The 72,089-nt window shown below is 38.5% G+C and overlaps 1 protein-coding gene across 1 annotated transcript; it reads right to left on the bottom strand.

Annotated features, from left to right (window-relative positions):
- Positions 1–17,504: 17,504 nt before the first annotated feature.
- COL1A2 (collagen type I alpha 2 chain) lies at positions 17,505–53,521 on the bottom strand. The gene is made up of 52 exons (XM_022586155.3): positions 53,307–53,521; positions 50,783–50,793; positions 50,168–50,182; positions 49,486–49,521; positions 48,273–48,365; positions 46,917–46,970; positions 44,070–44,114; positions 43,927–43,980; positions 43,782–43,835; positions 43,412–43,465; positions 42,938–42,991; positions 42,349–42,402; positions 40,676–40,720; positions 40,330–40,383; positions 40,185–40,229; positions 39,471–39,524; positions 38,837–38,935; positions 38,667–38,711; positions 38,461–38,559; positions 37,987–38,040; positions 37,720–37,827; positions 37,297–37,350; positions 37,097–37,195; positions 36,122–36,175; positions 35,574–35,672; positions 35,141–35,194; positions 34,602–34,655; positions 34,394–34,447; positions 34,070–34,123; positions 33,045–33,089; positions 31,771–31,869; positions 30,476–30,583; positions 29,758–29,811; positions 28,775–28,828; positions 27,997–28,050; positions 27,845–27,898; positions 27,641–27,748; positions 27,211–27,264; positions 26,284–26,337; positions 25,128–25,289; positions 24,281–24,388; positions 23,505–23,612; positions 23,101–23,154; positions 22,905–23,012; positions 22,706–22,759; positions 22,225–22,332; positions 21,704–21,757; positions 21,475–21,582; positions 20,890–21,148; positions 20,288–20,472; positions 19,323–19,565; positions 17,505–18,488 (listed from the first exon to the last, which is right to left on the bottom strand). Exons 1-52 carry the CDS (start codon positions 53,374–53,376, stop codon positions 18,342–18,344), a joined length of 4,101 nt encoding a protein of 1,366 aa, XP_022441863.1. The 5' UTR covers positions 53,377–53,521; the 3' UTR covers positions 17,505–18,341.
- Between the last annotated feature and the right edge of the window lie 18,568 nt (positions 53,522–72,089).

The following is a 72,089-nucleotide window of genomic DNA, read 5'->3' as shown; positions in this document are numbered from 1 at the left end:
AACTATACATGTTTTTAAAACTGAAAAATTTAGCTATAAAATGGCCAAGATTTAAAAGATGTTGTAGTACTCAGTGTTTTCTGATAGATGTTTCCCTTTCTGATAAAGCTTTCAAATATCTGGCATGTTAAAAGTGTGTTGCTAGGTACATGAAAGATGATACAGACAAAAGTACTCCATATTATAAAACTATTCTGCTATTTAAAATTATTCCTTAAAAGGATGTTTAATAACACGGAAAAATGCTCATATAGAATTTAGATTACAAATAGGGTTTAAGTAATAACACAATTTTATCTATATCTATCTCTCCAGAAGGATGTTATTCCAAAGTTTTAATAGTGATTATCTATACTACCAGAATTATTGGTGATAATTTCCTTCTTCATTCACTTTTGTATTTTTAAATTTTTTAAAACAAAAAAATTGCAAATGTATAAAATATTAAAATTCCTTTAAAATTAGGTACAAAATAATACATGTAGTTTTATTACTCTTTTAATAAAGATAAAATATGTTATATGTACATATGTATATTCATAATTCATACATGTAGATTAAAATTATTTGAGAGTGTAATAGTGTAACCACACAATTATTTGTATGGTTATTTCTATGATTGTATTTCCTAGTTAAAGGTGATTATTGTCTTCATCATTCATTTTGTAATAATTTTACTACTGATAAACAAAAATGTACATTTCATATATATATATGCACATATATATGTAATCTTTAGGAAGATATTTATTGATGTGGAAAATATTCATGAAAACTTTAGTTTAAAAGATGAAAAACTATGTGCAGTGTAAGTAGTTTGTTCCCAAATTGATTGAAGTAGAAGCCTGTATCTATTTTATTCATACATGTATATGAATAGATTTTTGAAAACGTGGAAGGGCATGTCCTAAAGTTTTAGTTGTGATTATCTATAGTACAATGGATATAGCTGACAGTTTCCTTCTTCATTCATTTCTAATTTTTTAACTAGACACAGTAAAGTATTATACATACATACATATCAAATATGTACATTGATTTGTTTTCTTTAAGTATGTGCAGTTTATTTTGTATTGATTTTACCTCAGTAGAGCTGTTAAAAGTATATAGTAAAAAAGTGTGCTGTACTATAAAAAATACATACAACTCTTATCTTTTCTTTCTAAAAAGAAAATTTAATATTTAAAAAATTCAGAATGTTCACATTTTACTGGCTCAATGTTTATTTCATCCATTTATAGGTGTATAGAATACCCAAGACATTTAAAAATATCTCTTCACTGGCATTTGGCTTAGTAATGAATCAGCATTTTAAACCAGTTTGCACAAATTTGGATCTGCACATTCTTTTCTAAGGTGGGAGGGTGTGGGGAGGGGGGTAGAATATTTCCACTTACCCAGATATGTTAGTCCCTAAAAGGAAATTAACATCATGTGCAAGGAGCTGACTACTTTGTGGAGACATTCAACTATTATTTCATCAGAAGAAGGTAGCTTCTTATGATTAACAAACTTAAACAAACAAGCAAACATGATATGACTTTTCAGAGGGAAACCACTTACCCAGATATTAGAATATCTCATTAACACAAGCTTGGCTTCAGCAGTAGTTTTATTGATTATGTGAACTGTTAAATAGTCCATCCGCAATGCAAATGTAACTTTAAAATTAAAAACCTCACATCAATTTATTTTCCTCAAGCAACTTCAGAACTAAATTAAAACCTTGATTTGATGCAGCCATCCTTTTCTGATAAAGCTTTCAAATATCCGGCATCCTAAAAGTGTGTTGCTAGGTACATGAAAGATGATACAGACAAAGGAAAACACTGTCTCAATCATTTTTTAATAAAGGAAAATATACAGCTCTCCTGTGTAGCTGCACACTACCTGACTGGCAGGCAATACTAATATATGTCCAGGTGTATGATGATGTATCTGCTAGTCTCGCTGAGTTGTATGGAGACCTTTTACACAGATGCTCCTGTGTGACAGCTGTCTGTGTAGTCTGTTCTGCCTTACTTGCAAGGCTCTCACTCTAAAACCCTAGCAGCTAATTTTAAAATAGTAATGCATGGCACAGGCCTAAAGAATGAATGAAAATACTTGTCCCTGAGGCATGTCATGAGTTGATTATAATAAAAATTGCTTAATTATTTATTAGCAGTTGCTTTATAAATTACTCACTCTGGTTTTGCTGAAGGGTATAAACTGTGAGATGGGAGAGAAGAGCTAGAGAAGTAAAATTGTCAGGGGACACTGTGGTTAAGGGTTTCATAGACCACACAGATGCCTTTTGACTTTATCCTGTAAGTACTGTGAAAACAGAAATCTTTTAACAGGGAATTGAAAGGTCAGATTTGTATTTTCTCTGTGTGATGGAAGATGGATTTGAGGGGGAAAGGAAAAAAGACAGGTAGTAGTTAAGGTGAAAGACCATGAAAGCCTAAAGTGAAAGGTTGCAGCACAGGTGAAGAAGAGTGGAGGAAGCACCAAAATATTTAAAAGGTAAAGCATGTAGGAAAAACATTTAGAATGATTTGGTTGTTGAGTGAATACAGGGGCCAGAGGTAAAGCCGAGGAAAGAATTGAGTTTTCTTCTTTATATAACTGGGTAGATAGTAACATTCTTAACTGATATTGAAATGACAGGTGCCGATGTCGATTAGAAGGGGAAACTAAGTGGCTGGTTGACCTACTTTCCTAATGGATACATGCAGTCACTCAGAAATTTTACAAGAGCAAATTGTATGGACGGACATACAATAAACAATGACAGTAAAATTGCAGACAAAGCCCTCTGACTAAATCACAGAAAGCCGGGAAAACATAAGAACCTTTTTATGATGCTGATGTCAGGGATGTGGACAAAGATGGAACAATTAAATTGCATTAATTGTATTTGTTATGTTGCAATGGTAATGATTTTGCTTGCCATAATAATGAGCTCTGTTATAGTAGGCATTTGCCTTGCATCTCACCTATTCATTCATTAGAATGAAGTTTTATTTTTTTCCCTTTTACAAAGTAAATACACAATAAGATCAAATAAATTTTGATGATTGCCAACAGATGGTGAGGGGCTCAAACTCAGACCATCTGATCTTTCGCTTTTCAATTCTTTCCGGCTGTTCTTTCTACTTAATTACCTTCCCCTCACTTCCTAATCCCTTCCATGTAATTTTACACCAAGATGGGGTCTAGCACTATCTATTAATTTTCCACAGCCTATACTGCTTTCTGATAAGATATTCGGTCTTTGTAGCTGTGTTGCTAATGTGTCTAAACAGTCTGGTTTTAGCGGAACCTTTCAATCCTACTTGAACCATGTCTTTGCTCAATTTATTAATTCAATTTAATGTTGAGAATTTAAAACTTACTGTTTGATCTCATTTCACATCTGACACAATGGATCAACCATCAGTAATTTTACGTAATCAAAGAACTATTTTAATCGACCTGTCTTTTAAATCCTTTTCATATGAGTCATTTATTTTTTTCAGTCACTGAAACAGCCTTACTAGAGTGATATATGTGTTTCAGTGAGAAATTTCCTTTATTACATGAGTGCATCTATGCATCTTTTATGAATGAAGGAGAGAAAGTATTGCTGTAATAGGTGTTTTAATGATATTTTAGGGAAACGCATAAAGGATAGGAATTTATGGAAGCTCAGAAGGCACCTCCTAAGGTAATTTACTGTAGACTATGAATATTTATATAATCCATGTCTAGATAGAACCCTTCTTTTCTTTTGACAGGTACGTTTGAATGTCCAGTTCAACATAAGGAGGCTGTTGTATAGTTCTGTTCAATAGTCCCTAACAGCACTGCTTTACTGAGGTGAACTAATAGAATTCTGTTTGTTGATTGAAATTCCTGAATTATAAATGTGTTCTTCTGTTTCTGTCATGTTTAGCAGTAGTTTGTTTAACCAAATCCTTGTTCTTTGGATACAGAAATTGCACACCAAAAACTACATATTGTTAAGCATTTGTAATAAAATAAGGCTTAGTTTTAAAGGTATCATCTATGTTTTTTGAGTATCATTTAAAAATAATCAGTCTTCTTCTGATAATGGAAATATTAAATGTTCATTTACATTTTTTTGAAAAATTCAGAAAGAGAGAGGAAGGAAACCTGACAATACTCAGGTCTCATTAAGGGTGATGGCTATTAAGATGTTTACATATATCCTTTCTGGATTTTTTATGCATGTCTTCATAAAATGAAAAATTTTAAACAAACTTGGACTTATATAATGATTTATGTATATAGTCACTACTTTTAAAAAAAGTATTTATTTATTTATTTGGTTGCACCAGGTCTTAGTTGCGGCAGGCGGGCTCCTTAGTTGCAGCTCGCCAGCTCCTTAGTTGCAGCTTGCGGGCTCCTTAGTTGTGGCATGTGAACTCTTAGTTGAGACATGCATGTGGGGTCTAGTTCCCTGACCAGGGATCGAACCCGGGTCCCCCTGCATTGGGAGCGCGGAGTCTTAACCACTGTGCCACCCGGGAAGTCCCACTACTTTTAACTTATGTGAATTTTAGTCTGCCTGTGTGAGAGAGAGAACAATTTAAATAGATTTTTTAAATTTCCTGTTCATTTTGTTCATGAGTGTATGCCCTGGAATAAGCATGAGATAGGGGATAGGAATTTGCTATTTCCTCATTCATTCTCAATTTCTCTGTCTCTTATAGTATGTGCATCTTGCTACACTGACTATGATTCTAATGGTAAAAATATACATTTTCCTACAATGTGGTCAAAACTTAAGCCAACTGCTTTGATGCTCAATCACAGAAACAATTATCTATTCTGATACTAAAAAGAAAAACTGTGTTGAAGTTATAGTATTTGGTGTCCAAACTGGAGATTTTCAAGGGTAGTCTTAACCACATGAGATTTTTTTTATCATGTGCTGATTTAAAACCTATCTCCTGTATGAGATGCAACTTCACTGTAATCTACTTGTTTTAGTATATGGTTATTAATTTTTTCTCATATCATTAAGTATTCTTTGAGAACATTTTAAATAACTGCAATGCAATCCATTATATGGATGTGCCATATCTACTTTAGCCAATCCACTATTTTTTAGGTATTTGATTACTTTCCAATGTTTTGCTGTAAATAAGGCTATGATGACTGTTGCACCCAAGATATGATGTGATGGTCAGTCATTATTTTTGCACATGTACCTACTGCTGTTGTAGTGTCTTTCCTTCAGGCATTTTTAACACTTTCATGCTGGTGAGATATAGAAGCTAGGGGAATGTGACTTTACAATAGTCAATTGGAGATTGCCTCCAATGGAAGAGGGGGCAATAAAACATACATTTTAAATACAGTCTTTGGTATTGTGGAGGCTTCTTGCCATGACACCTCCTGTTCAGAGGATTGGATTAGCGCTTAGTCACGTGAGCCAGTTCAAAGAGTGTATTTGCTGTGGCTTTTTTGAGAGCTGCAGTGTTCCAGTTCTTTCTGTTGGCTTCATTCTTCAGATGAAGAAGGACATGGCATTTCTCAAAGACTTCTGTGATTCATGTGCTTGTCCTTCAGACTGGCATAGCTCTCCTTCAAAGCTTGGGTTGCTCTGAACAGCTGCATTGAAGGATAGCTGTGCGTTGCTCTGACTTGGACAGTAGAAAGAAAACCAGGGTCTCACAGCATTATGAGAAACTCTTCATGTGGACTCTCCTTGTCCAAAAATCTTTAGAAAAATCAAGGATTCATTTCCTAGGATACATTCCTAGATGTAGAATAATGACTTGTCAAGTGTAAACATTTTTAAGGCTTTTGATACATACTAATAAACTGCTCTCCAGAAATTTTGTACCAATTTATATATGAGACTATATATGTCATAGTCATATCATGTCACTATATATATCACTGTATATATCATGTCAACTATATATGAGGCTGATCTTTTGGCTAAAACATTATTATTTTCAAAAGAAGCCTAGCCATATACCAGGTGAGGTTTTACTTTGTATTTCTTTAATTGCTAGAGGAATTGAACAGTCTTTTTGCATGTTTAATGACCTTTAGTCATTTATTTTTTAACTCACATTCTTTGTCCCCTCTCTCACAAGGTTTCTGGTGTAAGCATTTTTAAATAAAAACTAATATGTAAGAACACTTAGTATTAAAAATAATACTCAAACCACGTGAAATAATATGCATATTTTTCAAGAGAAAGAAGTGATAGGAAGGGGGGTGAGAAGGATAGATAGGCAACATACATTCGAGTAGAATGGCCTTTGATGCGCTCACCCCCTTTAAAAATTACCCCACCCATGGCTTCTGGTGCCTAGGTGGTCACCTGTTATACCACATGACTTTAAAGATCATAGTTGATGGGATGTCTACTCAAAGGTCACGAGTTAATAGGCTGCCAAGGGATATATGAACTGCACTGGAATGTCTCCCTAGGGAACTAGAATAGCAAGTTTTAAAAAAAAAAAGATTGCCAATTAATAGCAGATCTGAAAGGACAAACATGCAGAATATGAATGAGCCAGATTAGTGGTGGAGCTGTAGAGAAAAGAGTCACAAATTCCTGCTCCTGAGATCTCTAAAGCTACCTTAAACAGCCACCTTCCAGCTCCAGTTTCAGCAGAGCTGTTTACCTTTACTGCTCTTATTCCTCTATGCATCACCCTGTCTCTTAAACTTCCTTGAGTGGACCTCTATTATTTACATTTAAGTGAACCTGAAGAAACAGAATGATTCTGAGGAAAAGTACCTATTTTACAGATTTAAAACTATCTTATTTACTACAGCTCTATACATAGCCCAGCAGAGTTATTTTAATAGTCAATAATTCTTTCATTTAATAATTTGTTCTACATAAAATCATTGAGCATGCAGTCTATATTAGGTATTGGGCTAGGTAGTAAAGGAGATACAGAGATGAATCAGACAGTCTCTGTCATCTAGAAGCCTGTAGTTCAATCACACTTTTCTACATAGCATGGTCTTTCATTACTGCAGATTGTCAGATCAATGGTGACCAACTAGTTGCTAGGCAACTTGAAATACGGGAATACAGAACTGATGCACCTTCATTATGATATGAATTCTTCTTTGAAATGTTTGTCAAGAATTGTGAAGGGTCTGAAATTTTCTCTCCTTTAAGGCTACAATGTGAGCCTGCCACGGTTTAATAGATGCTGGCAGAAGATGTGTGACTTCTGGGTCACAGACAAAGGACTTTATTACTCATGGCAAGGCAAGCAACATGATTTTTATGTTTACTTCTGGTCCTCTTGACCCCAAGTCCCATGGGGGCATGCAGGGCAACTTGATGAATGTGTCACAACTGAGGAACACCAAGCATAGGGAACCCAAATCTTTTAAGCAAACCTGCCTGACATTTGCCCTGTAGGAAAACACCTTTATTATACTGGATAGTAACTTGCCCTCCACTCTGGAGGGAGACACTACCTCTGTCTTCTAAGGCTGTTCACTATCACTATATAAGCATCCTTGAAAAGATAGTCCAAAACAAAGATAGTCAGTGCTTTTGCAAGACATTCTGCAGAAACACCATAAACCCTTAGAGAATTGTATTCCAACAGTGTTCTTTCTCTGGATACTTTCTAAAACCATTCAAATGTTTGATTCTTATTTCTATTAACTCTAAGTATCTACTTAGAATAAGTAAGATTGTCCCATATTCCCCCATTTTTACCGTATTCTTTTTACTAGGTGTATTAATCAAAACTGGTTTTTTTGTTTGTTTGTTTTACATAACAGAAACCAATTTTCTCTAACTTAAGCAAAAAAGAAAGTTTGTGGAAGGATACTGGATTATTTCATAATTCAAAGAACAACCCCACACTAGTACAGTTCTGGGACCTCATCAGCAGAAGTACATAGTTGTCTCTAGAGTATTGTCATTAGCATGCCTCAACTTCAGTGGCTGTCAGTCTCTGTCATTCTCCACTCCAAGTTTTAAGTTCTCAGAGGAGAGGAGTGGAATGGCCCACCTTGGCTAAGCCTCTGCCTCTATCTTTTAAATTATGTCCAAGGGGGAGGGGCCATAAAAGCACACAGACCTAGTAAATCTTGGCTGTTCCCAAATTAGGAGAGAGTTTCTTGGCAGCTTTGGAAGCCTTCCAATTGCTTTCTGCTATATCTGGATTTGTTTTGATTGATATTCCACTGCTCCTAGAGAAATACAGTTGTTGTTTTGTGCATTATTCTATTTTTTTAATCAATTAAATACAGTTTTGCTTTATGTGTCGTTTTCTTGGCCATCTTGTGCCATTTCTCAGTTTTGGGGGGGAGTCATTATGTGAACTGATCTAAGCCAGTTTAGTGATTCAAGAGTTTGGGGTAAATATAGGTAGCCTCTGGTGGTTGAATATAGATTGGACTATTTGTCTTTTCTTGACAATCTTGCTATTAAGTGTTATGTTATAAGCAGAGTAAGGCTTAGCCCAAATTTTGTTAATATTAAATGTTTATTAGCTAGTCAAAATAGCTTCAAGACCATTTTGTCAACAATGAAAATTTATTTTTAACGTCCTTTATGATAATTAACATATCCTCTGGTGTAGATTTCAATAATGCTATTTGAAATACCAGAGTAGCCACCTCTAAAGCTGTGGATTTTCATAATTAGGGTATTTCCAAGATTACAAAATCAGTCCTGGAATGTGAGATATATGCACATATATACATGAGACCTCCTATGGAATTATTATTATTATTTTTTTTGCAGTATGCGGGCCTCTCACTGTTGTGGCCTCTCCCGGTGCGGAGCACAGGCTCCGGACGCGCAGGCTCAGCGGCCATGGCTCACGGGCCCAGTCGCTCCGCGGCATGTGGGATCTTCCCGGACCAGGGCACGAACCCGTGTCCCCTGCATCGGCAGGCGGACTCTCAACCACTGCGCCACCAGGGAAGCCCCCAGAATTATTTTTTAAATAAATTACCAGACAGACAATATAATAGGTCAAAATATAGGCATTTAGTCAAGCACTCACGCTAATTTCCAAACTCCTTTGTAATTAACACTCCTCCTGACTGGATTAATTGGGTTTGCAATAAGTAAGCACATTTATAATGCTGCAACTGTTCCCAAATTAACTGCTCATGTGTTCAATGAGCCATTACATGTCCTCATTTAAAGCAGCTTAGAGAGCCCATGATTTTAGAGCTGTGGTCCTAATAGTTTTTGGGGAAAGGGGCACAGAATCATCCAAGAATATGTCAATAATATGATGACAGCAATAAACCAATGGTGCCCAAACTTTGGGAGTACATGAGAATCACCTCACTACTCATTGAAAATACCAGATGCCTTGGCTCCACCCCCGGCAATTCTGATTAGGTAGATATTATGTGTGGTCTGGAAGAACTTTGAGAAGTATTGCACACTTTCTTCCTAGAAAAAGGCACATATTCACATACTTCCAACTTTACCAGTGATTTTACTGTGGCTTTAGTCTAGTACAATTTTTCTCATGACTGGCTGCATATTACAATCACCAAGGGAGTTTTAAAACAATATTTCAGACCAATTAAATCATAATACAAGTGGTATAGGGTGACTAAACTGTCTGCATGTTTTTTTCCCCAACCTAGAATGGAGACTAGAGATTTCTCCCAACGTATCAATTTATTTTACTGAATTAGACTCACTTGACAGATACCTAGCAGAAATGATAATAAAAAGAGCTCAGTTACCCTATAAATCTTATAAAATACACAGTTTAATTTGTGTATTGGTGAGAAGGCACATCATTTTTGGCATTGATTTGTCTTTCTCTCTTCAAAGGTTCAAAGGATTTAGTGGACTTTGTACTCTGTTTGATAGATAGCCTTCCCAAGCTTGAGAGAAGAAAAGCACAGCTCTTTTTTATAATTTATGATGGCAAGGTGAGTGTTTATTGTAATATTTTAGTTGAAGAAAATCTAAGAAAACATATGGCACTTCAAATTGACCATAAGTTCACTATATTTTAATAGCATGCCCAGCAATAAGTAAAAGCAAATATCTGTTGTGAATAATCCAGAAAAATGGTTAAATGGGCAATTTTCTAGATGTTATCTGAAGGTCTTTTTACATTTTTTGATTAGGAACATATCATGATGAGCAAAGTAGTAGATGGAAACTTTAATTTAGTTACATTGATAAAGTTTTTGAAATTATTTTAGACTTCTGTATTATAAAGGAAAGGAGGCTTATAATCAGTGATAGAAAAACCATGTTGGAAATAACTATAATCAAAGCTTCTTTTATATTTCCTTGAAGTGGATCCACTTATAATATTACTCATATAGACATTCAAAGCACTGGCAATAATAGGTGATTTAATGATGTTTAAAGCCCTTGAGTAAATTTATATAGGCCAAGAAATTTCCCTGAGGACATGAATTTAATAATTATGATCATCTCTTGTGCTGATAACTCTTGAGTTAGGATTTCCACTGCCAGAGACAAAGTTTTAGAAAATCAAATTGTGAAAATTAAGTGTCAGAAGTTTGGATAATTCAACATGTATGAGTTATAGCCAATTTGTGTAGAAAAGCTGGCTTCCGAGTGAGCAAAAGGGCCATTTCTATGCTCAGAAACTTTCTCTCAAAAATTGGAAGAACCTAATGGCATAGGACAGAGACCAATTAAATGCAAGTTTGTTCTATTTGTCAGAGATTTTACTTCTTTTATTTTTTTAACTGTCAGAGTGAAATTATTATTATTTTGTAAAAAATTGAAAAGATTTTCAAGCTTTTAATAAAAGTACTTTAAAAAAATTGGATTGTGGAGAAGTATTCACCAAAAGTTGTGAGGGTTTGGAAGTTTGCTAGAATCTATTTGTGGTAGAAAAAATTGAAGTGTAGTAGTTGAATTGTAGACGTGTTGCCGTTTTAGGCCACTGCTGTCAGAGAAGATAGTACCTGTAGAAAGGTGATTACTTTTCTTAGCAATGTAGTTAAAGGTTTTCAGGGAAGGATTTGGTTCAAGATGGTGGAGTAGAAGGAGGTGCATTCACTCCCTCTTGTGAGAACACCAGAATCACAACAAACTGCTGAACAATTATCCACAGGAAGACACTGGAACTCACCAAAAAAGATACCCCACATCCAAAGACAAAGGAGAAGCCACAGTGAGATGGTAGGAGGGGTGCAACCACAATCAAATCAAATCCCATAAATGCTGGGTGGGTGATCACAAACTGGAGAACACTTATGCCACAGAAGTCCACCCGCTGGAGTGAAGGTTCTGAGCCCCACGTCAGGCTTACCAACCTGGGGGTCTGGAAATGGGGGGAGGAATTCCTAGAGAATCAGACGTTGAAGGCTAACAGGATTTGATTGCAGGACTTCGACAGGACTGGGGGAAACAGAGACTCCACTCTTGGAGGGCACACACAAAGCAGTGTGCGCATCAGGACCCAGGGGAAGGAGCAGTGACCCCATAGGAGTCTGAACCAGACCTACCTCCTAGTGTTGGAGAGTCTCCTGCAGAGGCGGGGGCTGGCAGTGTCTCACTGTGAGGACAAGGACACTGGCAGCAGAAGTTCTGGGAAGTACTCCTTGGCGTGAGCCCTCCCGGAGCTCACCATTAGCCCCACCAAAGAGCCCAGGTAGGTTCCAGTGTTGGGTCGCCTCAGGCCAAGCAACCAACAGGGAGGGAACCCAATGCCACCCATCAATGTCCATTGACAGACGAATGGATAAAGAAGATGTGGTACACATATACAGTGGAATATTACTCAGCCATAAAAAGGAGCGAAATTGGGTCATTTGTAGAGATGTGCATGGATTTAGAGACTGTCATAAAGAGTGAAGTAAGTCAGAAAGAGAAAAACAAATATCATATATTAACGCATATATGTGGAACCTAGGAGAATGGTACAGATGAACCAGTTTGCAGGGCAGAAACTGAGACACAGATGTAGAGAACAAACGTATGGACACCAAGGGGGGAAAGTGGTGGGGGCTGGTGGTGGTATGTTGAATTGGGAGATTGGGATTGACATTTATACACTAATATGTATAAAATGGATAACTAATAAGAACCTGCTGTATAAAAATATAAATAAAATAAAACTCAAAAAAAAAGGGGGGGAGCTTTCACGAAGATCCAGCCTTGTAGGGATAATGATAACAGTGGTGCTGGGTACTTTCTCTACACCAACCTCACAAGCTGCTATGCATTCCTGCTTCCGATCCTAACAGTCCGATGGGTAGTGCCATCGTTATCACCATTTTATGGATGATGAAATGGTGGAGACAGGATTTAAATCCAGATAGCTCGGCTTACTAAGCTCCTGTTCTTTCTGGCACATCCTCTTCTCTCTGTTCCATATAATCCTTAAAACCTCTTGCTTAAATCCTGAAGGATTACTCATGGTATTTGGGGGCAACATTTGCAGCATTGGGCAGCACTGCTCACCCAAAAGGCCATTCTCCTTTTGAGCTTTATGTTTTTCTCCTTGGGACTTCCATTTATTAGCTCTATGAGAGAGATATTAAGGATGGATTAGAGAGGGTAAGTTAAAAAAAGGGAGCACTGAGGACATAAGGTAGACCACTATGGACAGTATCTCTCCACCATCTGGAGAGAAGGCTGTGTGTCTGGGGCAGACAGGAAGTAAGCACAGGAAACTGTTCTATTTTCTCCTCCTAAATCCGAGTTTTCATTCTCTGATGTTGTGCATGTGGCAGTGTTAAAAGACTGGGGTGTTCTATTATCCAGTCAGCAGGGGGAGCAGTGAACTTGAAGTGACATCCAGTAGGGAGAGAAAGGCCATCCACTCAGCACAGTGGTTTGTGAGTAAGTGTTCTTATCCCGCCTGGCATTAATAGATTCCATGAAAAAAAAAAATCTTTTCTGTTTTTTTTCCATGCTGTTTATGGTTAATTATTCAGTGGACACCAACAGCAATGCTGCAGCAGAAAAATATTTACTTTAGCAGAAAAGTACATTTAGTGTTTATGATTAGTAATAATAAAGTACATCTTTAAATATGTAGTGAATTGTAGTTTTAAAGATACCTTTCTAGCATCCATTAGGATTGCTAATTCTGGCCAAGATTACTCTTACACCTTGGACTCAGAATAATAGCTCTGCTTGGGACCAGCCAGATGAAGAGGAGACATTTTGGTTCTAAGAGGTGATTTGAGGGTCCCTGAAAAACATGTTCCTATTACTGTCCTTACAACCTCTAATAGTGCCCAGATTTTTAATCCCTTTTAGGTTAAAACTTCTTTTTTTCAAAAAAAAATATATAACTTACATTTGCATATTTTACCTAAAAGGAATAACTCATTAATTGATCTCCATTATTGACTTTGTTCTCATTTGAAGAAGTTCTGTGGACAGGTGCATTTTGATGTTGCAGAGTATAAGGCTGGGTCATAAAGCATGTGCGAAGACTTGTTAAAGCATAGGATAGAGGTCTATAGCAGCGAAGTGAAAGAATGAATGACAAACCTCTATTTTAATTTGGGCCATTGTTGGTTCATTCTCTTGGGTCTTAGGATAGGAGAAGCAGCGTGTTGAGTATGAGACCCAAGATGAGATATGAAAGTCTAGTTCAGAAAAGTCCAGGTTTAATGAAGTGAGTAGTACTTCTTTTGGTTATTGGTTTATAACATCTTTTTTGGTCATGTACCCCTTGGCTTAGCTGAAGAAAGTTGTGGACCCTTTTCCAATAAATATGCACACACACACAAAACTTAGCACTCTATTTCAGGAGTTCACTGATGTCCTGTTCGTTCCTGGAGCCCACCATGAGTCCTGTTTAGAGCAATAGTCTCTGAAATGGGGGTGGGTAGGTGATACATGCCAAGGTGTGTGCCAAATGATCCAATGGAGTGTGGAATTTTCTATTTGTATTTATTTTCTGTCTTTTAACATTTTTTTCCATGTAGGTTTTATATTGCACATAATACATTAGTGCAACAGTACACATATAACATTTACATATAAATAGATTAACAAAATTAGTTGTAAGAGCTCACATTTTTACTGATAGGGAGGCACAACTCAAAATTGATAGACTACCAGTTCGAGAATGGTGCTAATTAAATTTAAATTCTAGTCTCTCCTCTCCCTAAACTGGAGGGCCAGGGATAGGAACTTAAATCAAGAGGAGATTACAAGTGACTGGAAGTTTTAGACCTAATGATGACAGGTAACATTTGCCTACACTTCATTAAGCACTTTCACATATGCCCCACTTAGTCCTCCCAGTGGTTCTGTGAGATAGGCACAGTAGGTATGCTGATGGAAATCTCTTGAGAGCAGGTATGTTAACCAAATTCTCAGAAAACTTAAGAGACTTTCCCAAGGGCCCGTGGCTAGTCGGTGGTGGAGCTGGTGCGCATAACCTTGGCTGCCTACCACAAATTATATGCTCATTTCATTGAACTGCAGGGATAAGTCAATCATTATGGGCTGTCTATGGCCCCATTGTTGCAGTTACTGGTGCTCCCCCCAGGCCACTGAGTTGTTGAATCCCTGGCTGATCCAGGCACAGGGATAGAAAACATATTTAGCTCCTTGATCAGAGGACCAGGAAGCTGAGCTAACAATTGAGCATTAGCTCTCTCCTGTTGGTACTGTAATACCAACATATTTCAAAAGAGATAGAGGGCTCTGGAAGGGTTTAGATACATCTATGTACAAAAAAGATTTACAATGGGTTATTAAATGGGAGTTTTGAGGCTGGCTTCATGGGAAGTGCCAACCACTGTTTCTCCCAAATTTCCCCTGGTGCCACTGTCAAAGGCAAAGTACTTATCTAGATGGATTGTTGTTCTGACCCAAAATGACATTTCCAACTTTTCTTACATATAATCCAATTTCTGAACTTCCTTTTCAGTGATATTAAGTGGAATAGCATAAAAAAGTCTTTTGGCATTAAACATAATAAATGTGTTCAGCATTGCTCAGGTGTCTTTGCTCTTTGCCAGTACATTAGCTGTATTGACTTTAGAATTTTAAATGACCCTTTTTACCAGACTTCATTAATATCTTTTCCCCTCATCTTGGCTACCTAGCTCCTTCAACTCTCTCATGTGCAATCTTCTTCCCTCTCACAGTAACACAAGTTAGAGACAGCTGACCTTCACATGACCAAGGGTCGGGAGATGTTGTGAGGAGGTTCCCTTGAGTCTGGTGATTAGCCTCTGAAGAGGGGACCTGCCGTTCAGAGGCCAAGCCTTCAGGACATTGCCCAGGCCCTGGAAACACTAACAGTGGACCTCCTGTCTTGGTAAGCACCAGACTGTTCTAATATGTGGCTTCTGGAAAAGAAACATTTAGCCAGACAGAAGGCTAGAAGGTGATATGAGATCTCTGGCAAGAGCTGGCCAGCTCAATCCAAATATCACTGTTACTGCATGAGGCTAAGGTCAATTTCCTGGGATTCCATCTCCTTAATTAATAGTGTCCTCTGCTATCCTCAGAGGACACTTCATTTAAAATTGTGTTCAGGCATTATTTTATTCTCTCTCTGCAATTGAGCTGCGAGATCCCTGAGGATGCTGCTGCCTGGTATGGCTTTGTACACCCCTCCCCAGTGTCCCCCAGAGTGGCTGGGACATGGTGAATGATGACTCTTAGGTTAGGATTTTCCTTCTCTTTCAGAAAGTGGGTGGGCAGGAGGGTGACCACCCTTCCCCTGGAGTTGGTCACTCCTCAACCAGGTTTGTTTTCACTTGTGACTGCTTATTTCTTTTCATGATATTTTAAGAGTAAATTTGTTGTAAATGATAAAAGTAATATAACTACATTATAGCAGATTTGGATAATTTAGACATAAAAATCATTTCTATCATTACTACATAAATGTACCTACTCAGTATTTTTACATTGCATTTAAAATATTTTTAATGACAGTGTGCTTGAATATTATATTTTAAAGATTGTAACATTCTATTACATTTTTTCTTTTGTTTAATTATCCTCGTAAATGTTATTGAGATACAAAAATTTATTTCACTATTTTCCTATTATTATCTGTTAGATATATCATTATTTTTTCCTCATTAGTATTTATTAGATATTCTATCATTTATTTCCTTATTGTTATCTATCAGATATATCATTATTTAACTATTTTCCTATACTATCTCATAAGGATGATTAAATGATTATTAAGTGACTGCTTGCTTAGGAAATCTGCCTATTTGGATACAGTTTGACAAAAGTCATTACTAACATGTAGCATAGTTTTGGCTCGTAGTTGGTACTCAATAAATGTTGGTTTTCTTCCTTCTCTTTCTCCCTTCCTTATACCAACTTTATCAACTTTATGGTTTGTTCTTGTACTGCGAGCCTGAGGGCATAGCATATGCTTTATCCAGAGATTTCTAACTGGTTATTATGTAAGTTTGTCTTGGTTGTTTCAATTAGTAATTTGTGGGGAGTACTAGTACTCTGATCCCAGAGGTTCAGTTTTGTGTTGCTTGGTTAGGTATATTGATTCATTCTTGCCAGACATAAAATGTTAAAACTACAAAGGATTGTTGAAATCACCTTATCCAGTGGTTTCCCAATTGGTGCATGTCAGAATTTTTCAAGGTGGTTAAAAGAATACTGATTCCTTACTAAATCTTAATTTGGTGGTTGAGGATTGGGAATCTGCATTTTAATAAGCATTCTAGTGCTCTGATTTAGGTGGTGGAAGGACCACAATTTGAAGTTACCATTTGGTTAGCAGACCTTGCTAACTTTTTTAGAGTTAATTTTAGATTTTTATCATGTTCAGTCTTTTGCTTTAAAAACTAATTGAATCTCGAGATGACTTATCACAGGAGGCAAATATTACAATCACAATTATGTTCTGCAACAGGAAATAAGCTCTAAATGAATCTTAAGATTATACTTGACACATTACTATGTTTAAGTGTATTAAAGATGTCATTGAAAGGTGCAGGGGGGGAAAAGGAACTTGATTTGACAGGTAGGTGTTCATGGTACTATTATCCACAACTGTCTGTGCTGATTGACAGCACACACATTACCTCTTAACAGGCATTGTACTCAGTTGCATCAGATTTAAGTGTATGGCATTTTTACTGAATATTTGAAACTGTTTTAGTTAATAGTATTAATTGTGCATAGACCAACTTTCAACCACTGTTTCAAAGTGCTTAATGGATAATAAACCAAAAAGTTCTATGGACCTCTACTTAGAATAAACTTAGGTCAACAATTGCCATGTTGCTTAGGTATTATGTATTTTGAGTAGGGCAAATGTTTTAACAGTTCAGAGAAGGAATCTTCCCCATGTTATAGATAAACTGAAACTCAGGAAGGTAAAGCACTCAAGGTCATTTAGCCAGAAGGAGCTGAGCCAGAATTGGAGCTCAGATCTCCAGGGTCCTTGTTCTCTGCTCTTTCTACCATACCAAACTGCCCTTTTTGCATAGTTCCTATCTAATGAGAAATACTCGGTCTAATGGCTGGTTAGAGACGCTATAATCCATATTTATACTGCAAAGAGCATTGAAGCAAGGAATTCTACTCAATATTTTCTTTGGAAAACCAAACATGCTTTATTTCATTTTTTGCACAATTTATTTAAACATCTCACATATACAAAATAGGTACAATTTAATTTTTCTGCTTGTCCGAGAAACAAGGCTTCTTTGGAACCATGGGAGAGGATGAAAATGAGACTGGCAAAGAACAAATGCTGAATTTAAAGAAGAGGACAATGTTGGGCAAACGATCCACTTACTTTTATTCGGGAATAAGATGTAAAGTACTGATGTTAAATCAAATGAAAAAAAATACACAATATAACTCAACACAGAGGAGTATTTCTTCTCAAATTCTCCTAGCACCATCAACATTCTTCAAGTATCTGAAATACTATTAGTTAGCACCTTTGTATTTTGAACAAAAAACAGATACCTCAGCTCAACTCTGTCTAGGTCAGCACCTAATGGTGTGGATCACACTCACAGGAAAGTGTTTTGAGGTAGTTTACACCTTTGGAAGTTTGGGTTTTAAACTTCCCTCTGTGGAAGATATTCAAAAGCCACAAGTGGTGCAAATGTTCATGGTTTTTATTTTTCAATTTTTATTTTGGTTTTCTTACAAAGGTTGACATTTTCCACAAGTTTAAGACTGTTGAAAAAAAAATTCCAGATTTTTGGAGAGGGGGAAAGGGAAAGGGAATTAATTAAATCGTATTGCACAATGCTCTGATCAATCCTTCTTCTTCTCTTTTGCCCACAATTTAAGCAAGTAGATGTGCAGAAGAAATGGAAGGATTCAGCTTTCAGTTAAGAAAGAAGAAAAAGAAATGGCCAAGAGAGAAATTTTTCAGATTTCCTTTTTCTTTAATTTAGGTTGAGTTCATTTATTTGAAACAGACTGGGCCAATGTTCAATCTGATTTCTTGGTCAGCGCCACCGATGTCCAAAGGTGCAATATCAAGGATGGGCAGGCGAGATGGCTTATTTGTTTTATATTCAATGATTGTCTTTCTCCATTCATTTATCTTTTTCTGTTTAAAAAGAGAAGAAAAATATACATAAAGCAGCACTATTATGGAACCTAACCATCTTGTATAATATTATATAATTATATATTGCATACAATTGTATTATATAATATATAATTATACAGAACATATATTTATATATAATTATATAATATATTAGATAATATTTATATATAATTATATGTTATATAATATTATATACTAGATATTATAATAACCACTTTTTGGCTTATGTCCTTCTGAAGATGTGTGTCTCAGATCAACAAGTGTATCTTTGAAACAGTAGCATCAGGGCTATCTTTACAGGGAGAGGTTTCCTACCAGTCTAATTTTATTAAAAAAAAACGTTCCAATGCATATTCCAAGTGGCTTATTTCTACATTATCTTTTCAGGATGTGTGTGGTAGGGTGGCTATGCAGTACTACTATTAGTGAATTTAAATTTTCTTCAATTTATAGTATATTATAGAGAAGGCATAAAGAAAAATTAAATATAGGTCATACTAATAAAATAAAATACATATAACTATAAATTACAGTTTGGGCCCTTTTAATCTCAAGTAATTTTAAGTTATGGGTATACATCATCATTTAAGAAACTCATGTTAGAAGACAACTAATACATGGAACAGAGTATATATTTCAGTATTTCAGAAAATTTCAGAAGGCAAGATCTGATAAGAATATTCTGAATTTACCATCTGAATTTAAACAAATACATTTATGAAAGAGAAATCAAATAAGTTTGGTCTCTCATTCATCTGTTCGTTTAATGGTCTATGCTCCACTATCCCACTTCCCAAATAAATGTTATTCCCATACTTCACTATTACTTACAGAGCAGCCATCTACAAGAACAGTGTAAGTGAATCTGCTGTTGCCCTCAGCAACAAGTTCAACATCATTGGATCCTTGCAGAATGACAGCCTTTTTCAGGTTGCCAGTCTCCTCATCCATGTATGCAATGCTGTTCTTGCAATGGTAGGTGATGTTTTGAGAGGCATGGTTGGCCAGCAGGCGCATGAAGGCAAGTTGGGTAGCCATTTCCTTGGTAGTTACTCCTTCAACATTATATTCAAACTACAGAGAATAAGATGGGCATTCCAGTTAAGTGAAGAAGGACTCAGATACTAAGAGTCAAATTTAAAAAAACAGTCTGGTATAGAGAGGAATAATGGACTCAGATCTGAACTTGTACTTTTAAAGGAAACTCAATTCACTTGTCTTTGAAATATAAGCTACCTAGAAGGAACATAAGAACTACCAAGCTGAGGCAAGTCATCTCAAAAAGGGACCTGTTTCAGATAAAGCCCAGATACACACACACACACACACACACACACACACACACACACATACACACATATATATGTGTTTCCTTTTTTAAAATAAGAGAGCAAGGATCTAGAGATTCAGACCCCTTTAGTTTTCTATAATTCCCACCAATAAAGTTGATGAAAACTTTTAATTAGAAATTCAGAAAAGCTCATATCTTGAAAATACATGTGGCATGAGTACTGGACTACATGCTGGCCAGTACTCCTTCACACTTAATGACATTAGTCAGTTTCTCCAGCGATTATCAATTAAGTCACATTTGAATTTTTATTTTTGAATTATATGGATATGTCTAATCAATCCATCTTTAACGTGCAATCTAGGACATAACCAAACCCAAGAACAGAGCAGGTTCTTTTAAAAAGCCCATTTTGGTAAAGGGCTAAAATGTAGATAATTAAAAAACGAATAATCCGAACAAGATATTATTTAGTAGGAGAAGGAATGTTTGTAGGATTCCTTACCTGGGTACCACCATTGATAGTTTCTCCTACCCAGACGTGCTTCTTGGCCTTGGAACTTCTGTACCAGTTCTTGACTGGGATGTTTTCAGGCTGAGCCCGGATGCAGGTTTCGCCAGTAGAGAAATCACAGTATACTTTGATAGCATCCATAGTACATCCTTGGTTAGGGTCAACCCAGTAGTAACCTTTTAGAAAAAACAAGACCCAGATCATAAAACCTCTCATTGAGTGGCATATAGGTTCTAATAATTACTAGTCAAAGATTCTGAGTCCCATAAGTAACAGTTCTGATTGTACTGTTATATTGTCTACTCCACATTAACAGGAAGAGGGTGGCTATTTTCTAAATTAGACAGTTCCTCCTCTCCTCTCCATGAAAATCAAATCAGGGTACATATTACCATGAAAAGGGCAAAAACAGGTATCAAGACAATCTTGAAAATGGGTGCTGGTTGGGAGAAGAAAATGTTTTATTAAGTGGGTATGATTTCACATAATGCAGTTTTTACCCAAATACCTTTTTCCTCTAAATATCAGTGGGAACTGATTTTGAAAAGCCTAACTTGTGAGAAGGGTCATTCTGGTTGGACATCTCAACCTACCACTGCTCCATTCTGGGTGGCTGAGTCTCAAGTCACGGCATGTGCGCGCTGGGTTCTTCCTAGAGCCTTCTGGAGTAAGAAGAGTCTCAATCTGGTTGTTGAGAGATTTCAGAGTAGCATCAACTTCATAATCCTTGGGTCTGAGAGATGGTGGTGAGCGAGGCTGGTCAGCCCTGTAGAAGTCTCCTTCAAAACCGAAGTCATAACCACCACCACTAGGGCCAGGAGGGCCAGGAGGGCCAGGAGGACCAGGAGGGCCCTGCAGAGTGTAAGTAAGAAAGAGGAGGCTTTGTATTTGGTTACAGTGAGAGAATGAGAGCAGGTTTTCCGTCGAGATTCACACAAAAGCATGTTCTAATAAGTAAAAAAGAATCAAGTTCATGTAAATAACAACTTGCTTCCAGGCATACTTGCAGGGATGGGTTTATAGAGCTCATTATATACAGGCAATTTTTATATATTTTAGAAAACATACAGAAATGGGGGATTACTTTAATGTGTTGTTGTAATTGTCTTGGTTTAGTCTAAAGAAGATATTCCCTTAGGTCAGTGATGCCCTTTATTATTTCCCTAAATCATACTTACAGAAGGACCTTGGCTACCCTGAGAGCCACGAATGCCAGCAGGTCCGACTGCACCAGGATGTCCAGTGCGACCGTCCTTGCCAGAAGGGCCAGAAGGACCAGAAGGGCCCTAGGGAAGAAGGAAACCAAGTCTGTGTGAGCCAGCAAAAACCCCACAAGGGAGAAGAGGTCTGGGGCTCACTGCCTGCCATAGGCTCCTTTCAGAGATAAACGTCTCTTAGTTGACCTACCCTAGGACCAGCAGGACCCACAGTGCCAGGAGCACCTTGATCGCCATGATGACCCTTTAAAGAGAGAATAGGAAAATCACACCTTCAGAACATGTGTCGATACACAGATTTCAAAAAATTGAATGGAAAACTTTAGTTTCAATGGACTCTGGATTGAGAAAATTGAAAATGTAAAATGGGGCTCTTTTCTCTCATTATGTCTATTATATTCAATTATTTTTTTCTACAAGCCACTTCAGAAGTGCAATATTAGTCATTCCTCTAATTATATTTATTTTAAGTGGGGTTGAAGGACATTGTTGCCAGGAGATTTTAATATATGTATATTTCTATCTCCCCTAACCCTCGCCTTTTCATGTTGGGATGAAATAGCATTACCTCTGAGCTATGGAGTTAGAGAACGGGAAGTGAATATGATGTAGGACATTTTAGAACAATAGCAGTGAAATTGTGAGGAAGTTCATTCTGTGTTGAAGGACTTTAAGATCTGTGTACATGCTGGATGTCCACATTGTACTTACAGCAAGACCAGGAAGACCCTGCAATCCATTGTGTCCCTTTAAGCCAGGAAGTCCTCTGGGCCCCTTATCACCAGGCTCTCCCTTATCACCTCGAATACCTTGTGGGCCCTATAAAGAAAAAGGACAGATAGGACATTTACCTTTGAAAGATGACACTCGATTCTCCACAAATATTGTTCAATCTGTTTACAAAGATAATTCAAGACATGCAAAGGTCTAAAAGCCATGTGGGTGCTACTCCCAACTCTTAATCTGCTTTAGTTGAGCTGTCTGTAAAGTGGCTAAGCGTTGTGATAATTTAATACAAATAAGAATAGACTTGAAATATAAGAGATTAAAAGGTATTTGTAGCAACTCTCCACATGGACTAAAACTTAAAAAAATATATAAAATCCAGTCTATGTATTATTTATCTTTTTTAATGTACAGTGTGGACTGATCCTCCCTAACTGTTGTACAGAAATCTTCACCATGTACATACACTAGGACCTCTTGGACCAACAGCACCGGCCAGACCAGCGGGACCAGAAGGACCCTGTGAATTAGAAAAGAAAAACACAATTTATCAGCCAAGCCCAAGATCCTCCTCCCTAGGCCACCACAGTTCCCAAGTGTGGGGAGGTCAGAGGTAAAGCCTGCTGAGGATGACAGCATTAAGGGACTGGTGTTTATAAACTTACAGGCTCACCGCGGTTTCCATGTTTGCCAGTTGGACCCACAGGGCCTTGAGGACCAGGTGCACCCGCAGTACCAGTGGGACCAGCGTTACCAGGGTAACCACGATCCCCCTGCCGAAGGCAGAAATGAAGCTTAGCATCAATCCGGCCTGTAGTTTAGTCCCTTTTAAGTTAGAGAACAACGGTGAGGTGTACTGACCTTGTGTCCAGCTTGACCATCGCGGCCTGGGGGACCATCATTCCCAGGGTTGCCCTGTGAAGACACCATGCCAATTAAGGTGCTTAGGGAGGCTCTGTAGCTCACTGACCCCTGCAGTTCAGCTATCTGCCTTCATTACTCCCAGTGCCCAATAGAGAACCCCCTTTTCAGGCTGTTAAAAATAGGAACAAGAACTTGCCAACCTAGATTTTTATAGAATTTTTTTTAAAATATTTTGGCCAACTTGAAGTATGCTACTTAAAGACTCATTCCCTAGCCCAAGTTATTTTTAGGATTGTCAATACTGGGAGTGGTGAGTACATGTAGACCTCAGCTCAGGATACAAAGTTACACACAAGGAAGTACTGCTAGGTTATATTTTACAAACCAAATGGCGGACTCACATCACGACCAGCTTCACCAGGAGCACCATTGACGCCAGGATTACCCACAGCACCAGGGGGACCACGGGCCCCAGCTGGGCCTGCAATGCCGAGAGGGCCAGGTTCACCCTAAAGAGGCAGAGAAGACAAAACTCCTCTTACTGGATTGAGTGCCACTCATTCTCCCAAAACAACGTTAGCCAGGGGATTCCAGGTTTAAGCGAGAAGGTAGATTGAAAGTGAGTGGGCCACATAATGGTAAGAAGTGTCATTAGTGTCATCTTTGCCTTTCTCCTACACACTTGGATGGTCAGCTTTATGTACTTTTGGAATGTTGCTCTGTACAAGGTGAGTCTAGTTTCATCTGATTTTCCAAATAAAATGAATTCATAAAGTTGAGAGAGTTTACGGAGATTAGATGGTTCCTAGTTGCTGTCATGTATTAGGTTTAATAGAATGATTCAGAACTTCTAGAGTTTCATTCTTTCTACAGGATAGATGATGCTAGCATTTCATACTGCAGAGGAGTAAATGCAATTAGAGCTTATATCGTTTTTAAGCATGTAAAAAGAACAAAAATTGTTCTGCATAATGTTAAGCTGTGTCTTTATAGCATGTGTCTAAGTAAGGTGGTATTAAAGCTTCTTAGATAAGTGACATGTGATCTGTATAAAGAAAATGCTATGAATAAAAAATCTTAAGTGGAGTTATTCACTGATCAATCTGTCACAGTTGAAGTGGCAGCTTTTAAATCTTTTCTTATGTTAATGAGAATAAGAATGGTGTCAAACACTCACCATAGATCCAGCAACACCTGGTAGACCACGTTCACCTCTAGAGCCTGGGAGACCCAGAAAACCAGGAACACCAAGAAGACCTTGAGGACCTGGGGTGCCAGGAGATCCCTAAACAACAGTAAAAATACTGAGTATTACTGTAAGACCCTAGGAGACAACACAGGTTGGCTTGAGGCTTCTGAGAATGAGTTTATCCTCAGTTTAGAAAAAGGCTAATGACCTCCTATTAGTAGAACATATCTTTGGCTATCTTTTCTCTAGTGAAGACAATGAGTTTACGTCTTGGCATGTTTATTTCTTTGTACCTGGTTCCTCCTTGAGACCAATGGAACAACATTTAAAAATATGTGGTTGGGATTAATGAAGCCATCTTGGAGTGAGGGAATAGAGTTCTTATAGAATTTATGCTGGGAAGCAAATTTTGACCTTGGCCTCTAACTGCACCAGGTCTAGTAAAGTCACATTTCGGAGTAGCAATAATACTGCACATTGCATGTTTAAAAAATTGGTAGCTTACTGATATTGATTAATTTACAGTAGAGTGACCAGAGCAATGGGATGCTGTTCTAATCCCAGTACCAGTGAGGTACTCTCACAACAGCTTAAGGGGCTGTATTGATAAAACAGTGAGTTCCCTCACTTATTGTCATCTCCATCTAGTGCCTTCTGAGCATCTGCTGAAGCCATGACACCTCAGTATCGGTTGGATAGACTTCCTGGCTCAACTGAGCTCTACTTGAGAGCCCGCAATACTCATCAACAAATATATGCCACCTGAAGGTTTGTACAAGGGATTTATATAAATTCAACGCAAGGTATTAAGAAAGAGGAGTTTGAAATCACTTACAGCAGTACCAGGCTCTCCAGAGGGACCCTTCTCACCAACAAAGCCAGGGGGGCCAGAAGCACCTGTTTCTCCAGTTCGACCAACTGGACCTTGGTCACCACGAGGCCCACGAAGTCCTTCTTTACCAGCAGGACCAGGGGGACCAGGGGGGCCAGTGATACCCTGTGAGCAAATACATGAGGTCATTTACTTTCTGTTAATCATCACAGAATGGGAGAGAGCAGCTGAGGTTATAAATATTAAGATGCAAACAACTTGAAGCAACAAAATAATATCCTGGTCATTTTGGAGAAATGTTTAGAAGTCTTCACAGTCTTTCTTGTAGAAAGAAGCAACTTTCATCTTCCTCTCCTGGGGCTGTAATAAAGTGAACAACCGAGGCAGAAGCTACGGCAAATGTCTGTGAGAAAAAGCAATGCTGTACCACCAGCCACCTGGCATACTGGAATCAGAACTATGTCGAGTTATAAGAGCTAGCTGTAAATGAATGGGAATTTGGGTTTTGGAGGACTCTGCTTGTTTCTTTTTGAAGAAAGCCAATACAGGCATTTTGCTCATAATTGAGGAATCACATATGCTCTCAACTAGGTTTAATTAAATGCCTACAGGGAATGAAGATTTTTCTGTTATGAACCTGTGAAAGGATTCCAAGAAATCAACATCTTCGCTATTTTTTTTCCCTGAAACCTTAACCAGAAGACTTAATCCTTTGTAATTAATTAAATTCTCTTGAGTCCTGACAGGAGAGTCTGAATCAGAATTAAATTAGAGGCCAAACCACCTTTAAATTCAGGAACAATTATACTTTAACAACGGAGGCAGAATGTTGGCCATAAAGGGTAATTAGATATAGAAATATCTGATATGTGACTAAAACTGTTCTGTTTTTTATTTTTAACAAAGAGACCATGCCCCTAAAAGGGGACAAGGGGACTTATGTTCACATGAATAAAAGCCTCTTAAACTGATATTTCTAATATAATTTCTGATGATTTTGCCTTAATGATTCAGAAAAACTGATTTCAGATTAGGAAAGTAATAGCAAAATATTAGTAGCATGTTTTTCATAGGGAGTTTCTTACCAGTTTCTTACTAGAGGCTAGGGATTTTGGCTAGAGTAAATAAATGAAGACACATTTTGAAGTGATTTACTTACAGAGGGTCCAGGAGGACCAGTCCTTCCAGCAGCACCAGGGAAACCCGTAGCACCCTAAGAACCAAGCACATTAAAATTCCACAGTCAGCACCAACTCCAGGAATTTGGGTAAGATGGAAATTTCTCCCTTGGAAAATCCTCAGTACACGTGACCAAGGATGGACCAAAGAGTAGGCAGTGACAGCCTCAGGTAGGGTATTATGTTAAATATACCCAGGACCCCGAAGACCCTCCATCTCTACACAGCTTCCTGACCAGCATGCCCCCAGTTGCAATGCCTATATTTTGCATTAAGACTCTGATAGTTCTTTTTTGAAATGCTAACATATTGCCTGATGGTTGTAAAAGCAAGAAGACAAGACACTATACTATTATTATATATGATCTGTATATATTAATAACTTAACCACCTGGCTGGCTGCTAAGGGAATGGACACTGAGTAAGTAATTTTGTCTACAGAAGAAGGTATAATAAAAGACCAAGGGTATTAATTGCTGTCCAATGAGAGGAGGAAGAAGTCAGTGGAGTTGATTCCTGGGGAGCTTTGGGTCTCTAGGAAGTCAGTGTGATAGCACTGGACACCAAGGGAAGGGACCTAATCAGGCAGAAGAAGGGGGGCATCAACAAAATGATAAAAGGTACCAAAGAAATATTTTACCCATTTCACAGACTACTTGGGGTTAACTTTGGTTATCACTACCTCAAGTGGAGTGGTAGCAACATACAGTGCGCTGAGTTCCAGCTGGGATTAAGTTAACATTCCATGAATCTGATCTTGACTTCATTATCAGAATTTCTTTAAATAGTTAGCTTGACTCTCAAGACTCTCATTATAGTCCAAATTACCAAAAATTTCCAAACTTTCAAGTTGTCCCTAATAGATTCTGAAGAAAGAAAAATTATCAGAATACACTGTAAATACTCACAGGGGGGCCTCCATCACCACGACTTCCAGCAGGACCAGGGGGACCATTTGGACCCTAAATGGAAACAAGAAAAGATGGTCAAATCGGAAAACAATCTTTATAAATGTTACTCTTTTCTTCAAATGGATCATTCCCATGTCTATTAGAATCAAATCTAGAAATGTAAAATGATTATCTGTGTTATATAAAATAAATGTCCTTACTTCAATATTACCACCTTTATGGGTAATCAAAGAAGTGAGATAAAACAATATTTATGAAACTTTTATAATGTGTAAAGTGGTATGCAAATGTTAACTCTTATTTTAAAATTGTCTCCTATCTGGTATGTTCCCTGATGTATAGCAGGCACTTGATTGATTTATGTTGAGTTATAAGATTTCATGGGTAACTGCACAGGCTGTGTTGACCATCAGTGAATTCAACTTACAGCTGGGCCAACAGCTCCAACGGGGCCTGTGGGACCAGTAGGGCCATTTTCACCCTTGGGTCCTTTGGTTCCTCTCTCTCCTTTAGCACCAGGTTGACCAGCAGCGCCCTGTTGGAAAGGAACAGTTATAGTTCAGGTGTTCCAACTTACTCTACTTGCTAACTTGGAATGTTTTCAGATTGACCTGTGTCACATGATACTCACAGCAGGACCAGCAAATCCATTGGGGCCAGCGGGACCAACCTCACCACGTTCACCCTAGGTGGGAAAAGGGATTTTTAAAATGTCTTAGCAATCTTAGATTCATGAGTGTCTAGAAGTTATGAGTGTCTAAAACGACCCAGGTTTTTACTTACAGGGCTACCACGAGGACCAACAGGACCAGCGGGACCAGCAGGACCAGCTTCACCCTATAAGGGGGCCAAAAATGAGTTTGTCAGTGTTCCTCACACAAACGCTCAAAGAGGTAGGAGGGAGAGGGAACAGGCGTAGACAGCGGGCTCTTGCCAGAGTTTGCAATTGCATCCAAAGAGATAACTAATTCACATCTCACAGAGAAAAGTGAAATGGATTCTTACTCTGCATAATATTGTATTAATTTTGGAGGGTGAAATGGTATTGGTCATACACTTGCCAAAACACTATAAATCAGTGCCCACAATACCAGGAGGAGGACATTTTAATTTTTAGATGGACACAGGGCTGATCTATTTGCTGCAATTTGTGCTATACAATAAATAAGGTCTATTTTAAGTGGACTGTTCAATGTGAAATGGGCACACTATGTATTTTATTGATTTTTTTTTTTTTTACAATGAAGGCTTCAAGAAGGCTCAGTGCATTAGGATATTGTTAATGGGCAACCCCGAAAGACTTTAAAAGACTTTAAAACAAATGATAGGGATTGAAGTATAGATCAGATACCTGGCAGGTGTATAGGAAGGGAAAGAGACGTTTCAACACACAGCGTTTGTTTCTTGCTGCCCCATACTAATGGATAAGTTTTTAAATCAATGGGCTTTAGACCAAGCCATAAAAATGAATTGCCAGGGCCCTTTGGGGCCAGGGTGGCAGGGAATTTTAGATACCGCCATTGGCTCAGAGAGCTGCAACTCAGTGAAAATGCATGCTTACCCGGTCCCCGTTGGCTCCAGCAGGACCAGGGGCACCTACAGCACCAGGAGCACCCTAGTACCAAAAAGAAAACAAGTCTTGTTAATAACACCCCCATACCATCAAAAGTGACCCTTGCTGTTTCCCCTTGCTGTGCTTATACAGTGACTGAACACTCTGGGTGGACATCAAGAAAGCTTTTGAAGCATTTCAGTTCTAATTATCAAGACTATTAGAAGCCACTCTCAGGAGGAGAGTACCCTAGTGGTGAAGGTTATGGAACTAAGTCATGGGCAGGCTAGGCACACTGGGGAGATCTGAACTCTCTGCTCTTGTAAAATTCCCTGGAGAGTAGCAAATGACTAGCCTTGCTAAGAACTGTGAGGACTGTGTGAGTTGGAGAAAGGATATGATGAATGTGCCACAGGGAGTTATCAGGCCTGAGGAAGAGGTGAGAAAAGCCCAAGTGGCTTATGGCCTGGAAGAGCCATGATATCAACACTCTAGGTAGGATTATTATACCTTTATGGGATTATCATTGGCATCTCCATGGCATTAACAGTTAATCTTTGGAGCTGCTCTTTGAGTGATAAATTCTTAGGGTATACATTTGAATAAACAGGACCTTATTAGAGGTTCTGGCTTCCTAAAATGTAAGAATTATTGTTTTTTCTAAAGCCCTATGATAAACAATCATTTAATGTTCTATTAAACCTAGAGATTTTGGACTGTAGTTTGTACTTGGTATAGTTAACACTAAGGAAGGTAGAAAATTCAGGCTATGATTTTCAAGGGGATAAGTCCTCATTTGAATTTTTCTTTTGGAACATGTAAACTGATATTATTAGTCATAGGTCCAGGAAGGAATGGAATACTCTTTTACAAAACTTGAATCCCTCTTTTGTCAGTTCAGTTTTGGAAAGCTTCTCAACTCAAATTGAGTGAAATGTAAAACAAAACAAAACAGAACAAAACAATCTGAGTACCAACAGAATTCTACTCACACGAGCACCGTCTCTGCCGTGGCTACCAACATCACCTCTGAGACCAGTTTCACCCTGAAAGTAAAAAGCAAGAGCAAATGTTTGTTTTCTGACCAAATTTTTGAATCAAAATTAATCCACAGTGTTTTTACAGAAGATGCTATAATACTTTTATTCATTTAAGATCTTTAGTAATGTTTTGATTCCCTACCATTCTATAAAATATTGAATGAGGAAAAAATAATTCAAGGCCCTTTCCAGATTAGTGTTAAATATTCTTTTCTAATTTCCATACACCCTCCTGAAGCGTAATCAAGCAAGGTACAAATTCATGTGGACAGAATTATAAGGCAACATCACAATGGGCTTCAGTGCCTGATCACTCTTACGGCATAACTAATGCAGCAGCACGGTTGACAGCTGTTCAATATAGCTTCTTCCCATTAATTAGGGCAGGCTGAGGCATTATTGTTAGTGGCATTAAAATGAGCCTCATGTATTACTCAACACCATCTGTTTGCGTGAAATTCCACGGTAGCAAAGAATTTTGCCAGATTAGTGAGTTTAGAAATGCGTAGGTGCTAGGTGGCAGAGGGAAATGTATACAGATAGATATCAAAATGCTACCAGACCACCTGCCAAGAACTGTAAAAAAAAAAAAAAAATGGTTGACCTTGCACAGCCTTCTTTGTGAGAGTTCATCAACAATATGTATTGAGGTCAAACACTGAGAGGCTACCTTTTCTCCCTTGCCTCCAGGTATGCCAGCAGCACCCCTTTCTCCTGGGAGTCCATTAGGACCAGATGGACCAGCAGTGCCTGGAGCACCAACCACACCAGGTTCGCCCTTGAATCAAACACATGTGAAATCAGTTATTTCTGTGGTACAAGAAGAAAATGAAGAGCCAAACTCTTGAAGCATTCCAATTTAAACATTTAATGGATAGCATGCTCGCCTGCTTAGACACAAAGGAGGCCTACTGAAAGGAGGGAGAATATAACCGAGGAAGATGCTGTTAATGACACAGTGACTAAAGAGAAGAGGGTAGTAGGATGGGTGCCTGTGATTTTCCTATAACCTGCTCCCAGTCCTCTTAAGGGAGTCAGGCAGGGGAGAGAAGAGGGTACGACAATGGAAGGCAGAGAGTGAAAAATGCCCACAAACGTTTTTCAAGGTGAAGTCTCTTAGCTCAGACAGGAAATGTGGAAAGAGACCTCATCAACGGGGGAGATGTTTACATTCTAATCTTCTTAAGAGTGTGGACTATAGCTTCCATTTTTTTATAAAACCTTACAATTCCACATACTTAAAACCTGTTGACTAGCTCCTGAGATAAAACCCTTTGAAAGTACTTTCTCACAGAACCAATATTTCCTTTCTTACTTCCTCTCTCCCTCTAACCTTATTTTATTTTTTCCAATATCCTTCCATATACCAAAATAGCCTTTTATAGCAAATCTTTACCCTTTAAAGGTAAGAATCAGAAGTAATATGTTACCTTCTCTTTATTGTGGTTGAAGTAATCTGTTTTTCAGAAATGTGTAATTCCATCTATTTTAAGATCTAAACCACAGATTCTATTTTGAAACACAAGTTTTCAGGCTTATGTTTTGGGGATGAATGTACTGTCCAGTTAATTTTTATCATCATAAAATTATCTTATTAAAATTTAGATTACTTTTTGAAATTTTACTTTATGAAGTAGGACGTTGGGAAGGTAAAAGTTCATTCTCTAAAAATAGTGTCCAAATGTATACGATGTTTCTAGATTAAGACAAAAGTATAAATAGTGTGATGAGAAAAGAGTGAAAACCCATACTAATTCATTTATGTGTGTATAACACTGGGGTTTTGCCTCTTTTGGAATAATTCAGGTCAGTTGGAATCAGATTGTTATTTACTGAGGTGGAAATCATCACAGAACTGGAAATAAATTAAAAAAAAATCTGAGAAACAATTCATTTACTACTGTAAAGGATTTACTTATTCTAGAGCACACTGGGCCAAACCAGCAATATGTAACAAAGTTTTACCTTGTTCCCATCAGGCCCTGCAGGTCCAGAAGGACCACGGCTTCCAATAGGACCAGCAGGACCAGCAGCACCGCTTTCACCTGGGGGACCACGCTCCCCCTGTGAAAAGGGGATTAGAAGAAGTGTTACACTGTTCATCATTTTCAGAGATACCATTTTACACATTAGAGTTCACACTTGTTTAGCTTTTGAATCCTAGTTCTGCCAAATGCCTAGTTTACTAGCAAATTATAATTATTTTTCCCTTAATTTCTCTACTAGTAAAATGAAGGGATGGGATGAGATAATCTCTAATGTCTCATTCAGCTCTAGCGTTCTATGGCTACAACTCCAAAATTTGTTGCTTTTAGAGTGTAATATTCAACTTTTGGAATTCATTTCCTTTTTTTGTGATAGGTCCATAGGTAAAAATAGATGCCAGTTATGCACAGTACCATCATTTTAGGTGAATAGCAATGCCAGATGTAAATAAGATTAGATATTTCATATATATGCTCTCTTTATACAATTGCATGCAATAGTGATGTAACAGCTACAATATAGTTAAGAGAGAATATATGTATGAAAATGTGTGTATTTGTATGTGTGTCTATCTTTCTATCTATCTATCTAAATATTTCCCAATTTGCATGTAAATATCACTACAACATAGTATTCTATGGTCCAGAATATTTAACATTTAAGCCCACATTGCAACTGTTTCAAAGGCCCTTGTTATAATTTGGTTCTATGATACTATGGTTCTATGACAGTAAATTTGTTTGGGCATCCTAGCTATATGGTAACTAGCCACATAACAATATACTTTAGGGGCCAACTAATCTTTCCAGTTATTCTAATGACCACAGACAAATGACATCAATTTATTTAATATTTAAAATAAAAGTAGGCTCATGATTTCATCTTTTAGACTTTGAACACCAACACACATTGGAAAAATTGATTTTAAATCTTAGTAAGATATTACTTTTCCTTAGCTCAGGTCGAGCCACTGTCATAAATATATCATACTTGTTTGTATAAATCACTGAATATAATACCTATATTAGTTCATTTATGTTTCTTATAATCCTGTGGTTTTTAAATAAGAAATATGAGCAATTACATAAAAAGTCTACTGTCAATTTAGAAATTGAATATTCTCTGCAGATTATGTTTGACTACAGAAGAGTGTCAGGAATTTGCTGTTACAAGGTCACCAATAGTTTTTAGGAGAAGGCACCATTTGTTTTAAAAACATTGCGAGAAGTTTATGAAAGTTAAGTAACACTTACTCTTGAACCAGCAGGACCAGGGAGACCAAATTCACCAGGGATACCCTAGGGAAAACATGAGAAAAAATAAAGTGTGAAACTTATGTATGTTCTCTAAATCCACATATGTTTATGATATTTAGAAAAGTTTTGAGAGTGAAGTAAAGCCCGATAGGCTCTACCTACATGAGTGTATAAGTACACAGGCTATTAGGACCAAGAGAGCTTTCAGTGGTGTATGGAAAGATTTTTAAAAAGTGAGAATTTCACTGATATTAAATATATATCTATCCTAGAACCTGGTATCAGAAAATTTTAGTCTCTCATTATTTGGTTTATTGCTTTTTAAAAAGTGAAGAAAGACTATCTCCTTTGATAATATAATAAATAATGATGATGAACAATATCAGACATTGCCTATTTTTAGTTATATAACAGACTGCTTTCTTAATAGAAATGATCATATTCTGCACATTACCTAGTTAATTGTATACCCAAGTGTATCTCCTTTATTACTGACCAGCTGTCTCCTTAATGTGCCCCACTGTTGACAAAGGAGAGCAGGCCACAGAATGTAACTGAATTGAGGCACATTCATCACAATTACAGAAAAAATGACTCAGACTCATGCCCTGATTGTGAATAGCAGTGTCATGTCTGAATGCCAAGAAAAACACTAAAAGCAATTTTTCAGGGTCTAGTTTGATGGAAAATCAGTGCATTTATTTTTTTTACTATGGAGAGGGAAATAATTTGTATTTTAACATTACCAAGAACAATACAAAAAGTAAGGCTATTAAATGGAATGTTCATGATATTGTACTTCCATAATGTGATGTTTCATTCAATCCTTAAAACAAAGTAATTTGAATGAAAATGAGTAACTTGGCTCATTCTCTCCATCAGTACCAACATATGTAGAACACTATCATTAACATATGAAATATGAAGTTTCCTTTTGCATATTATAATTGCACTGCAGTAGGGTATTAAACAGAGGGAAAGTCCCAAGTTTAGGCGAATTTACTATCACTTGTTTTACTCACCCTTTCTCCTGCTTTGCCAGCTTCACCAGCTGTACCTGCAGGGCCAGGCAGACCCTAGATGGAAAAAAGACAAACCTCAATCTTTATGGCTATATTTGGGGGATTTTCTAATAATTGTTTTTTTGGGGAAATACCTAATATCAACATGATCACTAACTATTATGTGTTATTAAAGGATTACAGAAAAGTTTGCCTTGAAAAAATGTACGCTTCTTTGCTTCAGTTCTGAAACCAGGTACTGTGTGGTGGGGAGAGTGTTATATAGTTATTTACAGCTGGAGAGTCTGACCAAAAGCAGTAGTCTGTATGTTTTAGCTGACTTACCTGGAAGCCTGGAGGACCAGCGGGACCCTGTTCACCTTTTCCACCTGAGACACCCTGAAAGTGATAGGAAAGATTACATAAATAGAGATATATGCCACCATTGCTATCAAGCTACATAACTTTTAGACTGGAAAAAAAGAGATGGCCATTTTTGTGGGACTAGATTCATTTTAGTGCAAAATAGAGCAAGAGTGAGAGAAATACTCACCTGTGGTCCAGGAGGTCCCTGAGCACCATTGTTTCCATCAGGACCTGGAGCACCCTAAAATGTTCAACAGAAAGGCTCAGAGTTAGTTGCCTGTAAGTCAGACAATTTAAGATACCCCAAAGCCTCCCTCATGTATTACTTCCTCACAACAAAGCTTGTTATTTCAGCATGAATTGAACACATTGTGGCCAAGGCCCAAATACTACCTACGATATGGCTCATAGGAAGTCCATGGATGAAGGGCAATTTATGAAAGTCAGAGAATGCTACTAGCATATTCATAGCCTTTTAATCATAAAATGAATTAAATAAAAACCAAATGCATCCATAAATATTTTTGACTTAATATACATTCTGATTCATCATAGCTCACTGCCTTATAAGTGTGGTTAAAGAGAAAAGACATTTTGTAATGGTAAAAGGAAGCTTGGGGATGCCATCTTAGAAAGAAAGTGATGGAATGATATCAGATGGCCTCAAAAGATGTGTATCCTATGTGAATACTATGTGGATAGAGCCTCATAGAAGTTAGTACCTACCCGAGGACCGGCAAGACCAGCATGACCTTTTTCACCATTTTTGCCAGGATCACCCTATAATAAACATTAAAAAAAATACATTTAATGTCAAATTAACCATGACAATTTTGATATGTGAATTTCTTGCCTTTTTTCTTTTTTTTAGATTCCTAGTCCTTGAATTCTGTTATTTAAGGCATGATCCATCATCATGCAGCTCCAGATACAATAAAGTACACTTATGTCTGCAGGAGCATATGACTCAAGATGTGGATTTTCAGCAGGAACAATGATACACTGGAGGTCAACTTTTGTTGTGGTAAGTGGCTTGCAGTTTTCTTGTGTTGAAAGGAACCCCCTTGAGGTAGAGTGGACTGAGGCAGGAGAGAAATAAGAGTTTTGGTGAAATGTGGCAAAAAAGTGCCAAGGGAGAAGAGGTTCTGGTGATTCTTACAGTGGGGCCTTTGGGTCCAGGGAATCCGATGTTGCCAGGCTCTCCTCTTGTTCCAGCTGGGCCAATTGGTCCAGGCCTGCCATCAATACCAGGGAGGCCCTGAAACCAGAGTTTATTTAAAGTTTACTCAGCACAGGATCTCACAACCTCAAGCTTGTGATGCTGCCACAGGATGAAACAGAATCATTTTCTGATTGTATAGAGCTTCCTGTATAAAGTGACAATAAATTATGAATCCACTTTCCTTTTCTAAATAGGATGTCAGTACATGCACATCCAAGTCAATCTCATATGTACACAATTCCCTCTTTCTCCTCTCTTTTCATACCCTTGTCACCCTCTTCAATATTCCCTGCCATGTTTTTCTTTTTCCTTCTCTCCTTTTGCTCCTGTGTTCATTTGGACTCTGTAATTACAATCTATTACTTTGCATTCTCAGATATGTATGTGGCTAATATATATTTTCAATGTGTTCACATATAAATAAGCTACAGGAAACACTTGATAAGGGTGCAATAAGTGTCCTTGAAAATATAAGCGATACTTACCATCGGACCTTCTTTACCAGCTGGGCCAACATTTCCAGGGGAACCAGGAAAACCCTATAAAATAAATGAGGATGCTTTCCTATTGGCACTCTAACACATACACTCAAGGCTCCAATTAATTGAAATCTCACAAAAGCACTTTCCCCCCACTTTTTGTTTGTTGGCTAGGGCAAAACGTTAGGGGTATTAGTCACTAGCTGGGAGGTATGAAAGAGCTCTGAAAACTTTCTTCTTTCTATTTTTAATGCCTTTCCTTTTACTGAATTTTAGTGCAACTGATCCATTTAAAGATATCTCAAGAAACTGTTGAGCAACATACTATATGTGCAAAATGTATATATTTTTTTACCTTAGAATAGAAAAACAAATACTTTTAGTAAGTAATTTTCAAAGTGGATTTTTTAAATTGCTATATTTGGTGTCTTTATTACTTGTTTATGGTACAATGACAGTTGATACTCATCCGTAAGAGATAATGGAGGCAAAAAATTACTCTATTGCTATGGATTAGAGTGTCTACAGATCTAAAGGTCATTTCTCCATAGCTAGTGTGATGCTGAATACATTACAGCACTTTGTGATCGCTGGAAAAATGATTCACTTATGAATCTAATAAACTGATAATGTATAGTCCTAATATATTTCATGAACACCTTATATAAAACTCACAAATTGAGATAAAAGATTCATGCTGATAGGAGAACCAACCTAATTTGGATATATTAAAATAAATCTATTCTTCCAAAAACCTCACAGCCATTGTATCAAGTAATAAATAGGAAATTTATGAACTAACTAAATTCGTCAAAATATCTACTGGGCTTTGATAAAGTTAAATTAAAAAGGGAACCATCAGCAAGTCTACCAACAAATTAATTTTTGATTTTTTTTATTGTTGTCTTCAAATATTAATCATCCCTTTAGGAAAGGAAACAGTGCTAGGTGTGACTTGCTCAAAATCAATCTGAAACTTACTCGGGGTCCCATGAGGCCAGGCTCTCCAGGGCGACCAGAATCTCCACTGGGACCTCGCACACCAGCAGGGCCAGTTCCACCACGACTACCATGAGGGCCCTATTAAAAAGAAAGGGGAGGGGAGGTTGTTAACTCCAGTGACATACCCACGGCCAGAAGCATCAAGTTCCTTCCCAGGATGTGAGTAATAGACAACTTACCATGACACCAGCTCTGCCATCGGCTCCAGGAAGACCACGAGAACCAGGATTTCCCTGTAACAAAGTACATGAAATAGAAAAGAATTGGAGAGTATCCTTATATCAGGTAGGGCAGAAGTTATTGAAACATGGCATGCATGCAAGAAATCTTGATGACCTTAAGGGGGAGATACAATTACAAACCAAACCAAAAAACTTCATCCAAACCCCAAAGGACTGTGTGGAGGAAACCTTCTGCAAAAGTAGGTCAACATTGTTTCCAGACCAATTTTATAACATATCAAATTGAGAGTCAGTGATTTAATAAAGCAGATGGAAAGCAGATGTTTCCTTCATCTAGAAAATGCACTCAGTAATTCTGACCAATTCCCAACGAATGGGTGCCTCTGGTGTGTCTGGGTGTCAAGAGCATTTGGAACCTACCCTCAGCCCAGGAGGTCCTGGGGGGCCAGCGGATCCAATTTCACCAGTGGTGCCTCTCTTTCCTTCTTCGCCACTGGGACCAGGAGGACCTGTGGGCCCAGCAGCACCCTATTTAATGAAAAAACAAAAGAAGGGGTCACAGGAAAAGTAAAATTTGTGTTCATATCTAGCTAGAAAAAAAAGTAATAACTTAAAAAAAGTGAAAGTATTACTTTTTGGATTGAAAAAGTAGTAACTCCATAAAATTGTGATTATAGAACTACTTACGGGCTCGCCCTTGCTGCCACTCTCTCCTTTGGAACCAGCTGGACCAGGCTCACCCTAGGGTCCAATACAAAACAGTGGTCAAATGACAAACATTTGTCACAACTCTCTGGAAGACAAACATCAGGGGCTATTTACAAATCAAAGTAAAGAGAGCTTTAGTTCTCTAAGAAATATGCTCAGTTCATATTTAAACGACCTACAGGGGAATGGTCTTGGTTGAAAGGACAAGACTGGTATAATAGAAGTGTGCCTCACTGACCCTTGGGTAATGTTCTAGGATAGCAGAAGGGGTGTGTCTGTGTGTGTGTGAGGGAGAGAGTATACAGAAGTGTGCCTGAACTTACAGAAGAAATACACACTGAAAACGCTAAGGAAGAAATAAGGATAAGACGACAAGATGAAGTCTAGATGGGGATGAAGTGATGGTAGAGCTGGTATTTCAGAATGATGAAAGCATCAGCCATGACCACTTACAACAAGTCCTCTGGCACCAGTAGCACCAGCAGCACCAACAGGGCCAGGAATACCCCGGGGTCCAGGGAGGCCAGGAGCCCCAGCAACGCCTGGAAGGCCCTGGGAAAGAAACGCAGCATGGTCCCTCATGAGGCAACTGGCAGGAGAGACAGCATCCATTAAAATACCTTTAAAACCACAGCAGCACATTTTAGGCATATACTCACGGCAGCACCCTTAGCACCATGAAGGCCATTGGCTCCAGGGTTGCCCTGTGACGAAAAGGAAGGGAGAAAGATATGGTTCATAGGAGTATTTCTGGTCTTCTTTGACCCCACCTTCATTCTTTTTGTTTTCTTCCTTCTACTCAATGAAGTTAATGACAGTGGCTACTTACAGGAGGTCCAACAGGGCCAGAAACACCTGGAAGACCCACTTCACCACGGGAGCCCGCGGGACCAGCAGGACCAGGGTTACCGACAGGTCCAAGTTCACCCTAAAAACAGGAATGACGTTGAGGCATTAGTCAGCAAATAATGAAATAGCATATCTCTGTTTTTAGGTGGCCAAGTTTTATGCAAGTTCTTCAGAATTACAATAATTTCCCTTATCTGATCTGGTACCACAGGTTGGGGTTTGTGTTCCTATTTTCCTGGCCTGGTTCTGCCATCTTGGCTACCATTGCTGTCTTCACCTACCTCTGTCTCCCTTGGTAGAGACTCTGGTTCTCAGCCAGTCAGTCCCAGCTAGTTTGGGAGTATCCCAGAGGAACCCCAGGGAATCAGTTTCCATGTTGCCATCTCTACCTATGCTCATAGTGCTTGGGTACAGAGAGATCATCTATTTCAAGTTTAGAGTGAGAAAACTGGTCATTCTGTATCTGAGAAAACTGGTCAGTCTGTATCCATTTCGAAGGAGGGACTAATTAAGCTGCCTGTTCTGTAATTATCTATATGCAAACACAGTCCCTATCTTTCACATCACAATAAAATGTTTATCAAGGTAATGACAATGGTCACCAGCATTTTTACCTTGGGGCCAGGAGCACCTGGGAAGCCTGGAGGGCCAGCAGACCCAAGAGGACCCTGAAATCAAAGAAGGTGGAAAGAAGTTTCCTCTCAGTGAATTAACAAAACAATGGGATAGGGAGGGTGGGAGGGAGGGAGCCGTAAGAGGGAAGAGATATGGGAACATATGTATATGTATAACTGATTCACTTTGTTATAAAGCAGAAACTGACACACCATTGTAAAGCAATTATATTCCGATAAAGATGTTAAGAAAATAAAAATAAAAAATCAAGTTATTAGTGGAATGTTTAACAAAATACAAGTATGACCTGTGCACTAAAGCCTACAAAACGATATTGGAAAAAGAAAAGCCCTAAATAAAGTGATCATCAATTGAAACAAAAAATTAACAAAACAACAACAGAAGATTGAAGTGGCTTAGAGTGGCTTGATCTTACTTAATGTTGGCAAAGAGAAAACTGACAGCTAATCTGTTGTCATTGCTATGTTATCGAAGGGAAGACATTCCAGGTATCCCAGGTGAGGTAGATTTTACTTTATATATCAATTACAAACCTCAGGGATAGTAGTTCTTATAAATAGAACCTTTAAATGACCTCTTAGAACGTTTGGTAAGGTGTCTAAAATGGTGTTATTTCATAGGGAATTAATAAAGAAGATAGCTCCCATCCCACACTCTCAGTCCCTTCCAAATTCCTCAGTGTCACCACTTACAGCAGGACCCACAGGACCCACACTTCCATCACTTCCACGGGCACCCTATGAAGAAAATAAAGAAAAAAGTCAAGTGGAAAGTTAAATGGAACCTATTAGAAGATTTTTAAAAAGAATAAAAATGAACAAACGTGGAAGCACTCACAGCTGGGCCAGGGGCACCGACACGTCCTCTCTCACCAGGAAGCCCACGAGCTCCCTAGAAGCAGAAATATTTCCATTGAAATCCAGAATGCTAATTTAAGAAAAAGTTACAGGCATCATTTCCTTTTTCCAATTTCCAACATGCACAAGAATCCACTAGAAATAAATAGGTCTTGTTCTAATTCCAACTAAAAGGTAATGATTTCAATTAACTATGCAGAAGGCTATTAGAAAAAATCAAAGAATACAATGCCAAGGGAAATGGTAATTAGCAAAAACATTAAAGAAGTTCCAGCTTGCAAAGAGTGTACACATTTTTGATCTACAGTAAAGTAATCAATACTTACTATTTGACCTGGAATTCCATTTTCACCAGGGGCACCAGGTTCACCCTACATGGAAAAGAAAGATTGAGTTTTTTTCATTATATATATTAATTATTTTCTTCTGATTTGGTAATTTTTACACTATTACTTCAACTTCAACCATTCATATATTTTGTAACATTTCTTACATAGATTGTTTCTCAATTATGCCAATCACATACATTAAAAAAATTTATAAAATATGGGTTTTTATTTAGATAATACCAAATATCACAAAATCAGGGAGATGTGGTCTAGTGTTATTTACCCTTTCCCCAATTTTCCCCTTAGATTTTGGATATCATTTAGACTAGGCTTATATATTAGCAATGATAACATAAAAAGAGATGATAGGATAAATTGCTTTCAACGTAACCATATTTACCCTCTTTAAAGTTATTTTGAACACTCAATATTTTTATTTTTATAAAATATGCATGAAAAATTAAAGCTTCATAATATTTTATAAAACTGTCTTATTTACTTCCAATCTACATTCTTTTTTTTGTTGTTGTTTTTCCAATCTACATTCTTATCTTGAGTAAAAACCATGTTGGTGGGGTAGTGGTGGTAGTGATGGTGGGGTAGTGGTGGTAGTGATGCTGGTGCTGGTGGTAATTTAATACAATGGCACATGAAAAGGAACTTTCCTTCAAGATAATCTAATTTATATATAGAGGAAACCTGGTTTTCGAGACCATTTAAGGACCCTTCATTTCTAGGATTCTATCTGAAGTGTATTCTTTGTGAGTAAGCACTAGAGTGGGAGTCAGGAATTCTAGACTGTGCCCTTCTAACTTCTAGATGTGTGACTTTGGGCAAGTCACTCACTCTCTCTAAGCCTCAGTTTCCCTCATCTGCAAAATGAGAGGGTCTCCAAAGCTCCTTGCAGCCCTAACATTTTATGATGCTGTGATCAGTAGTCTGAGCTCTTATATTAGGCTCCAGGGAGAATGAGTTTGACCTTATCCATTGGTGTGGCAGCTGGAAAGTTAGAATGGATTCTCCATATTCATGTTCATTTCTGGTCCCACTAGTATTCCTTACTCATTAATTTGTGATTACGTTGGTATTCACTTTAATATCACATTATCTCCTTAATAGGAGAGAGAACATTTTATAGTTGAAAATGCTGTCAGAGAAGAGCCCAGCCAAGAGATAACACACTTCTGAGACTTTAATTACCTAATTAAAATTTTTTTGAGTGTGCACAGATAAATCACAGGAAAGAGGTTGAAAAGTATATTGTGACATGAATGTACCCATCTAATTAGTGCATGGCAAAGGAGAATTTACTATTTAAAATAACATAGTGTTCTAGTATCTGATTATATGTTTATTTACTTTTATTTTGGCTGCAGAGATCGACTAAAATTATAGGAGGAAAGGAAATGGAGGAAGAAATTATTGACATGTTTTTTAATCTCAATTGCTTAATAGATATTGAATTAAATAAATATTATTAATAATTGGCCTTTTGTTACAGAATCCCATAGTCCTCACCACTGAAGGATTTAAAGTATTGAAGAGGAAATAAGATATGCTTCAGAATATGATTAGCCTTCAGTAAAAATATACTTTCTGATGGTGATGGGAAATTACAATCAATTTTTAAAAAATTTTTTTAAAAACAGTGCTTCTGATTTAGTATTTACCTTCACACCTGGAGTACCAGGCTGTCCCTTCAACCCGTCCAGACCATTGTGACCCTGAAAGGCAAATCCTTATTATTAAAATGCTATTCCATTACAGCGTTTGGTCAACTCAAACATCTTGTATCTTTGCAGTTAATATCTCCTGCGTGAATCTTGTGACTGCTTCTGTAGAATGGAGTCCCATTGCCCCAGCTCCCAACAAACTCCCTCTGCTGCCCTAGGTAAGTCACTAAACCTCCCTACACTTGAAAGGGAAGGATAAAGAACTAGATGCTCTCTCATGTACTTTCCATCATTAATAATTTTATGATCTTCAGAGGGCTTTAAATACCTCTTAAGTTATGCCCATTTTATACCATTTTCCCTGTAGGGATCCTCCTTTCTTGGAAGCTATGAACAGACTTAAAAAAAAAAACAAAACTACACCCCACTTTACTTTCCGGCCCCCTTACCCTTTAACTCTCTCTCCACTCTGGCAAATTCCAGGAATTTGGAAGCAAATATGTGTCATCCAGGAGTTTAAATATAGTTGAGGTTTTTACTAAAAGTAATCAACATTTTCTCCTCTGTGGGTAAAGAGTATGCTCACCCTAATGCCCTTGAAGCCAGGGAGTCCAGGAGTTCCAGGGAAACCACGAGCACCCTTAAAAAGAAACATAGAAGACGACGAATGACGTTTTTGTCCTAAATAAAAAGACGATGATTTCTTCCCTCCAAAGTGTTTCTTCTCATCAAAGTCCAAGCTTGGAATCAAAGACTAGTATATGTGTAAGCACAGAGCAGCAAATAAGTTGCTCTAATTTGAGTAGCTAATACTATGGTACTTGTAGAACACACAATTTAGTTGTTTAAAGGATGCTCACCATCATTAATATTACATTATTTGCATTAATAAAACCTGTATGCATTCTTAACTAGGCTCCTTTATTTGTCAGATGCCTTCAGTGAGTGTTATAAGTATGACTTCTATGTTGCCACTTAGTCTGATTCTAGTTTTAGCAACTATCTTATATGTGAGATACCTCTGATGTTTGGACTATATACTGTTGTAAAAAAATCTCACCTGTGGCCCAACAACTCCTCTCTCACCAGGTCGTCCAGGTTTTCCAGGGTGACCCTAAAACATGAAAGCATCACAGGGTAAACCCTTTCTTGGTAAACTGTCAGATGATAGTCGGTGCATCTTGGTTTTTACAACAGGGAAAAAAGGCATCATGTAAAAATGTGGATCCAAATATATATTTAATTAACAATTATATTTCCTTAAATACAAGAAAATTAATTATTATTTCATTAAAATGTTATTATCCATATGGGGAAAATTATGTCAGGCATATTCAGCTTTTGGCAGAATACTTAATTTGAATCTAGAAATTCTGTTGAGGCAGGAGTATTTAAATGGCATTTGGAAATGCTTACGAGTAAATACTTACATCCTCACCAGCCTTGCCAGGAGGGCCAGGTGGACCACGAGCACCTGCAGGACCCTAGGAAAATGGGAGACCCATTGTTTTGTTAATGCTATATTAAGAAACTTCTTGAAAAAAATATTTATCACAAAGGGGGAAAAGTACTCACAGTTTGACCAGGCTCACCAGGCTCACCAGGAGGTCCTTGGAAACCTTGAGGGCCCTAAGAAAAAACAGTATGTCACATTGCAAGCCTTTATTTAATTCTTTGTCTTTTTTACATAAGAGAGATTACAAGCTTTCGGTACTTACAGGGGCTCCAGATGCACCAGGAGGGCCTCTAGGTCCCATCAAACCCTGTAAAGAGGACAGATATAGTTAGCACTGACAAGTCGTCATGGCCTAGGGTTGGGTTAGACAGGACTAGCTTAGTAGTGCCATAGACGTTTTGTGATGGACAAATGAACAGAATTGTCCTGGTCTCATTTCACAGTTTTTGTTCCTCTCGAGGAAGCATTTAAGGACCCAAGTTTCCTCCACTGTTTTCTCTGCCTTTGCTTTCACCTTTGCCCCTCCTAATCCAAATCAGAACTCAGTTAGATGAGGTGGCCACAGGTTCCTTAAAGTTGTGCACAATTGGGCATATTGAGATTGCTCTAATGCAATGAAGTGACTCAGTCTTTCCACAGTACAGAATATACAACTGCCGTTCATGCAGCTGACGAAGCATTTCCATTTGGATTTCCTTATCATATGTCATCTCATATCATACTCAGCTAAGAAATTGATATTTTTATTGCCACAAGGGGCATAAATTGAAAAGGATCAAAAGTCTTTCTTAATGATTAGAGGGAGGTTTGTTATAACCTTACAACTCCTTTAAGGGCTATTGGTGACTGATGAAAATGTCAAACAAAAGTGGATATAGTAAGGGGTGAAGGAAAAATAAAATATTATTGAAACATCCTACTGGAAGAATCTATTATATGCTACTATTATTGAAAATATGGCCCAAATGACAGCAGGTTGTTCTCGCCTTTGTTCTTCATTCTGTAGCACACAGAATAAAACAGAGTGTTACTAGTTTGGAAGCTAAATACACATTGTGACTCCCCTTTGCAAGGCCTGTGCAAACTCTTCTGTAGGGGCCATTCCTCTAATGCTGAATATATTGCACAGACAAGTCTCAGTTAATTTGTTCACGACACATCAAGCATGGGGACGCTGCAGTCAAGTCTGCCCCACTGTATTAATGCCTAGAGTCAAATAATATGGATTTTATTAAAAAGCTCATCATCTTAATTATGAGTTATTTATTTGGTTTTAGAAATTGCTTCAAAGTTAAAAGAAACTGTCACTTTTCAATCAAAATAATATTTTTAGGTGTACATTAAAAATAATTTTCCTTGACACCATGAATTTTTAATTATATTTATTCATTTTTCCATGTATTTGCAACAATTTCATTTACATAAAAGGTAGTTTATTTTGTGGAGGCTGTGAGATGGATGATGATTATTCATTAATTCAGAGAAGGACCCTGTGGGGTTTTATAGTTATTGATTTTCCAACATGGAAATTTATTTTAATGCTTTACTGCTGCCTACCTCTCCTATTTGTGAAACATATCTGTTGATTACATATGTCTGTGAATGTGTGTGAATGTGCAAGCTTAAATTATATTTCACTGATATTTAAAAGTAAAACACTGTGCTATATGCCCCCCAGAGAGATGTTCCAAAGTCAGGGGAATCTGAAATCCATATTAATTTTCCAGGCTTATGTAGGCTTTTTTTTTTTTAATTAATGCTTCACATTTTTTTCTTTTTAGCTTCTTCTTGAGATATAGGTACTGCTTTAAAACTGACTAATGTCCAGCATTAGCTGAAATGGCTGATTTCAAATATCCAATATAAACAAAGCCAAAAGAAAATCTCTACTTCTTCATTTCAGATATGAATGCTTTAAATTACCATGCAAAATCAGGAAATTGGAAATCATCAATTAACGGCATATTACTTCTCAAGTGAGAGTTTTAATTTACAGAAAATATCGTCTTGCCCTTACCGTGTATTAGCTTATTGCGAACCATTAGCTCCAGCAGAACATCTTTTGAAGACAGAGCACTGAATGCATTGTCCAGGTAAAATTTATATTTTAAAGACTATCTTAACTTGGGCATATAAATACCTTTGTTTGCAAACAATTAATTAAAAATCACTAAATTATGTGTGGGTATGTACTAAACTGCAGTGTTTAATCAACTTAACATTTTTATTTCCAGCAGTTTTCCCCTCTATTTTTTACATACTAGTATATATTTTGCATGCTCATATCAGTTTTTTTTCCCCCTAACACATCTCACTAATGCTTGTTAGAAGGTTTACTTGTTAAAGATAGACCATCATCATCATAGTCATATTCCCTCCTATACTGATTTATAATTAGACTTTAAAAAAGAATTTTTTATCAAGATGGATAAAAAGAAACATTTCCTATGTTGTTAATTCCTTGAGGGAGGGTGGGAATCTGTCATATTCACTGCTATATCCCAAATGCATAATATAGTTTGGGTCTTATCGAAGACCAACTTGGTAAATACTTGTTAAATAAAGTAATGTTTTATTCAAGTACTGGATACATGAGCCATGATGTTGAATATCAGACATCTTGCCTGGCATTCTGTCATTAACCACATATATGACCTTGGGAAAGGGCTTAAACTCTCTACCTAGAAAATGAACGGGCTACTCTAGAACTTGCTGATCCTTTCCAGCAAGTTTATAGAACTTAATAGTTCTGCGTCTCTGTGGGTTGCTTCAAATTCGAGGCAATGTTAAAGTGCATAAAAAAATTAGAGTGATTACTTTTCTGAATTAAGTTGGTTTACCTAAATTATGATTACTACGTCCAGAGATTATTTCTTGGATATATAAATATCTGATCTATCCTAAGGAGGCATGTTTGTAGAAAAAAATCAAACCCACTAACCTAGGCTTAGATTTTTATAGATTTGAATACAAAGAGAGCTGCTGCTTTTATCTGATCTGAGTATTGAGTATTAAACTAGGTAGCTAAATAAATGGCAATGTGAAATTTAACATAAAGTAAATTCTCTATTCAGTAATTTTTTGGCTAGATAAAAAGAGATAAACATACCATTGGTCCAGGGCCAATTCCAACTCCTTTTCCATCATACTGAGCAGCAAAGTTCTAGATGGGGAAAAAAAAAAATATATATATATATATATATATATATATATATAAATAACTATTGGCCATGTAGTTCATTTTCTCATTCTACTAAAGATTTTTCTGTTGTTGTTTAAAAGGAAGCAGTATTTCTGACATAATTATTAGTTTAGACTTCCATATTGAGCTAAATTCCTAAAAATTCAGGAGAGATACAAGTTTAAAATTTAGTCCACACCTAGTTTGAAATAGGGAGCTTCCCTACCTTATTTTTGAAACTTTTCCTGCCCTGTTAACCCTCTCACTCAAATCCCCACCCCCTACCTGTACACTGAGGAAGACAGCTTTCTAAACTTTAAAAGTCAGTGAGGGCCCCTGATAAATTAAGCAGAACCCAAGAGAACAACTTTATATTTCTACCTGTTGCCCTGCTCCTCCATGAATACACAAAATGACTAAGAGACCTTTTTCTTGCTGTAGTTTCAAAAAGGATATAAAGAGTTTTAAAGTTTAGAGGAAAATTAAATTAAAATGCCCCTTGGAAGATTAAACTTTTAAAAAATAGTTCACAGTAATAGCTTTACTGTTAAAGATCTCTCTTACAGTGGTAGACCTATTAAGAAAGGTGCTTTTTAATGCACTCAGTAGATAAGCAATCATAATAAGATCTTTGGGGGAGAAAGGTCTTATTTTACTGGTATACAGTTGGGTATTAGAATCAGGCTTCTGATTCATAGTGCTAACCAATTAAGCAAATATGTTTTCCTTCCTGCAGTGAGGCCATTTGGCGCTCATACCATTGTTAAAGCATAAAGCTAAAAGAAGATATTAATGAAAAAGAGAAATGTACTTTTCTCAAATTAGTTTCAAGCAAATTAAACCAAAAACTGCTTTGAATGTTGGTTCAGTAGACTTCAAGCCAAGGAGAATAAAAAGAGTAGGATGTTTGTGAAATTGCTTAAGATCAGGGATTTCATTTATAATTCAATCTAATCAAACTTTTTAATAATGCAACACCTCTTATTTGTGCCCTACTGATAAAAGATATTAAATTCCCAAATTAAATAATGGTCACGAGGGCTGCAGCTACCTTCCCCGAACACAAAGACCTGTCCTGTAATTGACAAGGGCTCACAAAGACATCGGGCAAAGCAGAATCTTGAATGAAGAAACCAAAGAAATGAAATAAAATACTATACTAATATCCAAATAGCAGACTCTCCCTTAAAACTACTAAAAATAAATTCCACAATGAATCTTCTTCCAATACAGGTGTAAGAAACTGAAGTTAGCTAAAAGTTAAGGATACTTAAGACACCTTACCCCACCAAGACCAGGGGGACCAGGAGGACCAGGTGGACCAGGTGGGCCTGGGATACCATCATCACCATCTCTGCCTGGTGGGCCTGGTGGACCCTGTTATGTAAAAAGTGAATTAAGTCAGGGTTAGACAGACTCTGCAGAAACCTAAAGGAGACCTCAGAATACATGTGGTAAGATTAGTTGGTCAGAATGTACAAGTGGTGTGGAAATTTAAAATGCCATATTTGCCACTATTGACATGGGTCTATTTTAGAAGGAGGTGTCTGAAGAAGACACAAGACAGGATAGTTCCTCTTGGAAGAGGACTATGTCAGCCATTGGATATTAATTCATAACAGAGCTCCAGTATTCAGATGAAGATAAAAATTATAGCTAAAATTTATAGCTATAAATTCATATGGTTAACAGTGCACAGTGATGTACTGTGTATATTGATTGTCAGTTTCTGACTGATGAACTTACTCAATTGTTTTGGTATGTTATGTATGAAAAGCAGATTAATTGATATGATAATTAATAGTTATTTTATCACAGGGTAGAAAATCCTGCAGATTTCCTACCATTAACACTATTTATGTTGTTAAAGTAATTTACTGACATAACCCTACCTCTAATAGATTGCTTGAGTGGAATACATTTAAGTCTGCACTTCTCGATGGATACAAGGTATAGGTATTTATATATTGATGAAAGTGTCATATAATGAAACCATGTGGTTATACCTGCCACATAAGCATAGCAAGGAGATCTAAGAATACGATGAATAAAATGCAAGCCTAACTTGTACATTTATTAATTTAGACAGAAACATGTTGTTGGCTGCTGTTTAACTATTATTCCCAGCCTAGATAAGAGATCTTACTTGAAAAGCAAACAAAACATGTTAAAAAGAGAAGGGCCATGTGGTGGTAGGTAGATATATTTCCATTATGTATGTTTTGGACAGGTCAACTAAAAACAAAGAAAGATAGACCATGCAAAGAATATGGCTGTCTGTAATAGTTCTACTTTCTTAAAGGATAATCTTGACCTAAAAAGAATATTGATTATATATAATAATGCTTATTCACTTTCTGTAAGGCATTATTTGCTTTAAAGGTAGGCAATTATTTGGATACATAATATCCTTATAAATTGTCAGTCTCCTGTAGTTTCTAATATGTAGTTATTAAAATATGGGCCAAAGCCCTTTAATAGTTCAAAAATTACACACCCTTTCTCCACGTGGTCCTCTATCTCCAGTTGGGCCCTATGAGGAAGGTAGAAACAGCACAATAATAAATGTCTAGGCAATTTCCAGTGAATGAGCAAAACAGTCGTGATAATAATTAGTCGGTAAGGCTGATCTAACCATAATGTTATTAGATAGTGGCTATAAAAATGGCACAGTACAATAGACAAAAGTACTTTGTTTTTATTATAATTACATGTAATTTTTTTAAACTGGGAGATTGGAGGCTATAGTCTCCAGCATTAGGCCAATATTATGACCACTATTTTTAGAAAGATGATTTCTGTGGATAAAATTATCATTTTGTAACATCGATAACAGCATATTTATATAGTCAAAGCCCTTTAAAATAAACTTTTGTTTATCACATATAATTAACATAATACTCATTCCATCTCCAGAACAAAAACAAGTCTTTTCTTTTCCTTTAGTATGTAAATCACCAGTTGTATAATATAAGTATAATTAGAGATGACTCTGGAAGATAATAAAGCTTTGTTATCTTACACATCGAAGCTATTTTATTTTATGGTTTAGCTAATGCATATTCATGTGGGCAAAATCTTGACAAAGTATTTTCCTTCTGTAGTGTACCATAAATTTAGTTAAATTGTAAGTTATCGCTGATCATTTCAGGTACTATGGAGAAGTATTGGATTCTTACCTTTCTTGCAGTTGCCTAGAAAAGAATAAGTAAAGGATTATTATGAGGAAGATTATATAAATTTTAAAATGGCTCCCATTTCCATGTAGTGTACAAACATACCTACAGAGTATATATATTTTGCATTACTATTATCTTAATATCTCAAAGCACAATTTAAAATTTTACCAATAAATAAAATAAAATACATATAGAATCCAGATATATACTTATCTGTAATTATGCCCCAAATTCAATTCATGAACTAAGAATTTGTTCATAATAATCTTGCAAGTGATTCCCAGGGAGCAATAAAGTTCTCTAGCTGGGTGAAGTCTTCTAGTTCGTAGCAGCTGATGCTAAAACCCAAACTTCCACTGGATAATTTACTCTCTTTTCTTATGGGTGTTCGTTTTAGGGTGGTCTTATTCAGTAGCCCCGCCCATTTCAGAAATTGGGGTGGGTACTTTCTAAGGCAGCCAGAAAGGATTGACTACCATAACTCCTGATGATTATTTTGGAAATTCGAGTTGGTCAATATCAATACAGCCTCCTTTTCCTTCCCCAGAGAAGACATTACTGGGGCCAAGGCAATCAAAGTCTAAAATAACAAATTCAAAAAATAATTTTACTCACCTCTTGTAAAGCTATAGAGGAAAGGGGAAAGAAAGAAATAATTATTAGTATTATTTCATTGATCACTAGCAGTGACTAACAAATGGGTATATTAGTCTATAAAATTGACTTACCTAATTAAAGGACAAATTGTCTTTTTTATTAAGAATATTCTAATGACTTAGAAATTATGCACGTCAAAATTATGGCAGGGATCAGCAGGATGATTTGTTTTCAATATTAATATGTAAGTATATTTTGAATTAAATTGTTAATTATTTACTACTTTATAACTGCTGTGAAATATTAATGTGTCTAAAGGATACTTCTAATGTTTAGTAATTAAGATGCTATATTGCACAGGTGAATCACTGAATATGAGCAAAACCAGTATATTGATGAGGAAATAATTTGTATTAGACAATTTTTGATACTTAAAAATTTTAAAAGGGGGAAATTTAGGAAAGTACGTTACCTAAAGTTTTTTTCTAAAACGTTAACGTTACAGAGTTTGTACCTTCTTAATGTCCTTTTTCAAAAGGTCTAATTTGCAAATAAGTCACCATGAAAATGGATTCATTCGGACATCTGAAATTTTGCTTTAAATAGGTTCACTTAAGTTAGGTAAGGTCATTTTACCAATGTGTATCACTTTTGTCCCCGAGGAAGAATTGCTCTGTATAAATGGAAAAACTGTGGATTAAAGATCTAGAAAAATAATGGGAAAAATACACTAAAGGAATATCCTCCCCCTTTGCCATAATTGCTATAAGCCTTTAAAGACTGAATTCCTCTCCTACGGTATAAAAATTATAGGTTAACACAGGATATAAGGCCAAGCTGGCAACAAAATGAATCACCCCTAAAAATTGCTTTAATTAGGTGGCCAAGAAGTGTGCCATTTGGAGTGGGAACAGCTGCTGCAACAGTCACAGTTCAGGAGGGTGGACCATATCCAGCACTGACATTTAAGGGCAATTTATGAGAATTACTTTTAAATTAGGAAAATGATATGTTTACTTCATTGTGTTCATCAGTAGGAAGAATAATTATGCCTGGACTTGATTAACAGAAGTTCTTATGATTTTGGAAATTTGCCTTTTAATTATTCAGACTGAGCCACTTTGAAGAATGTGTGTTTGGTAACTTTTATTCAGACTGTAGTTGGATGTTGATCAGAAGGTGAATTGCCCTTTGTACCTTCAAACTTTCCTAGGTCTATTTTCATCTTTTCTCTAGGAGACAACTCTTTCCCCCTGCCACCCTCAGATCTCATTAAAAAAAATGAACTCGATAATATGAATTTGTTCAATACAACTATTCCTTAGTATTCACAGTGTGTATACTAAAAGTGGATGAAGGGCGAAAACACACATACACACACAAATGCATCAGTAATACACCGTGGCATGTGGGTGGAGCAAACTTTTAGAGTGTTGGGTGTGGCCAGATCCCCCTCTTTACCCCATCAAATCAGTGTCTTTGGTAATTAGTCAGCCATTTTCAAGGCAAAACCAGACTGATTTTCTTCATTCTATCTTAACATGGAAATCTGGTCATAAAACCTACAGCTGGAAAGCAGCCTTGGAGTCCATCCAATTTCTATCCTGCATTTTAGAAAAGGCTCGGTTTGACTTGCCCAAGGTCACATGATAAATTATTGGCATGGGAAAAACCGGGTCTCCTGAATCTCAGATCAGTGTTGATATTTCCCAACTTGCTATGTTCAGAATGCCTGTCTTTGGGAACATATTAAAGAGATAACTCTGGCTCAACAAAAGGCAGGGCAGATTTTAGCTAAATAATGTTACCATTTCCATGACCAGGTAATGAAATGAGAAGCTAATTTTACTTTTCAGAATGTATCCATTTTTCTTCCCAGGATACACTGACTAGCTATTGGGATTGGCTTCAGTGAGAAATGCAGATCATTCTCTGTATAAACCTGTGGAGTCTTTAAATGGGGATTCCATAAACCTTAAGCCCTGGACCCCTGTGCTCTCATTGTCCCCCTCCAGAGGGCGCCTGGTGGTCGTCATCATCATCGTCGTCATCGTCATCATCATCCAGACCAGTCTTAAAACACCCAGAAGAGAAAAGCCTTTAGGAGGTGAGTTTTTTTATTACTAAATTAAGGGCTTTCCAAACCAGGCCTCAAGTTTCACAAGGTGGGCATCAGTGCAGTTTTGGGGCCTTTTAGGCTGAGGCCTCTGCCTTCCTTCATCATGTCCGTTAATATCTCATCCTTAAGGAAAAGGATTTCTGCTCCCTTTGAGCTTCACTAACTGGAGGATCCAGATCAAGTTAACAGGTTCACTCTGAGTTGAGAGAAAAGTTCCCTAACTTTTGGCGAGAGTCGAGCCTTTTTCGTTTTCATTTCTAAAGTATTTTCCATGTTTCTCATAAATGCCAGCGTTTCTCCACATGCCAGAGAGCCTTCCCTCCAAGCTGTACCTAGAACTTTGTTAGGTTTTCCTTTTCAGACCAGGTGCCCACCCATCTAACCTCTTTCCCGGACTGCCCGAAACAAGCTGAAGGCACTTACATTGGCATGTTGTTAGGCACGAAGTTACTGCAAGCAGCAACAGAGTCCGCGTATCCACAAAGCTGAGCATGTCTACCACCTAGACATGCAGACTCCTTGTGTCGCAGAGCCCCTGGGTCACCGGCGGAGGTATCACCTGGCGGGCGCAGGCATACAGTCGTGGCGAGTACCTCCAACTTCGCCGAAACCTCCTGCCGCCTTGGTGCTAAAATAATAAAGCCCGGATCTGCCCTATTTATACGGCCAAAGTTTCTCTGGCCCGAGGGTGCTTCCAAAAGCGCTTCCACCAATGGGAGGGCTGGGGCTGGGGCCCCGGGCAGCCACAGCTGGGAGGAGACTGCGGGGGCGCAGAGGAGGGAGCGGAGGGGGGAGGGACGTGGCCACGGGGCTGGCTTCTTAAATTGGTTCCATCCTTTTTGAGGACGTGGACACTTTTGAGGCTTTCAAGGGGAAACTCTGACTCGCTGTCTGCATACCTCCGCCCTCCCCATCTCCCCCGGCCCTCCCCCGCCCTTCCCAAGTTTGGAAACACTTCTGTACACGTCGGAGAGCTCTGCTGACACCGACGTGGGCAGAGTTCTCAGATCTCCGGGCAGCCGGGCAGCTGTAGAAGGGACTGGAGCCCAGAGATCAAAGCAGGAGCTGTCCAGCTCTGCCTACCTGGTGCCCCGCGGGCCACCGGCAGGGCGGAGGGCCGGCGGGCGCGGAGGGGGCAGGGGACCAGGGAGCAGGATCCGACTGCGTGGCGCAGCCCGAGGCCGCCCTCCCTCCGCCCCCTCCACCCCGCCCCCACCCCCGCCCAGCTTTTCTCTCTCTCTGGGGCGTCTGTGTGCCCACTTTTTCAGCAGTAATGCGCTCTCTCTCTTCTGGCTCCGGGAAAGGGTGAGAGGGGGGTTCAGTCGGTGGAGGGTTTACTTGGAGTCCGAGGACGCCCACCGTTGGGAGGGTGGGGAGGGAAGAGGGCTAGGGTCAGCGTGGCATCCAGCACCAGGGAGGATATGCTTTGCGCACACCAGACTAGACCGAGCCACGGCGGAAATCATACGACCTCCTCGCTTCCCTCTGTTGAGGCTGATTCTAAACCGAGGCTTTGGGGATTATCTGGCCCTGCAAAGTGACTGCAACTGACCAACACGGACTCCTTTCTTACTTCGCAGTCTCTTTCTGAGGTTGCGGTGGAAAAGTCCACGCCCTCCCCTTCGGGTTTCCAGTCTCCCCCTCCTCTTCTCCACAGACTCCTTGTCTGGATTTACCAGCTACAGCCCGAGCCTAGATTTAGATAAGCCCCCAGTGAGGCGCCGCCCGCTATCCCTTTTGTCCTCTCTGCCCATTCATTCACCGACCCCACACTTACGGAAAACGCCCAAGCACCTCCCAGCTGATCTCCACACCTTGGAGAAAACGCCTAGGCCATCTAGAGGGACTTCTAATTTGAGTCTGGGATACAGGCTGTCTTCTCTGGTAACACCTCAAGCGGAGCTCCCGCCAACGTGGGTGTTAGTTCTCTCCCCACCACCCACGTTAGGGAGAGAGCTCCTTCTCCCCTTGAGGACGCTTCCCACTCTCTGCCCCCCACCAGGGAGAGGAGAGGACCCTGAGGCCTTGGAAATGCGAGGCCAGAACTCTTGAGAATCTAGAATACTGAGTGCAGTCAGCTTCAGTGGCTGGCCCTTTCCCCAACCCTTCTGAGATGGCATTCCAGGTCCAGAGGAAAGGCCATCGGTCCGGGCTGTGCCTCTGCTTGCTCAGCACCCGCAATGAGGCAGCCATTCTCTCCCAGAAGTCAGTGCAAAAGGGGCATCTTTAGGTCAATTCTGTCTCCACCAAACAGAAATGAGTGGGCTGTAGTTCCTTGCTCATCTTTTTTCCTTTCTTTCCCCCAGCTCTCCGCTCCTCCTTCCCCCCTGCCCCCCACCCCGTACTTTAAGGAAGAATTTCTGCCTAACTCGATCAGCAGCTGCTGTAAACCAAAGGGATTGAATGTTCTTAAACTGGTTGCTTCCTCTAAGCTTATAAACAAACAAACAGCAAAGTTAATTGAAATAAAAGAGAACAACCAAAAACTATATATATATATAAAGAAACCTTTTATTCTAATTAAGAGCACTGACGTGGGAGATAACTTGAGAAGACTTTTTGAAATTGTAGTACATTTTTTGGAAATGTGATTATAATTTCCCTTTTAGCATAACAAAATGCTCAGCAAGGTTTTGAGAATTCGAGAAATTCAAGCACACATTTATAAACTAAAGGAAACATATCTCCGCAGAGTAAACTGGAAACTGATGCAAATACCAAACGCTGCCGGGCTCCCTCCCTGCTGACGTGGCAGAGTTTGAAGCAGGCAGTCGGGAGCGTTTGGTGGGAGGCCCTGGATCTAGAGGAAACAATGAAAATGGAAAAAACTGAAGGGGAGCTTTTCTTTTTTAAGCGGGAGACAAATTTTTGTTCCAGCAGTTTTTACGCATTATTTTGCCCTTCTCTTTCTCTTAACCATCACTTACTGGGGAGGATAGTTAATTAAGTGTTTGTGTTATTGGAGGAGTTCTTTAATGCTTACATTTAGGTCTCTGTTAAATATTTGGTGTCTCCAAACAAAGCGAGAAGCTTTGTGAGTGGATAGGGGTGGGGCTGGGAAGAGGGCTGACTCAAAGCCTAAACTGAGTGTCCTGGCAATGGCTGTGATGATGTATGTGAGTTTAGGGGAAGCCTGGGTGACTGGGTGGGGGGCAATTGGAGACTGAGTAGGAGGAAAGGAGAGTAAGGGAGTAAAGTGGGGTAGAGGCTGAGAGTGGAGGAGTGAAGGAAGGAGGGAGGTAGAGATCAAAGACCTCTACATTTTGCTGTTACACAGTGAACACCTGGGCTCCTATTCCTAAATCATTCTCTGCTGAAAAAAAAGATGATCGCTTTAGCTCCCTATAACCCACAGGTTACAAACTGGGCCACACCCTAAAGTTTGGCAAGAGGAGGGTTGAGAGTCCCACTGGTTAAAAAAATGCAGGGCAGCCCGATAAGACCGTGCTGCCTTATGCGTTTATTCCTTTCTCTTCTTTGGTCAAGCATCAAACTGACATCTCCTTTCAAACATGTCTGAGGGTCCAGTCTGTGGAAAGCATGAATACTACACTATCTTATTCTAGTTCTAGTTGAGTTGGTTTTTTGCTAAGAAGGTATTAGCTGATAATTAAGGTGGAAGCTGAGAAGGTTTGAAGGCTGACTTCTGTCTGTGATATTTGTTTGGAAGACATGGAGATTCCTGCCCTACATCACATCTTTTGGGTCATTCGGTTCTCGCTGATTATTTAAATAAGACCAGATGAATATTCACTCAAGTACTATTTAGTGTTGTAGCAGGCATTGTGCTAATTGGTGGGTATATAACATGGTTATTGCCCTCGGGGGCCATATAGTCTGTTGGAGATTAAGAGTGTGGGGAGTACTGCGATGGGGGAGCACAGGGTGCTTATGTGTTTGGAGGACGATTAGATGGGCACCTAATCTAGATTTAGGTGGGTGGAATCAAAGAGGGCTTCCTGGAGGATGCAAGAAGCTCAAGCCTTAAATATGAATAGGATTAGAAGAGATGAGGGAGAGATCCAGGCACAGAGGCATTAGAAAACTTGGAAGTTGTGAGGAATGGAAGCATTTCGGCATGGTGGGTTTGTGGAGGGAAGTGGGGAGAGCAGAGGAAGGAGCTGGAGATGAGATTGGTGGATTTAGCAGGGACCAGAGCAAAAAGCACCCTTTCAGCTGTATTCTGGTGTTTGTGTTTTCTTGACTATGTTATGGGGAGTGTTTGGATGATTTTAAGCAGAAACTTGTGTAATGAGAGAGTGCTTTTAAAAAAGATGACTGTGGCTGCAGTGTAGGGAAATGATTAGAAGGAGAACACAGTGGAGACGAAGAAACCAGTTAGGAGGCTGTAGCAGTAATTCTGAAGGAAAACGATGGTGGCCTAGGGTAGTACTGGTAGAGATGGAGAGAAGTTGGCAGACTTCGTAAATATTTTGGGAGTAGAAGAAAAGACAGACGTTTGGTTGTGGGGAGTGAGGGAGAAGGACTCAGGGAGCACCAGGAAGTTTCTTGGCTGAGCAACTGGCTGCCTGGAGGTATCGTCCATCAAGCAGGGAAACATTTGAGGGGGGGAAGACTTGGGGTGAGGGAGGGGAGGATAAAGAAGTCAAATCTGGGCATGTTCAGTTTTAGGTGATTGTGGACGATCCAAGTGGATAGGTCTCATAGATGATTAGATATTTAGGCCTAAAGTCCAAAACGTATACTGGGCCTAGATTTATCAGTAAGGGAGTCAGCAGATTACTGATGTCATGGGAGTGGATGAAATCCCCCACGTTGTACATGTAAATGGAAGAAGTTGACAATAATAAAACCTAGGACAAAAGGCTGAAGAGCTCCGGCATGTAAGCAGTGGACAGTAGAAGAGGAAAATCCATAAAGGTGACTGAGAAGGAACAGCCACGTGGGATGGAGGAAAACCATAGTGTTTCCATCACAGAAGGCAAGGAAACAGGTTGTTTGGGGGAGGAGAGCAAGAGAGGTCAAGTAAGGCTAAAAAGATGACATAAATTGGCAAATTGGAGATCACTGGTGACCTTGGTGAGGGTGGTTTCAATGGAATGAAATCCTACTGAGAGAAAGTGGAAGAGTGAGGAAATAAACACATCTGGAGTAGAATTTAAGTTACATCAGGAGCATAATAGGAGTCGGGAGAGAGCTGGGATATAGTTTAAGGGTGATATTAGGATTCATATGGAAGCGAATTGTGTGTGTTAGAATGAGACCATCCAAAGCAGCTGTTTAACCTTCATACAAACCCCATTTTACAGCCTCATTGAAATGTTCTTCTCCCTCTTTAGGTTGCCTACATTATATTTCTCCTCAGTTGCTTTTTATTACTGAAGCAAGGAGCCCTTAAGTGCTTGCAGATATTTTTTTTAAACTTGGTAGTGAATGATCAATTTTTTTTCAGGAGATCCCTTTAAAATGTGTAGACAGGGTCAATTTATTTCATGGTTTTTGAATCCCAGTTAATCTGGGAGATTCCTCTGGGATTCGGTGCCCCATTTTTCATGTCTAGAAATATGAAATAGACAACCACTTCTACACTTACGCACAACTCTGAGTATTCTAGAGTGTACAAATTGTATGGATACAGGTGTTTTGTGATATCTTGTTACTGACTGTTCCGAGCCCTGTTAATTCCGAGGGATATATTAGGCACACAGATCTCTGCTTTTAAGTCCACCTTTTTCTTTGAGAAGGTGCTGATTACATTTCTTCAGCTAGTTCCGAATCCGTCCTTCAATTGAAGAGCACCAGAATGCTAATGCATTCTAAAAGTCCACTCTGGGTTCTTAGGACTTCGGTTGGCTTGGTTTCCAGCATTATATTTTTCAATTCTTTTCAAGTGGCTGAAAGAAATAAGGAGACTTCTGCTTCAGTTGCAGCTGAAGAGTCTGGGTGTTGGTACTTGATTGATTCACCCATTAAGTTGAATTGAGATATATTACATATAGAAAAAGAATTATAAAGATTTAATTATATATACCATATTTATAATTTATATAATTTATATTTCATCTTTTAAAAATAACTAGCAAATTAAGTTAATGGTATTACTGACAAACTCTTTAGAGTTTAAATTTGATTTTGACCTTTAGAATTCTCTACTTGCATAGATAATCTTCCAGTTAGTTAATGTGACATCATAACTACCTATTATATAGTGTGTTAAGTACTGTGCTAGGAATTTTACATAAATTACCTCAAACCTCCAAAAATCATTATCTAAATCTTGGTGGGATATGTTTTATTATTCCCAAGTTTACAAGTAAAAAAACTGAGGCTTAGAGAGATGAAGTAACTTGTCTGAGGCTTCCCAGGTATGCTAGAATGGGTCAAGCCCATTCTTGGGCATGGATCTGTTGCCTATTGTACATTTTTAAATGCCTTGTACTTCTAATATCTAGTATCTATCACCATGATAACTGATTAATTAATTAAAGGGGCTAGTTGTTCATTGACTGGCTTCATTTAAATGTGAGGTCTTTAATGACAGAGACAATGCCTATTTTATTCACACTTTCAACTCTAGATCCTAGTACAGTGCCTGCTGAATAAGAGATGCTCAACAAATATTTACTCAACAAATGAAGACTGATTTGCATGACATAACTGGAGAATATGGAACTAAATGTAAATTCTGGTTGTTTTCTTCACTGATGGTTTACCATTTAACCCGCACCCTTAAAAATTTATTTTTGTTAATAGGTAAGAGTGGCAATCAACATATGAAATTTACTTGAATAATACCTGAATATATTTTAGCCAGCTCACCTGATAATAACACCTAATTATTCCTTGATATCTCATAAAGATTTTATTTTATTAAGTCACATTTATGAAGGACGAAGTGATTGAAGAATAGGAAAAAGCTAATTTTATTAATGATAAAGCCACACAGTTTTAGAGTTGAAAGATAATTTAGATATCATCCAAATCATAATCGTAATTATAGTGTGTGGAATCAGGATTTGTTTTACTACCATATTTCTAATGTCTGGCAGATGTCAGTTACACATCAGGTATTCAATAAGGTTTAGTTGCATGAAATAATACATTTTATAAGTGAGAAGACATGCCTAGAGAGGTTATGTGACTGGTAGCTTATGGTAGACCCATAACCAGGGGTCACCTGATTCCCACTCTCCTGCTCTTTTCTTTAAATTAAAATAATATCTAGCATTTGTCTGGAATATTTTGCAATATTTAACCTTTACAACAATCTGAAGATTAGTTATGATTTTACAGAGGATAAATTGAGGCTCAACAAACTTAAAGGTATTCTCCAGACCAGTAGTTCTCAAAGTGTAGTCCCTGGACCAATAATACTAGCATCACCTTAGAACCTGTTAGAGAGAAAAATTGCATGTCCCATCTCAGACCTACTAAATCAGAAACTCTGGCTGTGGGTTAGCAGCAATCTGTGTTTTAATAACCCTCCAGGTGATTTAGTATTGAAGATAGTTACTGTTAAGTTAAACTTGAATTAGATAGATCTAAATCTAGTATCATGGAGAATAGCTGTGAGCATAACAGGATAGAAAAGTGGGAAAGTCCAGTTAAGAAAATGTTAATTCCTTTATTCTCCTTCACTCCAAAGAGCCTCCTCCACATCCATTTTTGGTCTCTAATACATCTGTTGACTTAATATGTCTTTTCTTGATTCTCCTTGCTTCAAGAGGATGGGTAGCTGAACATTCTGAAAGGCTATTAATTGTTCTTTACTCACAGTATTTTTTAACATCGAAGGAAGACTGTTTTTATGGGGGTTTTTTTGCTGATCCAGACTTTATTTAAGGCTATTAGGGTAACATAACATTTACAGTGGAAAAATGTGTGTTGAAGGATATACCTTAACTCTTCAAGAAAGCTGAGTGTGATTGGCCTAATGGTTAGAACTTCGTGCTAATGAAGTCTGGTTTGTAGCATCAGTTCCCCTCTGGAACAATTAACTTCTCCCTGTTTCAGTAGCTTGGAATTCACTGCTCTGTGGACCTGGGGTGTAATTCCCTGGGTAATTAAATAGTTCAGGTGAGGCAGGAAAGATTCATGGTTTCCTGCAAATCCATTACTCATTCTAGAAAATGCTCCCAAAAGTCCAGGTGATGTTTTGAAACATTTTATTTCTATATTGACATCACAGACATATATGCTCCTATTTCCTGTAGTTCCCATATCACGTTTTGACACTTGAATTAATATGGCACTCCACAGCCTTAAAAAATGGATTTTCCTTCTGAAACACCCAAGAGAGTAAGTAAGAGGATGGATCTTCCTGTTCAGAACTTCAGAATGTGCAATATGCTGGTCTAAAACAATCACGGAAGTCATTGTTTTTGCCTGTGAGTCCCTACTGGGTTTTCTGACAGGCTCCTTATGTTACAACTGTAGCCACTTAGGCACAACTGCAAACCCAGTCCTGCCTAGACTCTGGAAATAGGCCCTGTCCTTGTACATGATGAATTGAAGAAGCTCCAGTTCTAGCATTTTCTAACTACCATTCATTGGATTTGACTCTGTGGCACTCTTCTTTTATCTGGGCTTCATATATCTGAAACCGAGTCTACATGTTAAGCCCATTCTTACAACATATGTCTTTATCTTGTCTTCTTGCACCTGAGTTCCTCTTTTGATAATGTGCTTGTTTCCTCTCTAACTGGCTTTATTCACTCTATTCACTCATTCATGCATTCATTCACTCAACAAACCTAATGTCTATGCAAGATACAATGTTGGAAACTGGACCTGAGATACCATCTTGGCAATCCAACCTTTTCTGACACCCTGGAGACTGGAGTCCTGCCCCTAGACTTCAGCACCATGTCTCCACATTCATGTCTGCTACTGTTGCAGACCTACCTGCCTGTATCTGCTTCCTCAGGTATCTGTATTCCAGCACCTGTTGCGACACCTGCATTCCTTTTTGCAGGACCTCACTGATGGCACTCCTGGCTTGGCCCAGCACATACTAGTTATCTCTGTGCTTTCCCTGCTTCTGACTTCCAGCTGTTGCCTGCAGCTGATTCCATTGCTGTTGCACCCGTTCCCAGTCTTCACTTTTCTCTCAGAATCTCCATCTGCAAGACGAGGATGGGTTTTACCAGTTCCTCTAGCCACATCTTGTTTTGGATTGCATCCTCAACAATCAGTGATGGAGTTCCAATTGTGCCAGGTGCAGATGCAGGGATAGAGGGATAAGATATAGATTACAATCTCAGGAGACATCACAAATGCAGTAGATCCTCCCCAGTTGTGAGGGGATGGAGATATTTCAGTTTGAGGTACTTAAGATTTTAGGGAGAAAATAAGGTTATAGAGGGATTAAAGGCAGGCCCTTATAAATCTTTGTATCCTCTCTAGAGCATCAAGACAGCATGCTAAATGAAGAGAGTATCAGTGACATTTTTCACGTCTTAAATTACTAATAATGGTTATGGTACAATTGCTTTCCATTTACCATATCTTGCTCAGTAGAAATTTCTCGGGGTCTTTCTCCCCTGCCATTTCAATGAAATGCCCATAAATTTGCTTTGCTTTGCTGAAGATAATATACATGTGAAAGGATTTTTCCCCCTGTATCTCTTTCTCCATCCAAATGTGCAGTGCCTTTCAGATATCGTGATTCGAATTGTTGACTCCTGCATCCTCAGTCCCAGAGATAACTCTCTAAAGCACATGCCATCAGGCCCCTCTCACACAAATATCACTTTCCTCCTTCCTTGCAGCTGCAGGAGTACCATTTTAAGGTCCTGGTTTATGTCTCCTCAGATTCCCTTATTTCCTAAAGCCTCAAGGCAAAAACCTCTGTTACTGCCATGCCATCTGCTTTACTTTACTTTTTTATTCCCAACACCCAATTTCTTCTTTTTCTAATTATCCCCAACAGGAGTGACTCATAATTCTTATATACTGGAACTAAAAAAAGTACACAAAACTAAATCTGCATATACTGAAACCCCTTGTTTACTAAAATTTGAAGTAGGGGCAGTTCACTAATGGGGAGGGATTACTTTACCTAACCGGAGAAAATAAGGCATTATCTCATTAGAACAAAGATATTTTGCACTTATTCAGTGTACAATGTATTAACAAGGTTTAAGGGAGTCCGTAAGGAGGATCAGAGAGCAAGAAGTAACTGATTCTACTTGGGAAGGTTGAGCAGGGAAAGGGAATGTTGAAATTGACTCTTGGAGGAAATTCATCAGGCAGAAAAGAAAAGAAAACCCTTTCTAGGGAGATGGTACCACATGTGTAGAGGCAGGTGACATTTATCATAATTTGTACTCAAAAATAATTAATGTTATAACAATTATTATCAACAAGGTGTGTCATGTGCTACTGGTGTCTAGTGGATAGAGGCCAGGGACGCTGCTAAGTATCCTACAATACACAGGACAGATTCCATAACATGTGGTCATCCACCTCAAATGTCAACATTGCCTCTGCTCTATAAGGTAGGTCCCATGAGACCTGGAACCTAGCCTGTCTTATTCACCCCTGTGTCAACAGAACCTAGCATAATCTGAGGCAGAGTTGGTACTGATTTAACATTTGTTGAGTGAATGGAGGCATGAAAGAAGAGGGGAAATGTTTGGGGAGGGAAAATACATATTCAGAGTTAGAAGTTAGGGTATAGTTAAAGAGCAGTGGGAAAATAATAAGGCTATCAGTAAAGTAAAGAGAAATTAGGAAGGGCATCTTGTGCTATCTTAAGGAGTCTTCTTTTAATGTATAGTCCATGGAGAACTGCTCCATGGAGGGTTTTAAGCAGGAGACTGATGCCATCTGATTTATGTTTTAGTAGGATGACCAAGCAGTGAGGAAAGAGTCTGGAGGCTGGGCAGTCACTTAGAAAGGCATTGTAATAGTGCCAGAATGATGAGGGCCTAACCTAAGGCTGAAGCAGTGAAGACAGTTAGAGAGAAGAGGGCAGATTTGAGAGATATTTAAGACTTAGAATTCTTAGGACTTGGTGATTAATTAAATATAGAAAGTGGGGGAGAAGTTTCTGCCTTGGGCTGCTAAGTGGATGTTGGTATCATTACTTGAGATGAGGAAGATAGAAGGAGAAGCAGAATTTGTATGTGTGTGTGAGCTTGTCTCTGTATACTCATTAAAACATTAGCTTATATCAGTACACTCAACAGACATTTGATTAACCAGTTTCCCAGGCACTAAGGGTAGCAAGGTAAATAAGTCCAGTTTTTAAGAAGCTAACATGTTCATAGCAGCACTGTTCACAATAGCCAAAAGGTGGGAACAACCAAATGTCCATCGACAGATGAGTGGATTAACAAGATGTGGTGTATCCATACAATGGAATTTTGTTCAGCCATAGAAAGAACGAAGTAATGATACATGCTTTAACACATACGAACATCAAAAATATTATGCTAAGTGAAGGAAGCCAGACATCAAAGGTTGTATAATGTATGATCGCATTTATCTGAGATATCCAGAATAGGTAAATCTATAGAGACAGAAAACATACTAGTGGTGGCAACGGAGAATGACTTCTTAATGGGTATGGAGTTTCCTTTGATGATGATGAAAATGTTCCGGAGCTATATAGTAGTTATAATTGCATGACACTGTGGATGTACTAACTGTACTTTATACTTTAAGATGGTTAATTTTATGTTATGTGAATTTCACCTCAATAATTTTTTTTAAAAGGAAGCTCGCAGTCATGAGAAAGATAGACTAGTAAAAAATATGGCAAATCAATGTGAGCCATCTATAATTGCCTCAAATAATACAAAATGTTCTTCAAGCTGAAGAAGCTGTCCAGAAAAAGCCTCAGTGGCTATGAAAGCCCATGGCAGGAGCAGGGAGCAAGAAGGGATTGAAGAGACCATTTGCTCTATTTTTATAGTCCTGATTGCTGCACTTCATGTAAGGCGTAATGGAGTTACTCCAGAGACCTAAAGTGGTTCCATCAATGTCTTGTGACCAGTCAGTGGCAAAGGTCTGAAATAGTACAGTTCATCAGTTCTCGGAACTTGAATCTTTTCTTTGTGTAGACTTCATCTCCAAAATATTTGCAGGAAGTAAAGTCAGAGAATGATAGTGATAAGTTGAAGGATTACAAATAGAAAAATAATTGAGAAAGAATAGTGGAAACTCATGACACAACTTAAAATCGAATGGCCTTTAATGTATTAGACAAATTTCCCAAAGAACATTAAGGAACCTCCACTACTTATGTTGTTTTTGGAAGTAAAGAGTGGGCCAAAAGATGCACTGTAGTGACCAATAAGGAATTGGCAGAGTGGTGTCACAAGTAACTGAAGGTGTTTTCCTAATGTAAAATTACCATATTTACCCCCTTATTTTCTACAGATCTTTTAAAAGATAGAATGTTGTTTTGTACATGTTTACAATACCTTCCAAATATGGTAACGGAGAACTGGAATCACTTAATAGTTAGGATAGCTCCATCCTCAACACTGGAAGAAATATTACTTGACCTACCTCCTTCTCAAGGGAATCATTTGTCCATTCATTCAGCAAACATGTATTGAATCAGAGGCACTGAGAAGAGAAGGACGCTTAAGATGAAAATTGCCTTCAAGTTGCTCATAATTTAGCGGGGATGTGTGAGAGAGAAACAAAACAATGTGACAGAGATCTTTTTGTGGGAAAACAGAAATGAGGTATCTAACTTTGCCTGAGAATATTAAGGTGAATCCCCAAGAGGAGATGATGAGTCCTGATGGGTTAGAGTTTGTTAGGTTGGCACTGCATGAAATAAACAGGAATATATAAAATATAGCACCATGGTTCAATCGAGTTATTCATTCATTTATTAAATACTAATTTTATGCCTACTGTCTCTCAGGCACTGTGACAGGCATTGATAATCTAAGGTGAGAGAGTTCCTGCTTCATAATCTTATAGACCAGCAGAAAAGACAGGCATTAAGCATGTCTGCATAATAAACTAATGAATCCTCTGACAGGAAATATGTGGGGTGCTATGGGAGTACATGGCAGGGGTCCTGACCTAGCCATGGGACACAGGGAAGAACTCTGAGGAAATGACAGACTCAGAATTAGAATGGTGTCTTGGTCAGCTTGGGCTGCCATAACAAAATACCGTGACTGGGGACTTAAAAAAAAGACATTTTTTTTTCTTACAGTTCAGGAGGCTAGGAAGTCCAAAGTCAAGGTGCCTGCAGATTTGGTTCCTGATGAGAACCCTCTTCTGGCTCACAGATGGTTGCCTTCTTGCTGTGTCCTCACATGGAAGAGAAAGAAAGAGAGAGCTCTGGTCTCTCTTTCTCTTCTTAAAAGGACACTAATCCCCTCATGAAAGCCTCACCCTCATGACCTCACCTAAACCAAATTACCACCACAAAGTCTCACCTCCAAATACCATCACACTGGGGATTAGGGTTTCAACGTTTGAATTTTTTTTTGCGGGGTGGGGGGACACAAACATTCAGTCCGTAAACGATGGGTGCCACATAGCCAAAGGAAGGGAGATGGGTGAGGTAGGGGTTGAGTTCATAGAGGGATATTCCAGGTTATCCAGAGGACAGTCAGGGAGGGCCTTGAAAGGCATCTTAAGGAATTTGTCTTAGCAGCAGTGAGAATCCACTGAAGATTGTTAAACCCTAGTCCAAACATTAACCCTAACTCTCACTCTAATGCTAACCCTGATCAGATTTTGTTTAGAAGGATAACTCTGTCTGTGGTCTAGAGAATGGATTTGAGAGAGGAGACTGGAACGCGACCCTTTAAGAGACCCTTCCAGATAAGAGATGAATGGTAGTGGGGTGTGGGGTGATAACATCGGGTGAGAAGAGAACTAGGTGGATTTGGGACGTGAGAATCAGAAACGGGTATACCTACCAGGTTTCTGCCTTGTTGTGGTAACATTTCTGAGACAGAAGAGTGGATCTGAGCTTGTGAAAATTATAAATTCCTTTTCAGGCATGTTGTGTTTGAAATATCTGAATATAATTTCCCGTGGCCGGAACATGTGGGCTGCTTGTGGTAAAGAATCACAGGTGAAGCAGAGAAGTAGGCAGTATCCGTGTCATGGAGGACAAAGGTATATCTTGTAAGGTATGGAGAACCACTGAGGGATTTTCAGTAGGGCACTTTTGTGTTTTAGAACAATTATTCTGGCAACAGAAGAATACATCATAAGGAACGGATACTGGAGGCAGGCGGTTAAAAAGCTGCTATATCACATGACACGGTGGTGGTAGGCTGGACGGGAAAAAGGAGAATCATATTTCAAGGACACATTCATAGAATTTGTTGTGAGAATGTCAGGATTAAGAAAAGAGTTGTGAATGATTCCTAAATGTCCTTTGGAACACTGAGTGGATGATGATGTCGTTAACAGAGATGGGGAAAGTAGGGGGAAAGGCAGAGTTGTGAATTTGAACTTAGATTTGCACATGGTATCTTTGAGATGGTGCAGGATGTCCATCTGCTGCTGACTAGCAGGCAACAGCTGCTAGTTTCTGTGACATCACTACTGGTAGCCTTATTAATGCTGGCTTATTTCAGTTTCCCTCTGTAAGTCCTTTCTTCCTCTTGGTCCATAAAGATGAGCTGCCTCTTCTCTCTGTACACTATTTCTCTGAGAAGACCTTTTATCAAGGAGATAACCAAATATCACCACTCTAACGTAAGCACTACCACTAAAGGTTGATTCTTGTTCTATGAACTCAGCATTAGCCTTATATATACAACTAGTTCTAGATATTTCTATTTGGATGTTTTGTCATTTTCTCAATTCAACATACATCAAAGCTTTCCAAAATTCTTTTATTATGTCCAGAATCCATATCATTTTTCCTGAATCTCTTTGTGCATTAATGTTCTCCTAGTCATACACATCTGAAACTTCAGGATCATCTCTGGTTCTTCCACAGTCGTCATTCTCCAAATTCAATCAATCATAAATTCCTATCTTTTTCCTTTATGCTACTTGTTTCAATTTTTCTTATATTGTTATCCCCGATGTTCTAGTTAATAAAAAGAAAAGAAAAACAGTTATTAAGAACCTACTGTGTGCCAGGTAATCAAAGGTGCTCAGAGTGTAGTACCACTGGAGAGGCAAATACGTAAACCTACAAATACCATTTAATATGATACGGAATCCTTGCTGAGTGCAATGTATAGTGGAGGTCCTAAGAATTCAAACTATGAAAATCAAGGAAACATTTACAAGAGAAGAAAAGCCCTAGCTGAGTCTTGAAAACGAATAGGAATGGCATGGTAGAGAAGCAGAGAAAGATGTAGCGGTAGAGGGCAGAGCACGAACAAGAGAGTTGAAGCTTAGGAAAGGTATGGCATGTTGAAGCTACCCTCCATAGTTAGTATGGCTAGAATACAAATTATGCAGCAGAAAGTGGCTGGAAATAAAGCTCAAGACTGACCAGATCAACCATCCTAAGTAAGGAATACATCACCCTACACCCAGATTGCTATCCCAGCTTTTGAGCTGTTTTTGAATGCCTCTAGTCTCTCACTCGCATGACTGACAAAAATTTATTTTATGTGGTATTTAGAATGAGCTTTCAAAGTACTGTCATGTATATGACCCATTTACCCATCACAACAACCCCTTGAGGTGGTAGCAAGCTGAAATTGGTAATTTTCTCAGTATTAACAAAGCTAAGTTTAGGCCCTAGATCTTCTGTATCAGATTGCCAAATGCTTGCCATTTGTCTGTGCATTTTGTGTACTTCTGTCGAACTATCTTGTATACAAAGCTATGATTATCATCCTGTTGCTCAACAATTTTTATTAGCTCCCTATTATCGTACATTAGCAAGAAAAACTCCTCTGCTTGACGTTTTCAAAGCTCTCCATAATTTGGAACCATCCTACATATATAATCTGATTTTCTACTTCTCAAGAAAATTTACCTTTGCACTTCGGTTATCAATTGGTGCCTAATAAACTAGCCCAAAACTTAGTGGCTTAAAACAAATTCTTTATTTATAGACTGGGAATTCAAGTAGGGTTTAGCTGGGTGATTATCGTGTTCTACGTTTTATTGAGTGAGGTCACTCAAGGTTCAGCTAGCAGCTGGTCTGGTCCAAAGAGTCCAAGATGGCTTTGTTCATGTAACTCTTGGCATTACAGAGATGCCCGAAAGCCCGGGCTCAGCTGGGACTGTTGACAGAAATGCCTACATGAGGCATCTCTAGCACAGCAGTCAGTTTTCATATTTGGCTCCCACAGAGAGCATTCTAAAGGACTAAAGCAGAAGCTGCAAGACTTTTTCTGTCTTAGCCACGGAAATTACACAGTGTCACTTCTACCTCATTCTGTAATCATAAAGAGAGCCTCAGTGCCAACTGAGATTCAGTAGGATGGGATTACACAGGGGTATGATTACCTGGATGTGTGGTTTATTAGGGAGTAAGCTTTGGAGACTAATACACACATTTAGCTTTAGTCAGCTTCTCATTGCTTGTGCACACGCCATAGTTATTCCTGCATCTGGACTTTTACCCATGTTGATCTTCCCACAGATTCCATTCCACCTCTCCTTTGGCTTACCTAAATCCTACCAGTCTTTCAAGGATTGTTCAAGTCTCATCTTGAGCATTTTGAATCTTTCTCTGAATACTCTTGTTCTCAAAAAATCGTCTCTATATTTAAAATACAATAGTATTTATGGTCTGGCAGTAGGACTAGAAAGGAGGAGACTGAGTTGGAGGTATCTGGGGGGAAGAATCAACAGGGCCAGTTACCCGTTTGAATGTTGTGGGCTAGTGACGGGAATCAGTCAGAGATGTTGTAGATTCGAAGCTCGATAGGTGAGAGGATTGAGCTACAATTTACAGAATCACGAAATACCAGATGAGCAGTGGTTTTGGGGAAAAGATTAATTCCCTTTTGAACATGTTACTTTGGAGGTGTAGTGGAAGAGCCAGATGAAGGTGTCTTGCAAACAATAAAGGGAAAGGAGTGGAGATTGGGAGAGAGGTCAGAATTAGAGAGAGAGATCTGGGATCCACCTGGTGAGGAGGTGCTGGTTGAAGCTGTGGGGTTGAATAAGCTTGCCAGAGGAGAAGTTGTGGAGATGGAAACCAAAACAGCCAAGGGCAGATCTGAGGGGAATTTTTGCAGCAGAAAGAATCTGAGGATCCAGAGAAAGAACAAAGAGACAGGAGGAGACCTGAGAGAGTGCAAAGCTCCTTAATCCAAAGGAGGAAGGCAAAGATGGTCAAGTATTAAGGCTGAAAATGTGTTTAAGAAGCAGGGAATAAAGAAGACCCGCGAACTTTATCATGAAGAGGTCACTGGCCACTGATCTAGGAATCATTAGGAGGAAAGCTAGACTGGACCTAGTGTAAGTGGGTGGTAGGGTTAGGGAGCAGGAGAGTAGTGAGGACAGACTGGCCACTTTTTCAAGAAGTTTAGCAATAAAGAAAAAACAGGATATCCTCTGTAATAGAATTACAAAGAGAACTCTTAATGATGACCATTCTTCTCTGATGCTGGTCGTTATGTGGGAGTCGTGCGTGCGTGCGTGTGTGCGTGCGTGCGTGCGTGCGTGCGTGCGTGCGTGTGTGTGTGTGTTGGCGGGGGGAGGTATATATTATGTAGCAGTATTTTACCAGCCAGGTTCTGTATTAAAATCACCGGAGGACCAATTATACTCTTTAAGGCCCCAAACCAGACTGAGAATTTTTAGAGGTGGGTCCCAGGCATCTGCAGGTTAAAAAAAAAATCTTATAGACACTGACTTAAGGGTTTAGGTATATCCAGGGACCTGGAGCTTCACAAAACAGTTGATGTCTTCATAGGGGGTAGGGCTAAAATGGAATTAAGTTTTTAAAATGGAAAATTGGGAAATAAAAACTACAGTAAGAATTCAATATGCAAAAAAGTAAACATAGAAGACAAATATCTCTATATTGAAGACAAACATTTTAGTAACAACAGAAGAAGTCATATACTTCAGAAAGACTTTTTTTTGCTTCAGCAAGCAACACAGACAGTTTTATGAAAGTCTATCATCAGAATGCCAAGCCATTTTCCTTTTCCTCTTTTTTTTTTTTTTAAACTGGGCTGGGGGAGGAGAGTAAAAAGAATGTGGTTTGCGAGGCCAGTTAAAGCTCAGAAATTATTTCAAGCCAAACACTTTTTCTAGTTTGCACTTTTTGAAGTCTGCAAGTCTGGATATTGGGGGCAGGGGAGTGAGGAAAACTGTGGAACCATTTGTCATTTCCTGGGAGGAACCCTACCCTTAACCCTTAAGGGAACCACATTTGAATACACATACTTCTGGGATTTGACCAAGAGTAGGTCCAACCCTAGCCATTTTCTTTCTGTATTTCAGACTGGTGTTTTCCTAACCTACACCTCAGGGGAGAAGAGTGGCTTTCCTTGAGAAAGAAGCAAATAGCAGTACCATTTGGGGATGTCAGTGAGATCAACACTGTTGAACTCCTTTCACACTTTCTTATGACAATCCAAAACACAGACACAAACAGTGTCACATTTTATTAATCTTATTTAGATATGAATTTGACTCATAGTGTTATGTTGTTTGTATGTTTTCATAGGTAAATCTTTATCAAAACAGAGTGTTTGGCTTTTGTTTTGAACTAGCATGCCAGGAAAGGGTTACAGAAGCCTGTCTCTTCTTGATGTTTAACAGCTGGTAAGAAAGCACAGCCTCTCCCTCAAGCTCAGCTCAGTCATATACGTAACTCAGGGCCATCACCATCCCCCACTGCCTTGCTTCTCTTAGTAAAATTCCTTGCAAAAGTTGAAATCCGGTGGTAAGCAAAGGAAGCAGCTTTGGTTCATTAGTTTGGGGAGGACTAAGGGTGAGACTGTTGTAGTTAAAAAGGAGGTTTAAAATGCAACAACTGGTATGCAATCTCCAAGATTTCATGGTTGGAGTGTTGTTCCTGAAAAGGAATAATTCAGGACGAGGAATAGTCTTGGCCTTACTGAGAGCCTGAGCTAGAATTGGAAGCCCCAAACTAAAATCACAAAATCAAGTCTGAAAGCTGGGCATCTTCAATTACATGAACACTACTTGGCAGCTTTTTGCTGTATGCAACTTACAGTAGATAACAACTTCCATTGTGACTCTAATCAGTGTCTTAACAGAACTGAGCTTGCCCGATACAAATAAACAGGGACACAAAGATGAAGTGTCCACAAAATGGCACACCCTTGGGTCAGCATAATAACCACTTAGGTTTTA

The sequence above is a fragment of the Delphinapterus leucas genome, chromosome 9 (genome assembly GCF_059928025.1).
Source record: "Delphinapterus leucas isolate spDelLeu-1000000601 "Yukka" chromosome 9, BTC_Dleu_Yukka2, whole genome shotgun sequence".
In the NCBI taxonomy this organism is placed as follows: Eukaryota; Metazoa; Chordata; class Mammalia; order Artiodactyla; family Monodontidae; genus Delphinapterus; species Delphinapterus leucas.
Note: the sequence above shows the minus strand (reverse complement) of the source record. Positions and strands in the feature narration are given on the sequence as shown.

Coding starts and splice junctions, on each gene's coding strand:
- COL1A2 (XM_022586155.3), bottom strand. CDS start 53,376: ATGCTCAGCTTTGTGGATACGCGGACTCTGTTGCTGCTTGCAGTAACT. Junction 43,466..43,781: donor CTGGCAAGGCTGGTGAGGAT/GTAAGTATTTAC, acceptor TTCATGTTTTAG/GGTCACCCTGGAAAACCTGG. Junction 23,013..23,100: donor ATGGTCAAGCTGGACACAAG/GTCAGTACACCT, acceptor TGCCTTCGGCAG/GGGGATCGTGGTTACCCTGG.